The 72,089-nt window shown below is 44.3% G+C and overlaps 1 protein-coding gene and 2 long non-coding RNA genes across 14 annotated transcripts; 2 read left to right on the top strand and 1 right to left on the bottom strand.

The window, feature by feature from the left end:
- Positions 1–13,471: 13,471 nt before the first annotated feature.
- On the top strand, positions 13,472–15,724 carry LOC123085904 (uncharacterized). Its single transcript, XR_006440117.1, has 3 exons — positions 13,472–13,901; positions 13,985–15,301; positions 15,407–15,724. It is a non-coding gene; the product is annotated as an uncharacterized lncRNA (long non-coding RNA).
- A 1,958-nt stretch (positions 15,725–17,682) lies between these two features.
- LOC123085905 (probable protein phosphatase 2C 12) lies at positions 17,683–47,564 on the bottom strand. The gene is made up of 9 exons (XM_044507609.1): positions 47,138–47,564; positions 38,975–39,146; positions 37,391–37,544; positions 37,248–37,311; positions 36,988–37,089; positions 36,660–36,785; positions 36,444–36,574; positions 27,619–27,720; positions 17,683–17,887 (listed from the first exon to the last, which is right to left on the bottom strand). The coding sequence occupies exons 1-9, from the start codon at positions 47,360–47,362 to the stop codon at positions 17,683–17,685; spliced, it is 1,281 nt and encodes a 426-aa protein (XP_044363544.1). The 5' UTR covers positions 47,363–47,564.
- LOC123085906 (uncharacterized) lies at positions 40,506–47,091 on the top strand. Of its 12 annotated transcripts, none has more exons than XR_006440124.1 (11): positions 40,511–41,045; positions 42,180–42,226; positions 42,540–42,679; positions 43,317–43,480; positions 43,555–43,672; positions 43,919–44,079; positions 44,224–44,294; positions 44,484–44,580; positions 44,677–45,039; positions 45,857–45,959; positions 46,419–47,089. It is a non-coding gene; the product is annotated as an uncharacterized lncRNA (long non-coding RNA). The 12 variants fall into 12 exon arrangements; XR_006440120.1 differs by having other exon boundaries at positions 40,512–41,045; positions 43,919–43,983; XR_006440129.1 differs by having other exon boundaries at positions 40,512–41,045; positions 43,555–43,602; positions 43,919–43,983.
- Positions 47,565–72,089: the final 24,525 nt, after the last annotated feature.

Below are 72,089 nucleotides of genomic sequence, written 5' to 3' on the forward strand. Positions count from 1 at the left end.
ACTAGAGGCTTACTAGGGACATGTTGGTGTCTATTATTCACACATGTATTACGATTTCCGGATAACACAATTATAGCATGAATAAAGACAATTATCATGAACAAGGAAATATAATAATAATGCTTTTATTATTGCCTCTAGGGCATATTTCCAACAGTCTCCCACTTGCACTAGAGTCAATAATCTAGTTACATTGTGACGAATCGAACACCCATGGAATTCTGGTGTTGATCATGTTTTGCTCTAGGGAGAGGTTTAGTCAACGGATCTGCTACATTTAGGTCCGTATGTACTTTACAAATATCTATGTCTCCATCTTGAACATTTTCACGAATGGAGTTGAAGCGACGCTTGATGTGCCATGTCTTCTTGTGAAACCTGGGCTCCTTGGCAAGTGCAATAGCTCCAGTGTTGTCACAGAAGAGTTTGATTGGCCCCGATGCATTGGGTATGACTCCTAGGTCGGTGATGAACTCCTTCACCCAAATTGCTTCATGCGCTGCCTCCGAGGCTGCCATGTACTCCGCTTCACATGTAGATCCCGCCACGACGCTCTGCTTGCAACTGCACCAGCTTACTGCCCCACCATTCAAAATATACACGTATCCGGTTTGTGACTTTGAGTCATCCAGATCTGTGTCGAAGCTAGCGTCGACGTAACCCTTTACGACGAGCTCTTCGTCACCTCCATAGACGAGAAATATTTCCTTAGTCCTTTTCAGGTACTTCAGGATATTCTTGACCGCTGTCCAGTGTTCCTTGCCGGGATTAATTTGGTACCTACCTACCAAACTTACGGCAAGATTTACATCAGGTCTGGTACACAGCATGGCATACATAATAGAACCTATGGCTGAGGCATAGGGGATGACACTCATCTCTTCTATATCTTCTGCCGTGGTCGGACATTGAGCTGAGCTCAATTTCACACCTTGCAACACAGGCAAGAACCCCTTCTTAGACTGATCCATATTGAACTTCTTCAATATCTTATCAAGGTATGTGCTTTGTGAAAGACCTATGATGCGTCTTGATCTGTCTCTATAGATCTTGATGCCTAATATATAAGCAGCTTCTCCAAGGTCCTTCATTGAAAAACTCTTATTCAAGTAGGCTTTAACGCTGTCCAAAAGCTCTATATCATTTCCCATCAAAAGTATGTCATCTACATATAATATGAGAAATGCTACAGAGCTCCCACTCACTTTCTTGTAAACACAGGCTTCTCCATAAGTCTGCATAAACCCAAACACTTTGATCATCTCATCAAAGCGAATGTTCCAACTCCGAGATGCTTGCACCAGCCCATAAATCGAGCGTTGGAGCTTGCACACCTTGTCAGCATACTTAGGATCGACAAAACCTTCCGGATGCATCATATACAATTCTTCCTTAAGGAAACCATTAAGGAATGCCATTTTGACGTCCATTTGCCATATTTCATAATCATAGAATGCGGCAATTGCTAACATGATTCGGACGGACTTCAGCTTCGCTACCGGTGAGAAAGTCTCATCGTAGTCAATCCCTTAACTTGTCGATAACCCTTAGCGACAAGCCGAGCTTTATAGATGGTCACATTACCATTCGCGTCTGTCTTATTCTTAAAGATCCATTTATTTTCTATGGCTCGCCGCTTTACGGGCAAGTCAGTCAAAGTCCATACTTTGTTTTCATACATGGATCCTATCTTGGATTTCATGGCTTCCAGCCATTTGTCGGAATCCGGGCCCGCCATCGTTCTTCATAGTTCGAAGGTTCACCGTTGTCTAACAACATGATTTCCAAGACAGGGTTGCCGTACCACTCTGGTGCGGAATGTGTCCTTGTGGACCTTCGAATTTCAGTAGGAGCTTGATCAGAAGTATCTTGATCATCATCATTAACTTCCTCTCTACTCGGTGCAGGCACCTCAGGAACATTTTCTTGAGCTGCGCCATTTTCCGGTTCAAGAGGTAACACTTCATCAAGGTCTACTTTCCTCCCACTTACTTCTTTCAAGAGAAACTCCTTCTCTAGAAAGGATCCATTCTTGGCAACAAAGATCTTGCCTTCGGATCTGAGGTAGAAGGTATACCCAATAGTTTCTTTAGGGTATCCTATGAAGATGCATTTTTCCGACTTGGGTTCGAGCTTTTCAGGTTGAAGTTTCTTGACATAAGCATCGCATCCCCAAACTTTTAGAAATGACAGCTTAGGTTTCTTCCCAAACATAATTCATACGGTGTCGTCTCAACAGATTTCGACGGAGCCCTATTTAAAGTGAATGCGGCAGTCTCTAAAGCATAGCCCCAAAAAGATAGCGGTAAATCGGTAAGAGACGTCATAGATCGCACCATATCTAATAGAGTGCGATTACGACGTTCGGACACACCATTACGCTGAGGTGTTCTAGGTGGCGTGAGTTGTGAAACTATTCCACATTTTCTTAAGTGTGTGCCAAACTCGTGACTCAAGTATTCTCCTCCACGATCCGATCGTAGGAACTTGATTTTCCTGTCATGTTGATTCTCAACCTCACTCTGAAATTCCTTGAACTTTTCAAAGGTTTCAGACTTGTGTTTCATTAAGTAGACATACCCATATCTACTCAAGTCATCAGTGAGGGTGAGAACATAACGATAGCCACCGCGAGCCTCAACGCTCATTGGACCGCACACATCAGTATGTATGATTTCCAATAAGTTGGTTGCTCGCTCCATTGTTCCTGAGAACGGAGTCTTGGTCATTTTACCCATGAGGCATGGTTCACACGTGTCAAATGATTCGTAATCAAGAGACTCTAAAAGTCCATCTGCATGGAGCTTCTTCATGCGTTTGACACCTATGTGACCAAGGCGGCAGTGCCACAAGTAGGTGGGACTATCATTATCAATCTTACATCTTTTGGTATTCACACTATGAATATGTGTAGCATTACGCTCGAGATTCATTAAGAATAAACCATTCACCATCGGAGCATGACCATAAAACATATCTCTCATATAAATAGAACAACCATTATTCTCGGATTTAAATGAGTAGCCATCTCGTATTAAACGAGATCCTGATACAATGTTCATGCTCAAACTTGGCACTAAATAACAATTATTGAGGTTCAAAACTAATCCCGTAGGTAAATGTAGACGTAGCATGCCGACGGCGATCACATCGACCTTGGAACCATTCCCGACGCGCATCGTCACCTCGTCCTTCGCCAGTCTCCGCTTATTCCGCAGCTCCTGCTTTGAGTTACAAATGTGAGCAACTGCACCGGTATCAAATACCCAGGAGCTACTACGAGTACTGGTAAGGTACACATCAATAACATGTATATCACATATACCTTTCGTTTTGCCGGCCTTCTTGTCTGCTAAGTATTTGGGGCAGTTCCGCTTCCAGTGACCACTTTCCTTGCAATAAAAGCACTCAGTCTCGGGCTTGGGTCCATTCTTTGGCTTCTTCCCGGCAGCTTGTTTGCTGGGCGCGGCAACTCCCTTGTCGTCCTTCTTGAAGGCTTTCTTACCCTTGCCCTTCTTGAACTTAGTGGTTTTATTCACCATCAACACTTGATGTTCCTTTTTGACTTCTACCTCTGCTGATTTCAGCATTGCAAATACTTCAGGAATGGTCTTTTCCATCCCCTGCATATCGAAGTTCATCACAAAGCTCTTGTAGCTCGGTGGAAGCGACTGAAGGATTCTGTCAATGACCGCGTCATCCGGGAGATTAACTCCCAGCTGAGTCAAGCAGTTATGCAACCCAGACATAGTGAGTATGTGCTCACTGACAGAACTGTTTTCCTCCATCTTACAGCTGAAGAATTTGTCGGAGACTTCATATCTCTCGACCCGGGCATGAGCTTGGAAAACCATTTTTAGCTCTTCGAACATCTCATATGCTCTGTGTCTCTCAAAACGCTTTTTGAGCCCCGGCTCTAAGCTGTAAAGCATGCCGCACTGAACGAGGGAGTAGTCATCGGTACGTGCCTGCCAAGCGTTCATAACGTCTTGTTCTGCAGGGAGAACAGGTGCGTCACCCAGCGGTGCCTGTAGGACATAATCTTTCTTGGCAGCTATGAGGATGATCCTCAGGTTCCGGACCCAGTCTGTGTAGTTGCTGCCATCGTCTTTCAGCTTGGTTTTATCTAGGAACGCATTGAAGTTGAGGACTACGTTGGCCATTTGATCTACAAGACATATTGTAAAAAATTTAGACTAAGTTCATGATAATTAAGTTCATCTAATCAAATTATTCAATGAACTCCCACTTAGATAGACATCCCTCCTGTAATCTAAGTATAACATGATCCGAGTTAACTAGGCCATGTCCGATCATCACGTGAGACGGACTAGTCAACATCGGTGAACATCTTCATGTTGATCGTATCTTCTATACGACTCATGCTCAACCTTTCGGTCTTCTGTGTTCTGAGGCCATGTCTGTACATGCTAGGCTCATCAAGTCAACCTAAGTGTTTGCATGTGTAAATCTGTCTTACACCCGTTGTATGTGAACGTTGGAATCTATCACACCCGATCATCACGTGGTGCTTCGAAACAACGAACTGTCTCAACGGTGCACAGTTAGGGGGAACACTTTCTTGAAATTATTATGAGGGATCATCTTATTTACTACCGTCGTTCTAAGCAAACAAGATGTACAAAACATGATAAACATCACATGCAATCAAATAATAACAGTGACATGATATGGCCAATATCACATAGCTCCTTTGATCTCCATCTTGGGGCTCCATGATCATCTTGTCACCGGCATGACACCATGATCTCCATCATCATGATCCATGAAGTTGCTCGTCAACTATTACTTCTACTACTACGGCTAACGCGTTTAGCCATAAAGTAAACTAATTTACATGGCGTTTCTCAATGACACGCAGGTCATACAAAAATAAAGACAACTCCTATGGCTCCTGCCGGTTATCATACTCATCGACATGCAAGTCGTGATTCCTATTACAATAGCATGAACATCTCATACATCACATATATTTCATTCATCATTCATCACAACTTTGGCCATATCATATCACAAAGCACTTGCTGCAAAAACAAGTTAGACGTCCTCTAATTGTTGTTGCAAGTATTACGTGGCTGAAGTAGGGTTCTAGCAAGAACGTTTTCTTACCTACGTGAAAGCCACAACGTGATTTGTCAACTTCTATTTACCCTTCATAAGGACCCTTTTCATCGAATCCGCTCCAACTAAAGTAGGAGAGACAGACACCCGCCAGCCACCTTATGCAACTAGTGCATGTTAGTCGGTGGAACCGGTCTCACGTAAGCGTACGTGTAAGGTTGGTCCGGGCCGCTTCATCCCACAATACCGTTGAAGCAAGATAAGACTAGTAGCGGCAAGAAAGTTGACAACATCAACACCCACAACAAATTGTGTTCTACTCGTGCAAGAGAACTACGCATAGACCTAGCTCATGATGCCACTGTTGGGGAACGTTGCAGAAAACAAAAAATTTCCTACGGTTTCACCAAGATCCATCTATGAGTTCATCAAGCAACGAGTGATTAGATGCATCTACGTACCTTGTAGATCGCGAGCAGAAGCGTTCAAAGAACGGGGATGAGGTAGTCGTACACGACGTGATCCAAATCACCGGAGATCCTAGCACCGAACGGACGGCACCTCCGCGTTCAACACACGTACGGAACAGCCACGTCTCCTCCTTCTTGATCCAGCAAGGGGGAAGGAGAGGTTGAGGGAGATGGCACCAGCACCAGCACGACGGCGTGGTGTTGATGGAGCTGCAGTACTCCGGCAGGGCTTCGCCAAGCACTTTGGAGGAGGAGGAGGTGTTGGAGAGGGAGAGGGAGGCAACCAAAGGCGTGGATGAAAAGCCCTCCTTCCCCCACTATATATAGAGGTCCAAGGGGGGTGCCGGCCCTAGGAGATCCAATCTCCTAGGGGGGGCGGCCAAGGGAGGTTTCCCTCCCCCCAAGGCACCTAGGGTGCCTTCCACTAGTGGGACTCCTCCCATATGGAAACCCTAGGCGCATGGGCCTATTGGGGCTGGTGCCCTTGGCCCATGTAGGCCAAGGCGCAACCCCTCTAGCCCATGTGGCCCCCGGGGCAGGTGGCCCCACCCGGTGGGCCCCCGGGACCCTTCCGGTGGTCCCGGTACAATACCGATAACCCCGAAACTTGTCCCGATGGCCGAAATAGCACTTCCTATATATAATTCTTCACCTCCGGACCATTCCGGAACTCCTCGTGACGTCCGAGATCTCATCCGGGACTCCGAACAACATTCGGGTTACTGCATATACATATCCCTACAACCCTAGCGTCACCGAACATTAAGTGTGTAGACCCTACGGGTTCGGGAGATATGTAGACATGACCGAGACGACTCTCCGATCAATAACCAACAACGGGATCTGGATACCCATGTTGGCTCCCACATACTCCACGATGATCTCATCGGATGAACCACGATGTCGAGGATTCAAGCAACCCCGTATACAATTCCCTTTGTCAATCGGTATGTTATTTGCCCGAGATTCGATCGTCGGTATCCCAATACCTCGTTCAATCTCGTTACCGGCAAGTCACTTTACTCGTACCGTAATGCATGATCCAGTGACCAGACACTTGGTCACTTTGAGCTCATTATGATGATGCATTACCGAGTGGGCCCAGTGATACCTCTCCGTCATATGGAGTGACAAATCCCAGTCTTGATCCGTGTCAACCCAACAGTCACTTTCGGAGATACCCGTAGTATACCTTTATAGTAACCCAGTTACGTTGTGACATTTGGTACACCCAAAGCACTCCTACGGTATCCGGGAGTTACACGATCTCATGGTCTAAGGAAAAGATACTTGACATTGGAAAACTCTAGCAAACGAACTATACGATCTTGTGCTATGTTTAGGATTGGGTCTTGTCCATCACATCATTCTCCTAATGATGTGATCTCGGTATCAATGACATCCAATGTCCATAGTCAGGAAACCATGACTATCTGTTGATCAACGAGCTAGTCAACTAGAGGCTTACTAGGGACATGATGGTGTCTATTATTCACACATGTATTACGATTTCCGGATAACGCAATTATAGCATGAATAAAGACAATTATCATGAACAAGGAAATATAATAATAATGCTTTTATTATTGCCTCTAGGGCATATTTCCAACATGTGCACCCAAGGACTGTGGGGGGCTAGGGGTACTTAATCTCAGGTGGTTCGGTTGGGCTCTGCGATGCAGATGGCCATGGATGAAATGGGACGAACATCCCAAGCCGTGGCATTCTCTGCCTGACACCACAGAGAAGGCAGTTTCAGCAATGTTCAATGCGGCCTCTGTGATCTTACTCGGTGATGGGGCGTCTGCAAGGTTCTGGACCGATAACTGGCTCCCGGGAGGTAGTTCTATTGCAGCAACAGCTCCAGCGTTGTTCTCTTTTGTCAAAGACTCAGGCTGCTCAGTCCGGGAGGCTCTTCATAATCGATCTTGGATCAGGGATATCACGGGCGGAATCTCGGTGCAAGGCCTAGCGCAGTATCTATCAATTTGGGATCTAACCTCCGCTACAAGTCTAACGTCAGGTGTGAGGGATCAGGCTCGCTGCAAGCTTACTAAGGGGCAAGAGTTCTCGGTCGGCAGTGCGTACAAGATGATGTTCATGCCCAATATTCGTTTTGCTTGCAACAAGCCAATCTGGAGATCCAAAGCACCACCATGATGCAAATTCTTTATGTGGTTGGTCGTCCATGGCAAGTGTCTGACGGCTGATAATCTGGAACGAAGAGGCTGGCCTACAAACACATCTTGCCCCCTCTGCCTGTCAGCGTCGAAGGATTGTACACACCTATTCGTTCACTGCCGTTTCACCCAGCACCTCTGGTGTCTGTTCAGGTCTTCGATTGGGGCACATTTTGCTATACCGGGTGACTCTGACGGCTGCACGGAGGACTGGTGGCTGCGCGCGAGAACAGGCATTCCCAAGCCAATGCGCAGAAACTTCGACACTATTACAATTCTGTTGCACTGGAGGCTGTGGAAAGAGAGGAACTCCAGAGTTTTTGATCAAGTGGCAAGCAGTGCTGATAGAGTACTGGACTTGATACGGGAAGACATAGCAGTATGGCGCTCAGCAGGCTGCATAGCGGACCTTGGTCCCTAGCGAGTCATTGGCATTTGTACCGTGTTGTAATCATTGTATTGTGGGATTCGTCAGACTCTGGTTTCCAGTTCTAGTTCGCCTAGACTGCTAACCGTGTTGTACTTCTTCTTTCCTTCTAATAAAGATCGGCCAAGGGCCCTTCAAGAATCCTGGCATCGCGCTGGGCATGCGTTGAGTATTTTTTTAAAAAAAATCCTGGCAGGGCCCTTTTTAGCAAACCAGGGATGGATGCGTAATTAAATAACAGGTAAGGGTCTTTTTTGGAAAAGAACATGCCACATCAGCACCTGACAGGCGGGCCCTAACGGTCAGATGCACCGTCAATACACGGTTTAGACTATTGTGTAACAGACAGCCTCAAACATGGTACTGACATGTAAAAATTGCGAAAAGTGGTATCAATCCGCCACCACCGCCCCAAATGTGGTACTATCGTGTAATTAACTCAAATACAGAATATGGCTCTACTATTAAAATATCTGCACAACTTTTACAACAACCATGATACGCCTTGGGTCGAGCTGGTCTGGTCAGCCTACTACGGCGACAAAATACCCCATGCCTCACCCCCCCTGCGGATCGTTCTGGTGGTGAGACATCATGAAGCTAACCGAAGTGTATAAAGGGGTCACTAAGGTGACCGTTGGCGATGAGACGTCGGTCCTATTCTGGAAGGACCTCTGGTGTGATCAAATCTTTGCGGAATCGCACCCCGAGCCTTCTCATTTACAAAAGTTGAAGATGCCCCAGTGTCAAATTTTCTATCCATGGCGGAGCTCGGGAGCGGTTTCCACCTCCCACTCTCTGTACATGCAAGGGAGGAGGTGCGAGATCTTCAGATGATATCGGTGACGACAGTGCCAAACGCAGCTAGCCGCGATATCTGGATGTGTGTACGGGGGCCAAAATATTCCTCGGCACATTTCTACAAACACTATTTCAGATATGTGATTGCTGATGCGGCTTTTTCTTGGGTATGGAAGTCTAAGTGCACGTTGAAAATTAAAGTGTTCGCGTGGCTATTGTTGGCAGACAGAATAAACACCAGAAACATGTTGGCAAGGAGACACTATAACATTGAGGGAGATGTGAGATGTAGGCTTTGCACAAGTGGAGATGAGGAGACAGTGGAACACTTGTTCTTTACTTGTCCGTTCAGTAGACAATGTTGGGAAGAGATTGGGATGGACTGGATGATTGAGGGCAGCTAGCTAAACATTGTCCACTCTGGAAAACTTCGGTGGACACGTCCAATGTACATGGAGATATTCATGATGTCGGCCTGGAGTATCTGAAAGAACGCAACGGCAAGATCTTTAGAGGGATAAAGCCCTCGTTCGACTCCTGGAGGCAAAGATTTAGGACAAACTTTGGCTTATTGATCCACAGGGTTAAACCCTCAATGGGAAATTTTATATCAAGTTATGTAAACACCTTTATGTGGGATCCCCCTTAGTGCGGTACTGATGCTTTGGTAGCCCTCATCTCTGTTGCCTGTATTGGAGTGCTCCCGTGTTAGGGCATGAAAAATGGGTACATACGAGAGTGCCTGTTGCTTTGTAAAAATCTACCCCCCGGACTCATATATATGAAAAGTCAGTATGAGCCTTTCCTACTGTCATGAGCTTTCAAAAAAAGTCCCTCAATCTGAGGACTCGTGTGCCTCCTCGACCACTAACAGCAAGGTCGAGAGCACCGTGAACCACCGTCGGTGAAAGGTCTCCATAAGGAACCCAACCTTTTCTGATCAAGAGTTTAATGCTCTGAGCTTCGTGGACGCGTACCTCGGAGCGATCCGCTCTGTTTTTCAGCAAGCAGTAGGTGTTCTGTCGCAAGGCTTGCAGGTAAGACCCCGCCCGAGCCCATTTCATCTTGAAGATCCTTATATTTCTTTGTTTGTTTAAGGACAAACGAAATTGCCAATCATGGTAGTAGCCCTAAGTCTTGATATGGGAAAGTGCGCCCATAGCAAGGCTTGAATGTTAAACCAAAAATGAGATAGGGGCGGCTTCTAGGTCTTTTACTAAGAGGGCATGGGAGTTGACTGAGATGGGCCAGTGCTGGCGTGATCCTAAAAAGTCACGTCATAACTAAGTACAACCCAAATAAAAAATCCTAAAATACTAAAAGTAATAAAAAACTCAATATAATAAAAGACTTAAAATAATAAAAGACTCTAAATGATACCTGCTATTAAAAAATTAAAAGAATCAAAATAATAAAAGACCCAAAATGATAAAAAAGACTAAAAGTAATAAAGACTAAAATATAATATGAAGTGTTCACCATTTACAAAATGATATTATTACTTTAATAATAATAACATGTTTTTTGATTAATATAATCATTAAATATTTAAACGCTTGGTAAAAAAATTGGTGTAACAAAAGTTAGCACGACAGCAATAGACTAATTACCTATGGCGCGCATTGCAATCCGACGCCACCACCATCTTCCAGCTAGTTAGTATAGTTGGGCCCACAATTTGTGATGTGTTAAAAAAGGCAACGCCATCACCAGTCTAATAAAGCTGACGTACTAAATATGTCAACGTCGCCACTATTTGAAGAAAATGGTAGTAGTGTTGATTAGAAATGGCATGCCACCAACTGAAGTTGTGGCTAGCCATTTATCTAGTAGTGGTTGTTGGCCGAAGATGGTTCCCGTGGATGATCTGGTTGACTTGGCTAGTTTCGCTTTTATTGCGTTGTACCACGTTTGAAACTCAACTGGGTAAGGTTGGGCATGACACTCGATCACGCACCGACTAGCAAGTTGGTGGGGGCCATTAGATCCTTCTGTGTCTGTGTACGTGACTACTGAGTTGACGTTTGGGACCTGTGATTAAAACTAATGTCGGTCCAATTCACTGGTCAAAAGTATGCGCTCGTGCCAGACAATGTTGTGCCTTGCGCGAGGGGTTCATGTGGATGGGGGTGAATCCCTATTTACACTAGCACACATGAACAACCCACGCAACAGATATATAAGCAACTCTTGCCAAGTTATGCAAAGATATATAAACAACTCTTTCCAAGTTATGCAATTGGCTTGAGTAAGGCCCCGACGATTAACATTATACTAAGAAGGGCAACATCAACCACAACATTTTATAAAGCAACAACATCGTACACCATTGCAGGACATTGACCGCATCAAATGAGCGTGTTTTCCCCACCCTGTTCATGTTTTAGCACACATCTTCCTTGTGGGGTTGGCTGCACGCCTTTTCCTTCATCTGTCACGCGCTCGACAAAATTCACACTGCTCCATGACACGGCATGACGAGCAAAAGACATGCACAGAAAAGTCATGAAAGAAAAAAGAGAGAAACCGACGGGAGAGTCGGAGAGACAAAGGGGCTTAAACAACAACAAAGAACAAACGGAGCCAAGAATTTCCTTCCACCCCCTAAAGGATGTTTCGAATTACATGGATTTTCATCGTCATTGTCGAAGAGATCTGGGTGCTCGGAAGGCGGAGTGACAAGATCCACTTTATGTGGCATGGCAGCAAAAAATGGCAGGGGTTTAGATGTCGCCCATAAATGGCCCTGCAAAGGGCGTTTTTGCTGCCATGGTAGTCCGTTCGCTCGGGTTGGCCGCGGTGGGAGTTGCACGAGTTATCGCTAGCGAAGCAGTTGAAACAGCCATCGTCCTTGTGGATGGTGAGACATGGATACATTTCTGGTTTCCTCTCTGGCGTCATGAAGCTGGCAGACAACCTCACCATGAGGCCTCCAGCCCATACCCCAAGCATTGCGCTACACGCAGCCCTCACCGACCTCCATGGCGATGACCTATTCGACACCCAGGTAGCGCATCTACGCCGGAGAATGTCCAACATGAGTTCGCGCTCGGCGACAACAGGCACAAGAGGAAGGCCATTGTGCACTACATTCAATGTGCAGCTTAAAATAGCCAATTTATAGGAAAACACAACCGACCTAAAGAAAAGTCTGACATGCCCATGAAACCTCCCAAGTCGACACACCCCTAACCGCACCTCGAGAAAACTCACGCGAGCGATGCGGCGTGAGAACCTACTTGGGCTGCACAAACGAAACAACCCGACAAGGCAGAATCGCATTGGGCGCTCATAGGTGCCTGAACGGCCTAACGAAATAGGCGCAGAATTGTGAGCAAAACAGCAACACACACCCCTAATCATACCCGAACCAACTCAGGTGAGTGACGCGGTGCACAAGCCTATCTGGGTTGTGAGGTGCACATGCACGCCAGGCGCCCCGCGCATCACTCGGTATGCTGAATGAAACAAGCCAACACCAACAACGAACCACTGAGCAGGCCCCGCACTACTGACAGCAGGGCCTGCGCATGAGCTGACCCAGGCGGGCACGACGCATACCCTGCATATCGCGACTGGACCAGCCCACACAAGGCGAGGGACGCCGACAGGCGGGTCCGGGCAAGCCATCGCACGTGGAGCACCGCAAGAAGAGGCTCTCACACGCGCGGTCGAAATCACCTTTGTCGGTGGCCCCGGTAGCGCCCGCGCTCCACCCGTCATGGACTGCTGAGGCGGAACACCCGAGCATGCACTGTCCGAGCAGATCGAACGGAATGGAGAGCCCCCATGCCACCTAGGAAGGGACGGGGCAACGGCACTCTTCGCCCTCCGAGGACTCCGGGAGGTGGATATCCCAACATCTTTTATCTCTACTCCTAATAGATGAGTTGGTAGTCTCGCCTCACCTCCCACCAACCCCTCGACGAACCCTATATTACGCCAGCGAGTGTCTTATTAACAAACTTTCGCTTAACCATAATTAATTTTAGTCGGCCCATTTGAGGCGTGCATTAACTCAATTAAATCAGCACTTTCCAAAATAATGTCACGCATTAACTCATTCAAATTAAATCACTACTTACTAAAAGTTATCAGGCCCATTTTCAGTTTTTTCCTATGTTTCATTTTTTCTCATTTTTCTGCTCGACATAATGAGTTACCAAACAATGAAATCACAGTTTCCAAACAATAAAATTACAGTTTAGTGACAATCAATTCCAAATCCTATCTTTCCTAGCGCATTATCCAAAAAAAATAAACTTTTCTAGCGCATTGATCCTAACAACCAAATCTCTCTACTAAGGCAGAGGAAAAAAATTATATGAGACCAGGTCTCACGGTTAGCAGGTGAGACCCGTTCTGATGGATGACACGTGGCATTCACAAATCACAAAGCATCCCAATCTCTCTCCCTGGATAGGGGTGGGGAATGCTTTGTGATTTGTGAATGTCACGTATCATCCATCAGGATGGGTTTCGCGTGAGACGTGGTCTCATAGAATTCTTTTGCTAACGCAGACCTCTCCTTCCCTCAGGATAGTAGACCAAGATCCACATCGGTTTTCGAAGTACCAACCATGCATCCGTCAGCCTCTCGCCGTCACGCCGCCAAGCATCGTCGCTACCTGTGCTGCCCCACGGAACCAGAACGATCGAGGGTTTCGAGCAGAAACTGCAGATTCTATTCAATTGTTCTGTTGTTGCCAACTACCTCGATCCAGTGTGTTGGTCCATGAGGTGACTCTGGTGGCGGCGCCATAACCCGGCTGGAGACGGCAGCGGCGACACGTTCTTCTCTCCTCCTGTCGGCGCGAGCAGTTCGTCCCCATAGTCGGACCAGATCAAACGCTTCTTGCAACATCAATATCTTGCAATCCTCCCAACGGCAGTGGTAGCGGATTGACCTGGTCTCAACGGCAGCAACATCACAACGACCCAGTATGCTCTTCCACCTCTCCCTCTCTTTAATTTTTTACTAGGATTCTTATTATTCTGTGTGTCTGCATCTGCGTGCCATTTAGGATTCTTGTCTATCTAGATCTTGGTATATAACTGCAGCAACTCATAAGTCTGGGAGGCCAAGAAAGAAGACATAGGTACAGAAGAAGAGGCTTTATTATAAATATTTTCTAAGACCAGCTGCAGTCTGAATGAGACTATTGAGGGCCTTATTCTGCACCGCCACTTCACTAGGGAATACAGTCATCATCGACATAGTTTCACTTGGAGAAAACTGTCTGACACTTTAGTATCATAGCCACCAAGGTAAATGGTCAAGTCTTGTGTTCTCATTGACCTGACTATTCAATCAGAGAGTGTTTTGTTGGCGATTTATAGCGAACCAAAAGAAAGAAGACAACAAATATGTGTTGGGTTATCTTGTTAACCTCACCATACAATTCCTTGTGGGTGGTCTTCGTTAAATTGAAAAGACTTTGGTAGTTAATTCATGCCATTGGTGGTGATGGCAGTCCAACGAAGTGCAATATGTACAAGTACAATTGAGCCAAAAAGGAAACTGGATGCCATCTGTACTAAAGCTAGATGTCTCATACTGTATATAAAACCGCCTCGGTGTTTTCTTCCTTGATTCGATTTTTTCTTTCTCTACTTCATTGATAAAATAAAGAGATAGATTTCACCCTTCTTTTATTGCCATTTTCACTCTGTTTTTTTACTGTGAAGTTGGCCGGGCATGTAAATATGAATCGCCACATAAAAAGATCAGCGGCATCTCATATTCTCGTTTAAGTGATGTACGTGTTCCAGACTATTTTTCAAGTTTCAGGTCAGAGTCTCTACTCTAAACCATAGTCACCGTGGATATGTAAGAGTGTGCAAGATTTTTGCGAGTGTTTTTTTTTTTTTGATATCACACAAATTGGTGGGTAAATGAAATATATAACACTGGTTCTATAATCCTTTTTTATGATTCTCTTTCGTTTCTTTTATTAAATATCTTATTATTATTCTGTGTACATATTTTAATAGGATGCCAAACATCCCAGAGTTTATCTATATTGTGTATTCCGCCAGATCTCCAAGAAATTGTGACATGTGTGCAGAACATAGATGCTTCGATTTTATCATATACACAATATGTTATACCTATTACTGATCCTTCCTTGACAAAAATATTTGAGGTATAATATAGTTTCCTATTACTGATTCGACGGCGCGGAGCAGTGGCAGCGGTAACATCTGTTGACCGATTTGGAGGGGAGCAGAATAACAGTGAGCAGCAAAGTGTGGACTGGTTCAACATCAGCCAACATAATCGCCCCAACATCAGCCAGACCGACTGGTTTGAGCTCCTTCCATGCCTCCCTAACTATCTTGTGAGTTGATCTGTGATCGGAAAAAAAGTCCTAAAGGTTTAGAAGGACATGAGAGATTTTATTTTTCAGGTTTTGAATGCTAATACACGTTTCTAACTTATATAGTGCAAGCAGTTGAGTTGGCTTGAACTTTCCTGTACAACTGAAGGTCCTTCTCGAGCGTGTGCAGCTTGATGTAACATCATGCAGTTTGCGATGGGGAATCAGTGTTTAGTAGGAACAACTTAGTGCATATGTATTTTGTGTGTACTGACCTGATGCAAATATATTCATGTGTAATGCCAGACAAGGTACAAAGGTAATGTAGATTCTGTGTAATGATTCGATTTTCAAACAATATTGTGTGCCCTTAGAAAATTGGATATTCGCTAAGTTTGTAATGACAAGTAATGTATGTAAAGTGTACATTATCATACCAATATTGGTTTCCATATGATATTTTCCCCATTATCAATTACTCGAGGATGCGACTGAGTACAATACATGATGGTGACTTGGTCAAAATCCATTGCATCTTTTTTTGTCATCAACGACCAAAACTATTACAATTACGGTTACCTGCTTAAAATTCAAAATGGATGTGATGGTGGGACAGGGATCTCATACTGCAGTGGGCCCACATGTCAATGGCCCAACTACATCCTGCAGTACGTCAGGGGAGTTGCTTCCATGGTGGTGGAGGTTGGGGTGAAGGGGGGGGGGGGTCTGAGCCTGGTGTGGCATTGATAGGTTGAGAGACGTAGAAGAAAAGTAATGATTTAACGATAATAAGTTAACCCATGCTATTGACGTGCATACAATACTAAACATATATGGTTAGCCATAATTGTTGTTAAATTTTAGAATATATATCTATCCTCCCTTTACAACGCACGGGCAATTTCCTCGTGAGGGTGAGGCATAGGGGGGTGCGCATAGCTGGCAGGAGCGAGTCTAAAACTTAATCGGTGACGGTGCATGGGGTACGGGGGTGGGGGTGGGGGTGGGGTGGGGGGGGGGGGTTGGAGTTGTTCATCGGGGTGAGGCTTAGATGGATGGTGGGGCGGGGGGAGGCAGGAGGTTAGGTCTGGGTAGGCCATGGTTGAGGAGGAGGAACCGTCGCGAAACAAGAGGAAGATGAACAGGTGACAGCGTGCTCCTAACCGTTGGATATTGATTTGATGTAGCAACGCACGGGCACTTAACTAGTAGAAGTAATATACAAGACACCAAGAAATAATTCCTCGAAGGCCTCCAGGAGGCGGGTACTCTAGCATTCGTTATATAGAAGTAATGTACAAGCCACCAAAAAATTATTGGGTTCAACTGAACCCAACAACTATATGCTGGCTCCGCCTCTGGTGACCAGTATAACATCGTAGTTTAGCCCTTTCCTCAACTCCTTAGGGCCCCCTTTAGCCACACTATACGACCAATTACAGAAGCAGAATGCAGTGGGGTGCGGCATGAAAGAAACCAAACCCAATCTCATAAGGACCAGCATCCAAATTTGTCAGAGCAAAACTCCCTTATTGTTCAAATAGTTCGGTCATGTCTATTGTTCAATTTAATTCTGATCACTCATTGATATAACAAGATTTTTCCCCTCCTTTTTTGAGCTTTTTTTTTTTGCAGGGACTTTTTGAGCACATTGAATATTCAGACCTTGAAGAACACACTTAGACCATATGTAATAGACCAATAAGCACCAAACAATAAGTACTATGATACAACTATGGAATTGTGGTATCAATACAAAAAATATGTCAGTTTTGGGCCTCAGTGACGAATAAAACTGGGGTGCAAGGAAAATGGACATGTAAGAAGAATGAACAAGAGAAAAACCATCACATAAGAGATTGAGTCATTTATCACAGAGTGACATGAGAAAAGCCTAGGCTCAAGCTAAAAATGTCTCCATGACTGGTATTGACAAATGGACTGAGCCTGGGTTCCTGACAAGTCATAACCGATGTCAAGAGCACTTATACACACCTTAAGGCCACTGGTTGATTTGAACCTGGGATCCTGTCTTGTTTCTTCGCACAAATAGAGTGCACCTTCAACAAAATAAATTGTGGTGCTTCACATGAATGATTCCACAAATTTTAATCATCTGCACTGACGTCCAATTTGATCTTCCAAGTTCAGATGAGTTAGAGAACAGTCCTTAAGTCTGTTTACCAGTGACTGATGGATGATCTTGACAAGTCTGCTTTATAAGTTAACACTGTTAGTAATATTAGCTTGTCTGACGAAGTATACAAAACCATTGAGGAAGGCTACTTGGGCAGGCTGGACTGTATATGGAGAATCTGGAAATAAGAAGTGAATGAAGATTCAGCATTTATTGTCCTATAATGTCAAAATGATTCAAGCCCGTGATTAAAGATATTCATACTTCACAAATGCAGCTTCCCTTCCATTGCCACCTTTTTCACTTGGCAGGATGAACAGAGGAAAGGACCGCCCCAGGGGTTAACCCGTGAATGATGCTTCGGCATGTTGCCATGAACAGAGACACCCTCACCAGGTTTCATCTCCAATTGGCAGACTGCACAATCATGCAGCTTGAACATATTTCCGGTTGGATAGTTTACATTCAACCTGGAAACCAGTTAAAAGTGATAGACTGTACTTTAAGAAATTATTTGCATAGTACATATCCTAGTTAGAAATCTTAATATTGGAAAATACTCATCAAGTATATATGATTTAAAATGAATAAGGACAAAACAATTGTTCAATTTGGGGTAGATACATGAACTTAATAAAAGATAAAAAATTCAGCAAATGTGATTGTTTCAGGAGAATAACCAAATAAGCTGACACAATTTTTTTCTCCGATGCGTAGGAGAGCTGCGCATCATCATATTAAGAAAGAAAGGAGTCTAATAGACTCGTACAAGCCCAATAGGGTAGCGTTTAAATACACAGGATCACCGAGAAAGAAAGAAAGAAACTACTTCGACCATGACCCAAAACCACACAACCTATGGCCAAATCCCCCCGAAGCCCTTTGGCCCCGGCCATACACCACAAATGGGCCCTATGTTGGGGAATGTAGTAATTTCAAAAAAATTCCTACGCACACACAAGATCATGGTGATGCATAGCAACGAGAGGGGAGAGTGTTGTCTACGTACCCTCGTAGACCGAAAGCGGAAGCGTTAGCACAACGCGGTTGATGTAGTCGTACGTCTTCACGATCCGACCGATCCAAGTACCGAACGCACGGCACCTCCGAGTTCAGCACACGTTCAGCTCGATGACGTCCCGCGAACTCCAATCCAGTAGAGCTTCACGGGAGAGTTCCGTCAGCACGACGACGTGGTGACGATGACGATGCTCTACCGTCGCAGGGCTTCGCCTAAACACCGCTACGATATGATCGAGGTGGATTATGGTGGAAGGGGGGCACCGCACACGGCTAAGAGATCCAAGGGATCAATTGTTGTGTCTATGGGGTGCCCCCTGCCCCCGTATATAAAGGAGTGGAGGAGGGGGAGGGCCGACCCTCTCTATGGCGCGCCCTAGGGGAGTCCTACTGCCACCGGGAGTAGGATTCCCCCTTTCCTAGTAGAACTAGGAGCCCTTCCAAGTAGTAGAAGTAGGAGGGAAGGAAAGGGAAGGGAAAAGGAGAAGGAAGGAAGGGGGCGCCCCCCTCCATAGTCCAATTCGGACCAGCCCATGGGGAGGGGTGCGGCCACCCTTTGAGGCCTTCCTCTCAATTCCCGTATGGCCCATTAAGGCCCAATACGAATTCCCATAACTCCCCGGTACTCCCGAAAATACCCGAATCACTCGGAACCTTTCCAATCCGAATATAGTCGTCCAATATATCGATCTTTACGTCTCGAGCATTTCGAGACTCCTCGTCATGTCCCCGATCTCATCCGGGACTCCGAACTCCTTCGGTACATCAAAACACATAAACTCATAATATAACCGTCATCGAACTTTAAGCGTGCGGACCCTACGGTTCGAAAACTATGTAGACATGACCGAGACACGTCTCCGGTCAATAACCAATAGCGGAACCTGGATGCTCATATTGGCTCCTACATATTCTACGAAGATCTTTATCGGTCAAACCGCATAACAACATGTGTTGTTCCCTTTGTCATCGGTATGTTACTTGCCCGAGATTCAATCGTCGGTATCTCAATACCTAGTTCAATCTCATTACCGGCAAGTCTCTTTACTCGTTCCGTAACACATCATCCCGCAACTAACTCATTAGTTGTAATGCTTGCAAGGCTTATAGTGATGTGCATTACCGAGTGGGCCTAGAGATACCTCTCCGACAATCGGAGTGTCAAATCCTAATCTCGAAATACGCCAACCCAACAAGTACCTTCAGAGACACCTGTAGAGCACCTTTATAATCACCCAGTTACGTTGTGACGTTTGGTAGCACACAAAGTGTTCCTCCGGTAAATGGGAGTTGCATAATCTCATAGTCATAGGAACATGTATAAGTCATGAAGAAAGCAATAGCAACAAACTAAACAATCAAGTGCTATGCTAACGAAATGGGTCAAGTCAATCACATCATTCTCTAATGATGTGACCCCGTTAATCAAATGACAACTCATGTCTATGGCTAGGAAACTTAACCATCTTTGATTCAATGAGCTAGTCAAGTAGAGGCATACTAGTGACATACTGTTTGTCTATATATTCACACATGTACTATGTTTCCGGTTAATACAATTCTAGCATGAATAATAAACATTTATCATGATATAAGGAAATAAATAATAACTTTATTATTGCCTCTAGGGCATATTTCCTTCAGTCTCCCACTTGCACTAGAGTCAATAATCTAGTTCACATTGCCATGTGATTTAACATCAATAGTTTACTTTACCATGTGATTAACACCCATAGTTCACATCGTCATGTGACCGACACACAAAGGGTTTACTCGAGTCAATAATCTAGTTCACATCGCTATGTGATTAATACCCAAAGAGTACTAAGGTGTGATCATGTTTTGCTTGTGCGAGAAGTTTAGTCAACGGGTCTGCCACATTCAGATCCGTAAGTATTTTGCAAATTTCTATGTCAACAATGCTCTGCACGGAGCTACTCTAGCTAATTGCTCCCACTTTCAACATGTATACATATTGAGATTTAGAGTCATCTGGATCAGTGTCAAAATTTGCATCGACATAACCCTTTACGATGAACCTTTTTGTCACCTCCATAATCGAGAAACATATCCTTATTCCATTAAGGATAATTTTGACCGCTGTCCAGTGATCTACTCCTAGATCACTATTATACTCCCTTGCCAAAAATAGTGTAGGGTATACAATAGATCTGGTACACAGCATGGCATATTTTATAGAACCTATGGCTGAGGCATAGGGAATGACTTTCATTCTCTCTCTATCTTTTGCCATGGTCGGGTTTTGAGTCTTACTCAACTTCACACCTTGTAACACATGCAAGAACTCCTTCTTTGACTATTCCATTTTGAACTACTTTAAAATCTTGTCAAGGTATGTACTCATTGAAAAAACTTATCAAGCATCTTGATCTATCTCTATAGATCTTGATGCTTAATATGTAAGCAGCTTCACCGAGGTCTTTCTTTGAAAAACTCCTTTCAAACATTCCTTTATGCTTTGCAGAATAATTCTACATTATCTCCGATCAATAATATGTCATTCAGATATACTTATCAGAAATGTTGTAGTGCTCCCACTCACTTTCTTGTAAATACAGGCTTCACCGCAAGTCTGTATAAAACTATATGCTTTGATCAACTTATCAAAGTGTATATTGCAACTCCGAGATGCTTGCACCAGTCCATAGATGGATCGCTGGAGCTTGCATATTTTGTTAGTACCTTTAGGATTGACAAAACCTTCTGGTTACATCATATACAACTCTTCTTTAATAAATCCATTAAGGAATGCAGTTTTGTTTATCCATTTGCCAGATTTCATAAAATGTGGCAATTGCTAACATGATTCGGACAGACTTAAGCATAGATACGAGTGAGAAACTCTCATCGTAGTCAACACCTTGAACTTGTCGAAAACCTTTTGCGACAATTCTAGCTTTGTAGATAGTAACACTACTATCAGCGTCTGTCTTCCTCTTGAAGATCCATTTAATCTCAATGGCTCACCAATCAACGGGCAAGTCAATCAAAGTCCATACTTTGTTCTTATACATGGATCCCATCTCAGATTTCATGGTCTTAAACCATTTTGCGGAATCTGGGCTCATCATCACTTCCTCATAGTTCGTAGGCTCGTCATGGTCAAGTAACATGACCTCTAGAACAGGATTACCGTACCACTCTGGTGTGGATCTCACTCTGGTTTATCTACGAGGTTCGGTAGCAACTTGATCTGAAGTTACATGATCATCATCATTAGCTTCCTCACTGATTGGTGTAGTAGTCATAGGAACATATTTCTGATATGAACTACTTCCCAATAAGGGAGCAGGTACAGTTGCCTCATCAAGTTCTACTTTCCTCCCACTCACTTATTTCGAGAGAAACTCCTTCTCTAGAAAAGATCCATTCTCAGATATGAATAACTTGCCTTCGGATCTATGATAGAAGGTGTACCCAACATTTTCTTTTGGGTATCCTATGAAGACGCACTTCTCCGATTTGGGTTTGAGCTTATCAGGTTGAAACTTTTTCGCATAAGCATTGCAACCTCAAATTTTAAGAAACGACAGCTTAGGTTTCTTGCCAAACCATAGTTCGTACGGTGTCGTCTCAACAGATTTAGATGGTGCCCTATTTAACGTGAATGTAGATGTCTCTAATGCATAACCCCAAGACGATAGCGGTAAATCAGTAAGAGACGTCATAGATCGCACCATATCTAATAAAGCACAGTTACGATGTTCGGACACACCATTACACTGTGGTGTTCCAGGTGGCGTGAGTAGTGAAACTATTTCACATTGTTTTAACTGAAGGACAAACTCTTAACTCAAATATTTTACCTCTGCGATCATATGGTAGAAACTTTTATTTTCTTGTCACGATGATTCTCCACTTCACTCTGAAATTCTTTGAACTTTTCAAATGTTTCAGACTTGTATTTCATTAAGTAGATATACCCATATCTGCTCAAATCATCTGTGAAGGTCAGAAATAACGATACTTGTCGTGAGCCTTAACATTCATCAGACTGCATACATCAGTATGTATTATTTCCAATAAGTCAGTTGCTTGCTCCATTGTTCCGGAGAACGGAGTCTTAGTCATCTTGCCCATGAGGCACGGTTCGCAAGCATCAACTGATTCATAATCAAGTGATTCCAAAATCCCATCAGCATAGATTTTCTTCATGCGCTTTACACCAATATGACCTAAACGGCAGTGCCACAAATAAGTTGCACTATCATTATTAACTTTGCATCTTTTGGTGTCAATATTATGAATATGCGTATCACTAAGATTGAGATCCAATGAACCATTTTCATTGGGTGTGTAACCATATAAGGTTTTATTCATGTAAACAGAACAACAATTTATTCTCTTACTTAAATAAATAATTGTATTGCAATAAACATGATCAAATCATATTCATGCTCAACGCAAACACCAAATAACACTTATTTAGGTTCAACACTAATCCCGAAAGTATAGGGAGTGTGCGATGATGATCATATCAATCTTGGAACCACTTCCAACACACATCGTCACTTCACCCTTAACTAGTCTATGTTCATTCTGCAACTCCCGTTTCGAGTTACTACTCTTAGCAACTGAACCAGTATCAAATACCGAGGGGTTGCTACGAACACTAGTAAAATACACATCAATAATCTGTATATCAAATATACCTTTGGTCACTTTGCCATCCTTCTTATCCGCCAAATACTTGGGATAGTTTCGCTTCCAGTGACCAGTCCCTTTGTAGTAGAAGCACTTAGTCTCAGGCTTAGGACCAGACTTGGGTTTCTTCACTTGAGCAGCAACTTGCTTGCCGTTCTTCTTGAAGTTCCCCTTCTTCCCTTTGCCCTTTTCTTGAAACTAGTGGTCTTGTCTACCATCAACACTTGATATTTTTTTGATTTCTACCTTCGTCGATTTCAGCATTATGAAGAGCTTGAGAATCATTTCCTTTATCCCTTGCACATCATAGTTCATCACGAAGTTCTACTAACTTGGTGATGGTGACTAGAGAATTCTGTCAATCACTATTTTATCTGGAAGATTAACTTCCACTTGATTCAAGAGATTGTAGTACCCAGACAATCTGAGCACATGCTCACTGCTTGAGCTATTCTCCTCCATCTTTTAGGTATAGAACTTGTTGGAGACTTCATATCTCTCAACTCGGGTATTTGCTTGAAATATTAACTTCAACTCCTGGAACATCTCATATGGTCCATGCCGTTCAAAACGTCTTTGAAGTCCCGATTCTAAGCCGTTTAAGCATGGTGCACTAAATTATCAAGTAGTCATCATATTGAGCTAGCCAAATGTTCATAACATCTGCATCTGCTCCTGCAATAGGTTTGTCACCTAGTGGTGCATCAAAGACATAATTCTTCTGTGCAGCAATGAGGATAAACCTCAAATCACGGATCCAATCCACATCATTGCTACTAACATCTTTCAACTTAGTTTTCTCTAGGAACATATCAAAAATAAAATAGGGGAGCTAAACGCGAGCTATCGATCTACAACATAGATATGCTAATACTACCAGGACTAAGTTCATGATAAATTAAAGTTCAATTAATCATATTACTTAAGAACTCCCACTTAGACAGATATCCCTCTAATCCTCTAAGTGATCACGTGATCCAAATCAACTAAACCATGTCCGATCATCACGTGAGATGGAGTAGTTTCAATGGTGAACATCACTATGTTGATCATATCTACTATATGATTCACGCTCGACCTTTCGGTCTCCGTGTTCCGAGCCCATATCTGTTATATGCTAGGCTCGTCAAGTTTAACCTGAGTATTCCGCGTGTGCAACTGTTTTGCACCCGTTGTATTTGAACGTAGAGCCTATCACACCCGATCATCACGTGGTATCTCAGCACGAAGAACTTTCACAACGGTGCATACTCAGGGAGAACACTTATACTTTGATAATTTAGTGAGGGATCATCTTATAATGCTACTGTCAATCAAAGCAAGATAAGATGCATAAACGATAAACATCACAGGCAATCAATATAAGTGATATGATATGGCCATCATCATCTTGTACTTGTGATCTCCATCTCCGAAGTACTGTCATGATCACCATCGTCACCGGCGCGACACCTTGATCTCTACCATAGCATCGTTGTCATCTCGCCAATCTTATGCTTCCATGACTATCGCTACCGCTTAGTGATAAAGTAAAGCATTACAGCGTGATTGCATTGCATACAATAAAGCGACAACCATATAGCTCCTGCCAGTTGTCGATAACTCGGTTACAAAACATGATCGTCTCATACAATAAAATTTAGCATCATGTCTTGACCATATCACATCACAACATGCCCTGCAAAAACAAGTTAGACGTCCTCTACTTTGTTGTTGCAAGTTTTACGTGACTGCTACGGGCTGAGCAAGAACCGTTCTTACCTACGCATCAAAACCACAATGATAGTTTGTCAAGTTGGTGCTGTTTTAACCTTCGCAAGGACCGGGTGTAGCCACACTCGGTTCAACTAAAGTTGGAGAAACTGACACCCGCTAGTCACCTGTGTGCATAGCACGGCGGTAAAACCAGTCTCGCGTAAGCGTACGCATAATGTCGGTCTCGGCCGCTTCATCGAACAATACCGCCGAACCAAAGTATGACATGCTGGTAAGCAGTATGACTTATATCGCCCACAACTCACTTGTGTTCTACTCGTGCATATGACATCTACGCATAAAACCTAGGCTCGGATGCCACTGTTGGGGAACGTAGTAATTTCAAAAAAAGTTCCTACGCACACGCAAGATCATGGTGATGCATAGCAACGAGAGGGGAGAGTGTTGTCTACGTACCCTCGTAGACCGAAAGCGGAAGCGTTAGCACAACACGGTTGATGTAGTCGTACGTCTTCACGATCCGACCGATCCAAGTACCGAACGCACGGCACCTCCGAGTTCAGCACACATTCAGCTCGATGACGTCCCGCGAACTCCAATCCAGTAGAGCTTCACGGGAGAGTTCCGTCAGCACGACGACGTGGTGACAATGACGATGTTCTACCGTCGCAGGGCTTCACCTAAGCACTGCTACGATATGATCGAGGTGGATTATGGTGGAAGGGGGCACCGCACACGGCTAAGAGATCCAAGGGATCAATTGTTGTGTCTATGGGGTGCCCCCTACCCCCGTATATAAAGGAGTGGAGGAGGGGGAGGGTCGGCCCTCTCTATGGCGCGCCCTAGGGGAGTCCTACTGCCACCGGGAGTAGGATTCCCCCTTTCCTAGTAGAACTAGGAGCCCTTCCAAGTAGTAGGAGTAGGAGGGAAGGAAAGGGAAGGGAAAAGGAGAAGGAAGGAAGGGGGTGCCCCCTCCCTAGTCCAATTCAGACCAGCCCATGGGGAGGGGTGCGGCCACCCTTTGAGGCCTTGCTCTCCTTTCCCGTATGGCCCATTAAGGCCCAATACGAATTCCCGTAACTCCCCGGTACTCCCGAAAATACCCGAATCACTCGGAACCTTTCTGATGTCCGAATATAGTCGTCCAATATATCGATCTTTACGTCTCAACCATTTCGAGACTCCTCGTCATGTCCCCAATCTCATCCGAGACTCCTAACTCCTTCGATACATCAAAACACATAAACTCATAATATAACCGTCATCGAACTTTAAGCGTGCGGACCCTACGGGTTCGAGAACTATGTAGACATGACCGAGTCACGTCTCCGGTCAATAACCAATAGCGGAACCTGGATGCTCATATTGGCTTCTACATATTCTACGAAGATCTTTATCGGTCAAACCGCATAACAACATACGTTCTTCCCTTTGTCATCGGTGTGTTACTTGCCCGAGATTCGATCGTCGGTATCTCAATACCTAGTTCAATCTCGTTACCGGCAAGTCTCTTTACTCGTTCTGTAACACATCATCCCGCAACTAACTCATTAGTTGCAATGCTTGCAAGGCTTATAGTGATGTGCATTACCGAGTGGGCCTAGAGATACCTCTCCGACAATCGGAGTGTCAAATCCTAATCTCAAAATACGCCATCCCAACAAGTACCTTCGGAGACACCTGTAGAGCACCTTTATAATCACCCAGTTACGTTGTGACACTTGGTAGCACACAAAGTGTTCCTCCGGTAAACGGGAGTTGCATAATCTCATAGTCATAGGAACATGTATAAGTCACGAAGAAAGCAATAGCAACAAACTAAACGATCAAGTGCTATGCTAATGGAATGGGTCAAGTCAATCACATCATTCTCTAATGATGTGATCCCGTTAATCAAATGACAACTCATGTCTATGGCTAGGAAACTTAACCATCTTTGATTCAACGAGCTAGTCAAGTAGAGGCATACTAGTGACATACTGTTTGTCTATGTATTCACACATGTATTACGTTTCCGGTTAATACAATTCTAGCATGAATAATAAACATTTATCATGATATAAGGAAATAAATAATAACTTTATTGTTGCCTCTAGGGCATATTTCCTTCACCCCATCCCTAAGGTTCTGCATAATTAAACTACGGCGAGGAAGAGCCCCCTCAAAAACACATCCATACCTATGCTTCCAAATCCACCAAGCTACCAACACGACTAAAGAATCGAAACCCTTGCAGTGTTGTCGAACCGCTTGCTGCCTTGCTTGGCGCCACCAATCAGTAAACGCAAGATCATTTGGCCTTGCAGTGTGCTGTGTAACCCAACCAAGGACAACATAGAGAACCAAACTTCTCTAGAGAACACGCATGCAGTGAGCAAGTGTTATATGGTTTCCTCCTGGTCATAGAGCACACATTTTTCAGGGTGGTCAAGACCTCGACGAGCCAATCGATCAGCAGTCCAACATCGATTTAGAGAGGCCAACTAAATGAAAAATTTGCAGAGAGGTGGGGCCCAAGTTTCCCAAATTCCTTCCGTGGCTCAAAATCAATAGCCCCTAAGAAGAAACGACGATAGGCTGATCTGATCGTGAGCTCTCCTGAATAAGTTGACACATTCACCTACATCTATTGACAAATGAAAGTAACATGACAGGAATGCACTAGCAAGTGTCAGTGACACCTAAGAGGACATCTCCGGGACATATATGATAACACCATTATAGTATACTGATGCATGTTCCCAATATACTCTTCTAGGACAAACTTCAAAATTCTACAGTGTATTACAGTAATGCTAACCTTTGAGCAAGCATTGCAGACCCCTCTTCGTATAGTTCCTCTACAACATCAGGTTCAAAACACCCATTGTCTGTCTGTTCTTCAGATAATTCATCTGAGGGCCTCCTGTTGGGGAACGTTGCAGAAAACAAAAATTTTCCTACGGTTTCACCAAGATCCATCTATGAGTTCATCAAGCAACGAGTGATTAGATGCATCTACGTACCTTGTAGATCGCGAGTGGAAGCGTTCAAAGAACGGGGATGAGGTAGTCGTACATGACGTGATCCAAATCACCGGAGATCCTAGCACCGAACGGACGGCACCTCCGCGTTCAACACATGTACGAAACAGCCACGTCTCCTCCTTCTTGATCCAGCAAGGGGGAAGGAGAGGTTGAAGGAGATGGCACCAGCAGCAGCACGACGGCGTGGTGTTGATGGAGCTGCAGTACTCCGGCAGGGCTTCGCCAAGCACTATGGAGGAGGAGGAGGTGTTGGAGAGGGAGAGGGAGGCAACCAAAGGCGTGGATGAAAAGCCCTCCTTCCCCCATTATATATAGGAGGGCCAAGGGGGGGGGGGCGCCGGCCCTAGGAGATCCAATCTCCTAGGGGGGCGGCGGCCAAGGGAGGTTTCCCTCCCCCCCAAGGCACCTAGGGTGCCTTCCACTAGTGGGACTCCTCCCATATGAAAACCCTAGGCGCATGGGCCTATTGGGGCTGGTGCCCTTGGCCCATGTAGGCCAAGGCGCAACCCCTCTAGCCCATGTGGCCCCCGGGGCAGGTGGCCCCACCCGGTGGGCCCCCGGGACCCTTCCGGTGGTCCCGGTACAATACTGATAACCCCGAAACTTGTCCCGATGGCCGAAATAGCACTTCCTATATATAATTCTTCACCTCGGACCATTCCGGAACTCCTCGTGACGTCCGGGATCTCATACGGGACTCCGAACAACATTCGGGTTACTGCATATACATATCCCTACAACCCTAGCGTCACCGAACCTTAAGTGTGTAGACCCTATGGGTTCGGGAGATATGTAGACATGACCGAGATGACTCTCCGGTCAATAACCAACAGCGGGATCTGGATACCCATGTTGGCTCCCACATACTCCACGATGATCTCATCGGATGAACCACGATGTCGAGGATTCAAGCAACCCCGTATACAATTCCCTTTGTTAATCGGTATGTTACTTGCCCGAGATTCGATCGTCGGTATCCCAATACCTCGTTCAATCTCGTTACCGGCAAGTCACTTTACTCGTACCGTAATGCATGATCAGTGACTAGACACTTGGTCACTTTGAGCTCATTATGATGATGCATTACCGAGTGGGCCCAGTGATACCTCTCCGTCTCACGGAGTGACAAATCCCAGTCTTGATCCGTGTCAACCCAACAGACACTTTAGGAGATACCTGTAATGCACCTTTATAGTCACCCAGTTACGTTGTGACGTTTGGTACACCCAAAGCACTCCTACGGTATCCGGGAGTTACACGATCTCATGGTCAAAGGAAAAGATACTTGACATTGGAAAACTCTAGCAAACGAACTATACGATCTTGTGCTATGTTTAGGATTGGGTCTTGTCCATCACATCATTCTCCTAATGATGTGATCCCGTTATCAATGACATCCAATGTCCATAGTCAGGAAACCATGACTATCTGTTGATCAACGAGCTAGTCAACTAGAGGCTTACTAGGGACATGTTGGTGTCTATTATTCACACGTGTATTACGATTTCCGGATAATACAGTTATAGCATGAATAAAGACAATTATCATGAACAAAGAAATATAATAATGATACTTTTATTATTGCCTCTAGGGCATATTTCCAACAGTCTCCCACTTGCACTAGAGTCAATAATCTAGTTACATTGTTATGAATCGAACACCCATGGAATTCTGGTGTTGCTCATGTTTTGCCCTAGGGAGAGGTTTAGTCAACGGATCTGCTACATTCAGGTCCGTATGTACTTTACAAATCTCTATGTCTCCATCTTGAACATTTTCACGAATGGAGTTGAAGCGACGCTTGATGTGCCTTGTCTTCTTGTGAAACCTGGGCTCCTTGGCAAGTGCAATAGCTCCAGTGTTGTCACAGAAGAGTTTGATTGGCCCCGACGCATTGGGTATGACTCCTAGGTCGGTGATGAACTCCTTCACCCATATTGCTTCATGTGCTGCCTCCGAGGCTGCCATGTACTCCGCTTCACATGTAGATCCCGCCACGACGCTCTGCTTGCAGCTGCACCAGCTCACTGCTCCACCATTCAACATATACACGTATCCGGTTTGTGACTTAGAGTCATCCAGATCTGTGTCGAAGCTAGCGTCGACGTAACCCTTTACGACGAGCTCTTCGTCACCTCCATAAACGAGAAACATGTCCTTTGTCCTTTTCAGGTACTTCAGGATATTCTTGACCGCTGTCCAGTGTTCCTTGCCGGGATTACTTTGGTACCTTCCTACCAAACTTACGGCAAGGTTTACATCAGGTCTGGTACACAGCATGGCATACATAATAGATCCTATGGCTGAAGCATAGGGGATGACACTCATCTCTTCTTTATCTTTTGCCGTGGTCGGGCATTGAGCCGAGCTCAATCTCACACCTTGCAAAACAGGCAAGAACCCTTTCTTGGACTGATCCATTTTGAACTTCTTCAAAATCTTATCAAGGTATGTGCTTTGTGAAAGACCTATGAGGCGTCTCGATCTATCCCTATAGATCTTGATGCCTAATATATAAGCAGCTTCACCAAGGTCCTTCATTGAAAAACTCTTATTCAAGTAGGCCTTGATGCTGTCCAAGAGTTCTATATCATTTCCCATCAAAAGTATGTCATCTACATATAGTATGAGAAATGCTACAGAGCTCCCACTCACTTTCTTGTAAACGCAGGCTTCTCCATAAGTCTGCGTAAACCCAAACGCTTTGATCATCTCATCAAAGCGAATGTTCCAACTCCGAGATGCTTGCACCAGCCCATAAATCGAGCGTTGGAGCTTGCACACCTTGTCAGCATTCTTAGGATCGACAAAACCTTCCGGCTGCATCATATACAATTCTTCCTTAAGGAAACCATTAAGGAATGCCGTTTTGACGTCCATTTGCCATATTTCATAATCATAAAATGCGGCAATTGCTAACATGATTCGGACGGACTTTAGCTTCGCTACCGGTGAGAAAGTCTCATCGTAGTCAACCCCTTGAACTTGTCGATAACCCTTAGCGACAAGCCGAGCTTTATAGATGGTCACATTACCATCCGCGTCTGTCTTCTTCTTAAAGATCCATTTATTTTCTATGGCTCGCCGCTCAACGGGCAAGTCAGTCAAAGTCCATACTTCGTTTTCATACATGGATCCTATCTCGGATTTCATGGCTTCTAGCCATTTGTCGGAATCCGGACCCGCCATCGCTTCTTCATAGTTCGAAGGTTCACCGTTGTCTAACAACATGATTTCCAAGACAGGGTTGCCGTACCACTCTGGTGCGGAACGTGTCCTTGTGGACCTTCGAATTTCAGTAGGAGCTTGATCAGAAGTATCTTGATCATCATCATTAACTTCCTCTCTAGTCGGTGCAGGCACCTCAGGAACATTTTCTTGAGTTGCGCCATTTTTCGGTTCAAGAGGTAATACTTCATCAAGTTCTACTTTCCTCCCACTTACTTCTTTCGAGAGAAACTCTTTCTCCAGAAAGAATCCATTCTTGGCAACAAAGATCTTGCCTTCGGATCTGAGGTAGAAGGCATACCCAACAGTTTCTTTAGGGTATCCTATGAAGACGCACCTTCCGACTTGGGTTCGAGCTTTTCAGGTTGAAGTTTCTTGACATAAGCATCTCATCCCCAAACTTTTAGAAACGACAACTTAGGTTTCTTACCAAACCATAATTCAAACGGTGTCGTCTCAACGGATTTCGACGGAGCCCTATTTAAAGTGAATGCGGCAGTCTCTAAAGCATACCCCCAAAAAGATAGCGGTAAATCGGCAAGAGACATCATAGATCGTACCATATCTAATAGAGTGCGGTTACGACGTTCGGACACACCATTACGCTGAGGTGTTCCAGGCGGCGTGAGTTGTGAAACTATTCCACATTTTCTTAAGTGTGTGCCAAATTCGTGACTCAAGTATTCTCCTCCACGATCTGATCGTAGAAACTTGATTTTCCTGTCACGTTGATTCTCAACCTCACTCTGAAATTCCTTGAACTTTTCAAAGGTTTCAGACTTGTGTTTCATTAAGTAGACATACCCATATCTACTCAAGTCATCAGTGAGGGTGAGAACATAACGATAGCCACCGCGAGCCTCAACACTCATTGGACCGCACACATCAGTATGTATGATTTCCAATAAGTTGGTTGCTCGCCCCATTGTTCCTGAGAACGGAGTCTTGGTCATCTTACCCATGAGGCATGGTTCGCACGTGTCAAATGATTCATAATCAAGAGACTCTAAAAGTCCATCTGCATGGAGCTTCTTCATGCGTTTGACACCTATGTGACCAAGGCGGCAGTGCCACAAGTATGTGGGACTATCATTATCAACCTTACATCTTTTGGTACTCACACTATGAATATGTGTAGCATTACGCTCGAGATTCATTAAGAATAAACCATTCACCATAGGAGCATGACCATAAAACATATCTCTCATATAAATGGAACAACCATTATTCTCGGATTTAAATGAGTAGCCATCTCGAATTAAACGAGATCCCGATACAATGTTCATGCTCAAAGCTGGCACTAAATAACAATTATTAAGGTTTAAAACTAATCCCGAAGGTAAATATAGAGGTAGCGTGCCGACGGCGATCACATTGATCTTGGAACCATTCCCGACGCGCATCGTCACCTCGTCCTTTGCCAGTCTCCGCTTATTCCGCAGCCCCTGCTTTGAGTTACAAATGTGAGCAACTGCACCGGTATCAAATACCCAGGAGCTACTACGGGTACTAGTAAGGTACACATCAATTACATGTATATCATATATACCTTTTGTTTTGCCGGCCTTCTTGTCCGCTAAGTATTTGGGGCAGTTCCGCTTCCAGTGACCACTTCCCTTGCAATAAAAGCACTCAGTCTCGGGTTTGGGTCCATTCTTTGGCTTCTTCCCAGTAGCTTGCTTACCGGGCGCGGCAACTCCCTTGCCGTCCTTCTTGAAGTTCTTTTTACCCTTGCCCTTCTTGAACTTAGTGGTTTTATTGACCATCAACACTTGATGTTCTTTCTTGACTTCTACCTCTGCTGATTTCAGCATTGCAAATACCTCAGGAATGGTCTTTTCCATCCCCTGCATATTGAAGTTCACCACAAAGCTCTTGTAGCTTGGTGGAAGCGACTGGAGGATTCTGTCAATGACCGCATCATCCGGGAGATTAACTCCCAGCTGAGTCAAGTGGTTATGTAACCCAGACATAGTGAGTATCTGCTCACTGACAGAACTATTTTCCTCCATCTTACAACTAAAGAATTTGTCGGAGACTTCATATCTCTCGACCCGGGCATGAGCTTGAAAAACCATTTTCAGCTCTTCGAACATCTCATATGCTCCATGTCTCTCAAAACGCTTTTGGAGCCCCAGCTCTAAGCTGTAAAGCATGCCGCACTGAACGAGGGAGTAGTCATCAGCACGTGCCTGCCAAGCGTTCATAACGTCTTGGTTCTGTGGAACGGGTGGATCACCTAGCGGTGCTTGTAGGACATAATCTTTCTTGGAAGCTATGAGGATGATCCTCAGGTTCCGGACCCAGTCCGTATAGTTGCTGCCATCGTCTTTCAGCTTGGTTTTTTCTAGGAACGCGTTGAAGTTGAGGACTACGTTGGCCATTTGATCTACAAGACATATTGCAAAGATTTTTAGACTAAGTTCATGATAATAAAGTTCATCTAATCAAATTATTCAATGAACTCCCACTTAGATAGACATCCCTCTGCTAGTCATCTAAGTATAACATGATCCGAGTCAACTAGGCCGTGTCCGATCATCACGTGAGACGGACTAGTCAACGTCGGTGAACATCTTCATGTTGATCATATCTTCTATTCGACTCATGCTCGACCTTTCGGTCTTCTGTGTTCCGAGGCCATGTCTATACACATGCTAGGCTCGTCAAGTCAACCTAAGTGTTTTGCATGTGTAAATCTGTCTTACACCCGTTGTATGTGAACGTAAGAATCAAACACCCGATCATCACGTGGTGCATTGAAACAACGAACTGTCGCAACGGTGCACAGTTAGGGGGAACACTTTCTTGAAATTATTATGAGGGATCATCTTATTTACTACCGTCGTTCTAAATAAACAAGATGCAAAACATGATAAACATCAAATGCAATCAAATAATAATAGTGACATGATATGGCCAATATCACATAGCTCCTTTGATCTCCATCTTGGGGCTCCATGATCATCTTGTCACCGGCATGACACCATGATCTCCATCATCATGATCTCCATCATTGTGTCTCCATGAAGTTGCTCGCCAACTATTACTTCTACTGCTATGGCTAACGCGTTTAGCAATAAAGTAAAGTAATTTACATGGCGTTTCTCAATGACACGCAGGTCATACAAAATAAAGACAACTCCTATGGCTCCTGCCGGTTGTCATACTCATCGACATGCAAGTCGTGATTCCTATTACAATAGCATGAACAACTCATACATCACATATATATCATTCATCATCCATCACAACTTTGGCCATATCATATCACAAAGCACTTGCTGCAAAAACAAGTTAGACGTCCTCTAATTGTTGTTGCAAGTTTTACGTGGCTGAAGTAGGGTTCTAGCAAGAACGTTTTCTTACCTACGTGAAAGCCACAACGTGATTTGTCAACTTCTATTTACCCTTCATAAGGACCCTTTTCATCAAATCCGCTCCAACTAAAGTAGGAGAGACAGACACCCGCCAACCACCTTATGCAACTAGTGCATGTTAGTCGGTGGAACCGGTCTCACGTAAGCGTACGTGTAAGGTTGGTCCGGGCCGATTCATCCCACAATACTGTTGAAGCAAGATAAGACTAGTAGCGGCAAGAAAGTTGATAACATCAACGCCCACAACAAATTGTGTTCTACTCGTGCAAGAGAACTACGCATAGACCTAGCTCATGATGCCACTGTTGGGGAACGTTGCAAAAAACAAAAATTTTCCTACGGTTTCACCAAGATCCATCTATGAGTTCATCAAGCAACGAGTGATTAGATGCATTTACGTACCTTGTAGATTGCGAGCGGAAGCGTTCAAAGAACGGGGATGAGGTAGTCGTACACGACGTGATCCAAATCACCGGAGATCCTAGCACCGAACGGACGGCACCTCCGCGTTCAACACACGTACGGAACAGCCACGTCTCCTCCTTCTTGATCCAGCAAGGGGGAAGGAGAGGTTGAGGGAGATGGCACCAGGAGCAGCACGACGGCGTGGTGTTGATGGAGCTGCAGTACTCCGGTAGGGCTTCGCCAAGCACTATGGAGGAGGAGGAGGTGTTGGAGAGCGAGAGGGAGGCAACCAAAGGCGTGGATGAAAAGCCCTCCTTCCCCCACTATATAGGAGGGCCAAGGGGGGCGGCGGCCAAGGGAGGTTTCCCTCCCCCCCAAGGCACCTAGGGTGCCTTCCACTAGTGGGACTCCTCCCATATGGAAACCCTAGGCGCATGGGCCTATTGGGGCTGATGCCCTTGGCCCATGTAGGCCAAGGCGCAAACCCTCTAGCCCATGTGGCCCCCGGGGCAGGTGGCCCCACCCGGTGGGTCCCCGGGACCCTTCCGGTGGTCCCGGTACAATACCGATAACCCCGAAACTTGTCCCGATGGCCGAAATAGCACTTCCTATATATAATTCTTCACCTCCGGACCATTCCGGAACTCCTCGTGACGTCCGGGATCTCATCCGGGACTCCGAACAACATTCGGGTTACTGCATATACATATCCCTACAACCCTAGCGTCACCGAACCTTAAGTGTGTAGACCCTACGGGTTCGGGAGATATGTAGACATGACCGAGACGACTCTCCGGTCAATAACCAACAGCGGGATCTGGATACCCATGTTGGCTCCCACATACTCCATGATGATCTCATCGGATGAACCACGATGTCGAGGATTCAAGCAACCCCGTATACAATTCCCTTTGTCAATCGGTATGTTACTTGCCCGAGATTCGATCGTCGGTATCCCAATACCTCATTCAATCTCGTTACCGGCAAGTCACTTTACTCGTACCGTAATGCATGATCCAGTGACCAGACACTTGGTCACTTTGAGCTCATTATGATGATGCATTACCGAGTGGGCCCAGTGATACCTCTCCGTCTCACGGAGTGAAAAATCCCAGTCTTGATCTGTGTCAACCCAACAGACACTTTCGGAGACACCTGTAATGCACCTTTATAGTCACCCAGTTACGTTGTGACGTTTGGTACACCCAAAGCACTCCTACGGTATCCGGGAGTTACACGATCTCATGGTCAAAGGAAAAGATACTTGACATTGGAAAACTCTAGCAAACGAACTATACGATCTTGTGCTATGTTTAGGATTGGGTCTTGTCCATCACATCATTCTCCTAATGATGTGATCCCGTTATCAATGACATCCAATGTCCATAGTCAGGAAACCATGACTATCTGTTGATCAACGAGCTAGTCAACTAGAGGCTTACTAGGGACATGTTGGTGTCTATTATTCACACGTGTATTACGATTTCCGGATAATACAGTTATAGTATGAATAAAGACAATTATCATGAACAAAGAAATATAATAATGATACTTTTATTATTGCCTCTAGGGCATATTTCCAACACCTCCATCGGAATAATGCTTTGATGCCTCCTTTCACATGCCTCTTCAATGGAGGGCTTAGCTTTTCTGGAGGTAATATGTCGACTACTATGCAGGTAGTATCATCTCGTAGTCCTTTTGAGCTCACAGCTTCCTAGATAAGATAATGGCTTATAAGTGTACCAAGATATGCACTATGCCAGGAAGGGATACACCTGCCTGTAATAAAATTTCAGTACTTTAACAACTCGATTCGCAGCAGCTTCAGCTGGCAGCCCCCTGGTGTAGTTCAGGGCTTCTTGAAAGCGCAATGCATCCCACACACCATCACTAGCAATGACAAGCCGCCCTCCGGCATTGGATAGCTGCAATAAGTTTGGATGCATCAAATCTCAGATCTATTATGATCGCAAGAATTAGCTGTTTTAATCTAAGAAATCATTGGTCTTTATATGGTATTATTGGTGTCAGATATTATTTATAACATGACAGAATCTTTTCCACACATGGCCGCATGCATCATCATGATGTAGAGACCGGGGGTACGCCTCCATTTCAAAAAAAAACTTGCTTCACATGGGGGACAGAAACTATGTATTCTCCAACGTCGGTATCACCAATTGACCTTGACAAACACAATCCGCCTGGCCAACATCTTAGTGGACCGATCTGAATAATGATTGCAGAGGGAAAAAGTGAAATAAAAATAGTCACTGGAACTACATTTACAGTACGGTATATCCAAGGAAAGAAAAAATATATAAACAGCCTAGGAGACAGTTGTTAACTTGGTAACTGACAAACATACACAAATGAAAATAACATACCCCAGCACCTCTAGCAACATTTATTCTCCCAACTTCACCACCACTTGCTGTTACACGCTCCACCCTGTAGTCATGGACCTTAGTTTAATCACAAAGCTAAGGATATTACATGAATGCAACAAAGCCTCGATGTATGAACATACTCCTCCTCATTGGCATCCAGGCGGTGATCAGCAGACAAGAAGTAAACTGAACCTTCAGCAGATTCTAGAATACAACGCGAATCACCAACTGATGCTACAGTGACAACCCATCCATCTATTATAACATAAGTCACCGTGATTCCTGAGCGTGCAGCTGAAAACAATGTTGCAGTCAATTCACACTGCAGAGCAACAATACTGATGATACTATGCAATATAAGCAGCTAAAAATCATAAAGGTACCATCAATGCAGCAAACAGTAATATGTTTAGCTTTGCAAAGATCACCCAGACATTGATAACTACTTTTTTATTATGGATGATAAATATGTATACCTTATATCCTATTAAACAAATAGTACTTCTACCAGGGCCGGCCCTGAGGGGGGGCAGGGGGGGCGGCCGCCCCGGGCCCCCGGGTAGGAAGGGGCCCCCGATTGATTTGGTTTCCCTATATACGCGTGATTGTTTAGCGGTCGATTGATTCTCCAAAAGGAAACAAATATTAATTGATGGATTAGCACGCCGTGCAGTCTTCTCCGCTTAATACTCTTTCTACCCAATTGGCAACAAATCAGCCATGCCATGAATGACGGCGCCCCGCCCACTCGTCTAATTGTAATTTTTGGCTGCTAGGCGCCATTAGTGGAAGAAGGTAACGCGGTTTCCAGATTCCCATCAATCTTCTCTTCAACACAATTTTTTTCTTTCTATTCTTGTTAGATCGTTCGTTTCCTGAAGATTATCCTCGTACATCTCTCTTTCTCACACTCCAGTTTCTTGTATTGATTGGGATTAGAAAACAGAAACTTGGACTTTCGTTCGTGACGCAGCAGCAAAATCTTGTGATTTCGATTTTTCTAGCCATCCAGGTACCTTGTTCCATGCCTTTCTTAGCACTTTTATTTAATTAGCAATACTCTTAATTTCTTGTATCATATGTTGTGTGGTGATTAGCAAGATGCTACCCAGAAAGAATCCATCTGATAATTGAGGAAAAATATGCATATGAGTTAGTTGAGTCCCACATGAGTTGTTGGCATTTTTAGAGCAGATACATGTCCTCTATGGATTCCCTGCAAAAATAAAACAGTATTTCTACTGCTAGGAACTCCAAGGAGTTAGCTTTAGTTGTTGTTCAAGAACAACTAGTGAAAACTATAGGAAGATAAAAAATTAGTAGGCATGATAGTGCTACTAGTTCACCTAGTAATAGAAATATATACAGTACAAGGGTAGATTGACAAGATCGATCAACTTTTACTGTGAATGTTTGTGACCCCGGTTTCTTAATAGTCAAGAAGACAAGGCACCATAAATTATAGTCTGCCGAATATTTACTTGCAGTTGAAATAAACAAAAAAATATGCATATGTTTATGTGGCTTTAGGGCCCCTCCGTGTTGTCTCGCCCCGGGCCTCGGAAATCTCAGGACCGGCCCTGACTTCTACATAAGAACATGTAATAAAGGGAAGATACATTTTTGAAGAGGGGGTAATGCTATAAGCCTCCACATAATAATCATGCATACATATATCATCCCTTGCAGTACTTAAAAGTGTAAATCTAATGAAAGAACAATACCTTTTGTTTGGAAGTCTTTATCTGTTTTAACAAAACTTGCAACTAGTGCCCTTGGCAATGCCGCTGTACACTCCTCACTTGTAAGATTTGGAGGAATAGCAGCTAACACATTGTTTGGGAGATTCTCCCTAGTGTATACTGCAGCCGCAGGTCCGTTGTGGCCATCAACAATCTAAGAAGAAGCCAGAATAATAACTCAAGTCAGACTAGCAACCACTTCAATTGGTGTACGTACAACTTAAAAATAGGTGACAGTATAGTGATAAACTCAGTGTAGAACTGCATTTTTACAGGAATAAATTCATTGTGACTTTGGCTTGCCATTATTGCATGCCAAGGGATCTTGCTGAGTTCATATACAAAAATTAATAGAACTAAATAGATTTTTTGAGAATTGCTGGAAGCCCAAAAGATCTAGCAAAGCTAGGACGTCCGCTATGAATGTACCTAAACTCAATAACCTTCTGACTACCGAAATGACCAGACAAATAACAATGAAGGGCCAGTAAAATATTAGTAGCTGACAAATGCCCCCGTATGCCTTGATGCAAACACACCACAAAATAAGGCCAATGACATGGTCCTCTATGTAAAAGTCAAAATATTAGACTACAAAGATGAAACACCCACATGATTCATCGACTTCAAAGGCATCACTGTGAGGCTGTGAGGTCTAGTTAGGCAGGCTTTATGCGAATTGGAGTATGTATGAACAACACTTTTATTTGACTTGTCTCAATGGGCTTATTGCAAAAACAAAAACATATCGGCAAATTAAGGAGAACCAAAACATTGAGGGCCGAAGCATTGAACATATAAACCCTTCTAGGCAACCCGCCCATACGAGGCCATTGCGTTTTGCGTTCGATCTGGTTCACCTAATTAGCATCGCTGTAAAGTTTTCAGTACCTTTTGACTAGCTGTCAAAGATCCAGCCATCAGTTCTAGCTTACTCTGTGTTTTTGTGGTTTAGTAGATGACACATGGGCCAGGCATCTGCGTGGGTCATCGGTGCAGTGCGCGTTGCACGCGTGCGTGCGGGTGCGAAAAAGAGGCGCTCTGCGGAGCGAGCGGGCCGCGTGGGCGAGCGAGAGAAAAGAAAAGGGGAGGCGAGCGGCCAAACCTAGCCCCCGCCGCCGCAACACCCGCCGCCGCCTCCTCTCCTACCGCCGCCGCCTCTTCGTCGGTGCTATCGAAGCCTGGGCTACGTGAGCGCGCGAGCTGCTGGTGGTGCTTGAGGCAAGGCTGCTGGGGCACGGTGCCTCCACGGGGCCGGGGACAGGTACGCGCGCTCGCCGCCCTTCTAGGCAACCCACCCATACGAGGCCATTGCGTTTTGCGTTTGATATGGTTCACCTAATTAGCATCGCTGTAAAGTTTTCAGTACCTTTTGACTAGCTGTCAAAGATCCAGCCATCAGTTCTAGCTTACTCTGCGTTTTTGCGGTTTAGTAGATGACACATGGGCCAGGCATCTGCGTGGGTCATCGGTGCAGGGTGCGTTGCACGCGTGCGTGCGGGTGCGAAAAAGAGGCGCTCAGCGGAGCGAGCGGGCCGCGTGGGTGAGCGAGAGAAAAGAAAAGGGGAGGCGAGCGGCCAGACCTAGCCCCCGCCGCCGCAACACCTGCCGCCGCCTCCTCTCCTACCGCCGCCGCCTCTTCGTCGGTGCTATCGAAGCCTGGGCTACGTGAGCGCGCAAGCTGCTGGTGGTGCTTGAGGCAAGGCTGCTGGGGCACGGTGCCTCCACGGGGCCGGGGACAGGTACGCGCGCTCGCCGCGGCGGGAACGAGAGTTGTCCCCACTCCTTCTGTTCCTCATCGCCGGCGTCCTCTCAGCCTTGGCCTCATTGCTCACGGGAGAGAGAGAGAGAGAGAGGAGGAGAAGGAGGCGGCGGCGGCCGCCGCGGCCAGAAGGAATAAGGGGGTTGGGGCGTTGGTCCTCCGCGACAACATCCAGCCTTCTCCTCGTCGCAGTCGCGTGGTCCTCGACGACGACTCCCTTGCGCTCCTCCTCCTCCGCATCGACAGGACTCTCTCTAGCCTCTCGCTCCACCTCCTCGCACACTCCTGCAGGTTCGCCTCTTTTTTTTCCTTCCTGCAATCTTCCTAGGTAGAGAGGTTCATCTGTCTGGCTTCCTTTTTCCACTCAAAAAGAAAAAAACGGCAACTCGTCTTAGATTAGATTGATTTGAGCAGGAGCAAGAAGTTCCTTTTTGGGATAATCCTTGATCTTAATTTAGATAATTAGGCTCCTCAATTTCGCTGTAGGTTGTTATGACATTCATCTTCTTTTCTGGAAGAGAGCAACACTCATCATGGATCAGGACTAAACATGGGATTTTGAAATAACATAATTTTGTGGTAGACTATTGTTTTACAGAGTTAGGATTTTGTTCTTTATGTCTGCCTGTCAGATAAAATCAGGTATACTTTAGCCGCCTTCTAGAACAACAGTTTTTGTTGGGATAAAAAAATAAGGAGGGACTGAGTTTTCTCCAATTCTCAAATTCATGTGCACATGTACATTTTCGTTTATTCTAAAAAGGGGAAAGGTTAATAGGACGGCAAAAGCTAACTGCAAGCTTGATGTCTTTTACTCATGTATAGATTATCTTGGCAATCAAGCCAATAAATCAAAAGGAGACAAAGGAAAATGTGTGACCAAAGGAGTCAAGCAAAAGCACACCAAGCAAATCACCACCATTGAAGTTTCAGCATCTGTTTTTCGTAGTTGGACTAAACCTGATTAGAAGGAGATGGTGCCCAGCGATGGGGGTGCTTGGCCGCTGCCACCGCCTAGGATGACCTCTTCGTCGGTGCTATCGGGAGCCTAGATTATCTTGGCAATCAAGCCAACAAATCAAAAGGAGACAAAGGAAAATGTGTGACCAAAGGAGTCAAGCAAAAGCACACCAAGCAAATCACCACCATTGAAGTTTCAGCATCTGTTTTTCGTAGTTGGACTAAACCCGATTAGAAGGAGATGGTGCCCAGCGATGGGGGTGCTTGGCCGCTGCCACCGCCTAGGATGACCTCTTCGTCGGTGCTATTGGGAGCCTAGGCTACGTGTCCGACGAGAACTCTGCGAGCAGGCACGTAACCCATCTTGATGGCCTTTTTGTTTGTGCAATGTTGTGTTTCCCTTCTCCCGCTTGTTGTTTTGGTGCGATGGTAGGTGAGTTTCTGATGCATGGTGGCTGCTTGCAGGTGTAGAGGAGCAAGTTTTGGTTGGAATTGAAATTCCTGAAAGCAAGGTACTGTCAAATCATCCTTGTTTTATTATTCAGTGCTTATTTCCTTGTGGATATACATCTTTACTATCACATATGCTACAGATCGTGAATGATTTTCTGTTTGACCTTGGTTATTCTATTGAATACTGGCCTGATGCACTAAGAATTCCTCCCAACCTTTATTTGCATCACATGTGTTTTTGAATTTTCTGAACTCTATCTGAGAAAGCATATATTTGCTAACAATTACAGCTCTGGTAGAGAATCTTCTATATTGTTCTATTCTTTGTTATATGATAGAGCCCAAGGAAACTGAAGCAACTGATTTATGCAGGCAACTGAATGGATTAAAGCTCGAAAGCTCATACCTGGATGGTTTTTGTCACACCAAAATGAAGTATAAGAAAACCTTATAAAAGAAGATACATACCTGTCTGGGCGTCCTTGCTATCGTCGTTTCCAACCCATCCGCAGGTATTGCAGCTCCTTCCCAGATATGTGCTTAAGCGGCTACTGTTTGCTCAGGAAAATTTATCTTGTGAGTTGTTGTGATGCCATTGCTAGAGTACTATCTCGCTTATAGGTTACCTTTTCTTGCACATGGATGAATTTACTTTACCTGGTGTTTGTGAGCTATTGTAGTTCCATTGACCTACAGTTTTTACCTGATCTGTTTCCGCCAATCAATGTATTATAGAACTTTTGACAGTTTATAGGCTTTGATTATAAGCTTGATTACATAATCAGTTTTTAAATTAAATGCCCATGCTGCAGATGGTATGCTAGAATTTTTGCTAGAGTACTATCTCGCTTATAGGCCGCCTTTTCCTACACATGGATGAATTTACTTTACCTGGTGTTTGTGAGCTATTGTAGTTCCATTGACCTACAGTTTTTACCTCATCCGTTTCCGCCAATCAATGTATTACAGAACTTTTGATAGTTTATAGGCTTTGATTATAAGCTTGATTACATAATCAGTTTTTAAATTAAATGCCCATGCTACAGATGGTATGCTAGATTTTTTGTCATATGAGCCTCAGAAGCACACTTCTTTGTCATATGAACCACATGCTACTGATGCTTTATGTTTGCTGTGTTCTTTGCTTAGGGTCTGCCACTCTTGGGTGCCCTTTTGGGTAATGGTCTAGCTGTTTCCTTGCATCCATGCTGCTGCAGGGTTGTAGTCGTACCCGTGTCCATGGTTATCACTCATCAACTTGGTCGTGCTCATGTGGACTATTTATTTCCAACAATGCCATCAAACCATCAGAGGTACCGTCCCGCTCACCGTGGTCTCATTTTGTATTAGTTCACCACCTGTAGCAATCATCTGTTTTTTGTTGCAGGTTCCTCGCCGGTTTCCTTTTGCTGCACCTTTGTTTGGTTGCTCTAGGGTGAGAGGACCTCTCTGCGTCTGTATGCTGATTTGGTCATGGAATTCGAGCCTCATTTACTGCACCTCTGGTTTGTGTATTTTCATGGAATGCCACTCTCAAATTAGTTTAGCTTTGTCCACACATATTATGATGTTTTGTGTCTATTGCTGCCTTTGGCATATTTAATCATCTATGTGTCTGCCATGAATTTAACATGAATATATTCCTGTTTTTTGTTACTTCTCTTGGCTTGGATCACTATGTTTGTTCTACCTTTGCCTTTCAATACATCAAGGTGAGCTTCACACATCGTTCCCTCTGTTATTATATTCAGGCAATGAAGGATCAGTACACGCCCAATCTTCTGTGGCCTCCTCTCATAAGAACTTCTACATCGCTGTATGAAAATAGCTTTTCTTTGTCCATGTGATTATTTGGGGATTTTTGCCCATAAAAATAGCTTCTGATGCCAATACCGAGATGTTATTGATGCATGTGAGCCACTCTAATTGACTGTATTTTAGAAATCGTGTACCCCACGATTTTGGAAACCATGTAAATGAGTTAATTGAGGACTGTAAGATCCCTTATCAGATTATATCATTTGTTGCTAACTCATGTTCCTTCAAACGCTTGCAGGGTTGGATTGGATATTCACAGAACTTTATACCATATACTTTGGGCATTGCTGAAACAACTGAATGTCAAAGGTACATGCTTTTTCTTTTGATTGTTGTAGCCATCCTTCATCTCCAGAGCCATGGGGTATTTTCATACGCCCAGACCCAATGATTTCCCAATGATAAACTGCCTTTTACTTTTGTGTATGGTCTGCTGTGCTTATTTTAGCCCCTGCTAATTGATGCTAACTATGTTAGACATATTTTTTGGGTACCCAGGTGCTTATGGGTTGTCCTACAATTTGTGTGGATGTATTTAGGTGTGGCGTTTATGGTAGCTGCAGCAGCTTGTCAATTAGTTCTTAGTCAAGGACAGGTAATTTGCCTCTTAACCCTTTGCAACCATGTAATGCACACATGTTATCCAAAAGATTTTTTTGTAGGTTCTTGATTTTTTGCTCTTGCTTCACAGGCACCAATACATGCTACCACTTAATTCAGGTCATGGTACCACTTAATTCAGGCCATTGTACCTGCAACGTCCGGTCTTCATGGGAATGCGTACCGTCGTCGAATCCTATTGACCCGCACTCGATCCCGACCGTCGATTGGGGTCGATGAACCCGGTACACGGGACACGGCGTCGACCCGCGTTCCCGGCTACTATGGTCTTAACGCGAGGAGGTGCCGAGATACACGAGGGGTTGGAGCAGGACTGCAAGAGGAGTTGAGGACATGTTTTGTTTTAGATCCACCTGATTAGTCCCAAGTTTTTGCAAGGTCTGCTTCTTATGCAGAGGTTTCTTTTGATGGGCAGCCTAGCCAATTAATTATGGTTAGTCCTTTTACTTAGATTTAGTATTAGGTGAATTATTTGCTTCTGTGTCGATGAACAAATGAGTCTGATTTAATTTTGCTTTAGATTATTATCGTTTTCGATGTTGGTTTGAAGTTAAAAGTGAGAAAGAGATTAGGTGACAGGGATTTGGTGTGACAAACTTTTATTTTGTCTTGTGTTTAATCCTATTTAGCTTTTGTAGATAACTCTATGATAGCATCTGTACTGACAATAATTTGTGTAGAATGTTGAGTGCTTGAATTAACTTGATGTATATATGATAGCATCTGTACTGACAATATTTAACTTTTATTTTGTGTTTAATCCTATTTAGATCATGTATGTCGTAGAATGTTGAGTGCTTGAATTAACTTGATGGCCACAATAATTTGTATAGCCGGAAGAAGTAGTGCTTATATTCGAATCACCTCCTTTTAGCTAAGAGTAGTAGGCGATGAGCAGCAGGCAGGTGTGAGTCAAATAAAAGGAATGCAAGAACTCGAGTTTACCCAGATAAAAGGTTATTTAAACCATTTTGTTTTACTTTATGGGAATTGCATAACGAAGATATTCATAGTGAAATGGGCTTCTTTTCTTTCATAATTTACTTTCATCAACATGGTCTCCAACTCCTCATCTTGAAACATCGGATTGGAGATTTCGAGAGAAAAAAATTACTTGTAATAATTTCACAGATTTTACATGATCAGTACAGTAAGAAGGCTTGCAAGAATTCGTAAGATAGTTTTGAACTCTTCGCAAACCGAAAGGATCATATATTGACGCAAACAATTTATGTATTGTTTTGTACCAGTTTGGATCACTCTGGGCAATTCTCTCTGGAGTTGAGAGTACTCTGAGCACTGCCCATAGCGTGCCACGACGACCGTTTGCACTATAGGAGCCTCGCGACACAGGTCATCTCTCTCCTTTCTCCTCCTCCAGCTTCCCTCCCTTTAGGTCTCATTGTAGCTTTTATGTGCGAGAGGCTTGATCATGGGCATAAGAACAACAGTTTTCCATTTCATTTGTGTGTGCGCAAGAGCAATGAACTCGGAAGGGTTTCTTTTCTAATGTGATTTGCTTCATTCCTAAATATAGCTCATCGTTTGTGCCCTCTTTTTGGTCGATGACGTGGATATTCCTGTTAAAAGAAAGGTCTGGAATTCACAGTTTGATGCATTAGTAGTCGTTGCCGTATTTCTGTTTTTCTGTTTGCCTGGTCTCCCCTTGCTATGCTGAATGAAGTTTGCTTGCCAGTGTTTCGTTTACTATGAGAAGTTACATGCATGAGGCATGATAGATGCATTCCTCATATTTTGTTTCTATCTGCTAACTTTGACTTCCTTTTTTTTCATGCATTGCTCCTTCTACAGTCCTCATATGAGAAGTGGGGATTCCACCAGCATTCTCACAAATAGGTACTATTCATTTTGCTTCAGAGAGATGTCGGTTGATGCTGCGTTTAACTGGATTTGGAAAGCTAAGTGCAATATGAAATGGAAAGGTTTTCGCCTGGCTTCTCTTGGCTAACAGGCTGAATATGAGAAATATGCCACGCAGGAGGCACTACCGAGTTACTAATGACTATACATGCCTGCTGTGTGATAATCCTCCCGAGGAAACCCTGGCAATTCTCTAGGGTGACTTGGCCAAACTCTGAATGCAGACTTGAGATGTTGCACATGGGAAAACAAACTTGGCACAAACCTCTGTTCATGGAAACTTTCATTGTTGCCGTATGGGGGATCTGGATGGAGAGAAATGACAAGTCCTTCAGAGGAATGCCCATGCAAGCATTATCCAACAATAACAAGTCTTCTTATTCATGCATGCACACCCTTAGAAGACCACAATGGGCCTAAGAAATCTTCTCTGCTCAAATTATGTATGCTTATCTATATGAGGCATCTCTCCTATGTTGCTTGCTTTTTAAAAGCATTGTAAATGGCTATCAAAACTTCTTATAACGCTGTGTATCAGCATCATACCTAAGTATATATTTCCTTATAACTAAATATTCTGACGAGCTTGCTTCAAATGCTTGGTTTGCTCTCGCCCTTTGCGTCATTGGCGCACCGGGTCATCTAGTTACCACAAACATCGAGATGGTGTCGTCGCCGCCTGCATTGTCACCGGGGCCCTCGCCTGGAGTGCGGTGGCAATTGGCCACGAGAAGCGCGAAGTCCTCCCTTTTCTTGCTCTTGCTCGCCTCCCCGAACAGGATATCCGGTTTCTCCACCTTCTGGTTGCACAGCTCTCGCTTGAGGAGCACGGCCAGGGGTACACCTGATCCATCTACCTCGTTGTGCACCTCCATGGGCCTCTCCCACACACCGTAAATCCTTCAATTCCAAGAAAATGGCAAGAAATGCGAACAAGGAAACAACTCCCAAATCGATTGAACAAATTCTTCTAGAGCATCACGGCGGAGATTACCTCTAGTGGATCGACCCGGAGATGTGGCCGAATTCGTTTCCCCCCTAGCCAGACATGAACTCCCATAATAAGAAACCACAACTCCGAGAGAAGTGGGGAGATTTTGGGGGGCTGGAAATACAAAAAGGATTAAGAAGGGGTCCATCCGCTGGAGGAGCCAGGAATTAGTTAAAGCCATTACTGGAACCGCTGGACACGATGCAACCACTGACTGACAGCTAACACCTCTCATGTATATTACCCATAACAGTTTTTATTTGGACCACATCGTATATGACTTACTCCCTACATTCCAAATGTAGTGCGTCCGTAATTTTCGGAGATAATTGCATGTTAGTCCTTATAGTTGCAGGCAAATGTCTAACATCGTCCTCATAGTCAGGAAATGCTTCAGTACAGTCCTTATACATGTGAATAGGACGTCTATACAGTCCTTGAGGTTGCAACAGCGGTCCTGACTATACACCTCACTTACGTAGCCCGTATCCATCCACTGCCACAGCATAGGTCCCACATGTTAGGCGGACCGAGTCAAAGGGCTGATTACTTTGCATTCTACCCAATCCATCCCGGTCGTTCTACACTAACTGAAATGCCCCCATCTGTTCCTTTCCACGAACTGAAACCCCGGCACAAACCCCGCTCAAACCCAACAGCAACCTAGTGACGGCGGATGATCGGCGGCCTGGCGGCGTTCTGATCTTAGTGCGGACGGGAGAGCGACGCAGCCATGACCCCATACGACGATTCGAGTCAGCCATGGAGGCCCCCAGACGACGGCTCGAGGGCGAGGTGGCACCATCGTACGGTATTTACCATCATATTAAAGTACAGATTTTTGATTAAATCAATTTGTTTCGAGTTGGATTAGAATATTTAGCACACATTATCTCATTGTGATACATGGATTCAACGAAATTAAGGGCTCATTGTGCTAGGGTTTGGGTTCTGTTCGGGAAAAATTATGAATTTACCATGTGTTCTGTTTTGCAGCTGAATTTTGTGTGTGTTCTGTTTTGCAGCGGCTGGATGCGATTTCTTCACTTTGGATATCATCCATGGAGGTTTTTTCTCTAGAAGTGGACAGAGTGGACAGAATAGGTCCTATTTGCATGACAAAAAAAATCTGCTGTGATTACTGCCACATAGAGTTTACCTACTATAAAATGTTTGAAGCTTTAATTTGAGGACATTGCTTATGAGAAGGAAGGCAAAATTGATATGTATTGGTTGCCCCTGGTTGTCAACTTAATGGAGATGGTGCAAGGCTTCTGTCCAACGATGCAGACATTGATCCGATGTATCTAACATCAATCAAGGGCATAGATTTCATATGATTTACCTTGATCATTCAACAACAACCAGTTGTACAAAGTACTGTAACTAAGGGAGGGGATGTTCATAGAAAAAGAGAGATTATTGCAATTGCAAGACTCAGAGCTGGAGCAGAAAGAAGAGAAATAGCAGACCAAGCCAAGTTTGACACAACAATTGCAAAGTTGAAAGAAGAAGAAGAACAAGAAGAAATTAAGCTACTTAGAAAAAGAAAGAAGAACTTCTAGAAAAAAAGGGGCTGCTGACGACAAAAAGAAGCACTAATAGGGAAAACCTTATACACAGAAGCTTACTAGTAGAGCCGGTCAAAAATAAGCACTACTGCTATTTACCAGTAGCGCCTGGTCACAAAATACGCGACAACTATGGTTATAGCAGTAGCGCGTTTGCAGGAAGAAGCGCTACTACTACAATTCCCACACTGTTCTTGGCAGGCTAGGAATAGTAATAGCGAGCTTATGTAAAGTGCGCTGCTGCTAAGTTGGTTGTAGTAGCATGTTTTCTGAGAAAAGCGCTACTACTAATGAAAAGAAAATAAAGTGAAAAACATATAGAGAAGTAAACGAAAATGAAAGGAATAGAAAAAGGGGAAAGGAAAATAAATGTGAAGGAAAATAAAAGAAAAATAAAAATAAAGGAGAAAGGCGTAGCAGTAGCGTGCTTTCAGAACAAGCGCTATATCTAATGTAGCAGTAGCACGTTCTTGTACCCTTGCTATAGATAATTTCCTTAAATAAAGCAGAAAGGAAAAAAGAAAAGTAAAATAGAAAAGGAAAAGGAAAAAAGAAAAGAAAAAGGAAAATGAATAGGTACTGCCTATAGCAATAGCGCGTTTTGGAAGCCAGCGCTACTGCTATTTTTAACTTAACCCCCCGCGCGGTTTTTCTTTCCCCCGACCACTTCTCCCAAATCCCCCCTCGATCTATTGTCGCCGCCGTCGTCGCCCTACATCACCATCGGCCGCCGCGCGCTCTCCCGTCGCCCTCCATACACCCTCAGCTGCCCTCGGTGGCCGTCTGGTCCCGCCCTTCGCCGCACGCCCGAGCCCCGACCCCGACCTCGACGCCATGTGCCCCTCCCTCGTTGCTCTGCCTCCTCATGCCCCCTAACTCCGTCGGCGCTCGAGGTGAGCACGCCTACACCTCCTCCTCCTCCCCTACATCTACCTAGCTAGGGTTCCTAGGGTTCATCAAATTTCAGGGTTCATCAAATTAGTTAGGGTTCATCTAATTAGTTAGGGTTCATCAAATTAGCTAGTACTTGTGGATGCTTAAGTAGTTATATAGTTGTTGTGCACCCAATGTAGTTAAGTAAATATAATTGTAAACTACTCCCTCCGTTCCAAAATAGATGACCCAACTTTGTACTAAGTTGAGTCATCTATTTTGGAACGGAGGGAGTAGATGTTAATTAGGGCAGTAGTTGTAGATGCTTAAGTAGTTTTTAAGACAAATTCCTAGGGTTCATCAATGGGTGCTAAGTAGTTGTAGATGCTTAAGTACCTAGCTAGGGTTCATCTAACTAGTTAGTACTTGTAGATGCTTAAGTACTAGGGTAGTAGGGTTTAACTAGATGTTAATTAGGGCAGTAGTGTTTAGTTTAGAGAAAAAAATCAATATAAAAATATAAATTTCTATTAGTACTGCAAGTCTAGTAGGTTCTTAATTTGTACTGATTTTTTATTATGACGAAAATTTAGCACATAATTTGAATTGAGTTCTAGGGTTCATAATTTGAAATTTAGGACATAAATTGAGTTCTAGGGTTCATAATTTATATTAGGACAGCAATTTTAGGACAGAAATATGTAAAGGTTCTAGGTTTCCAGGGTTCATCCATCTATATTTGGTTTTTGAATTGAGTTTGAGAGAGCATGAGATTTGTGTAGATTTTCTTGAAGTGTCAAACACTAGGAGATGCAAATTTGAAGTGGTCAGGTTATATGCAAATTCCTCAATAGTGTTTTCTCATGAATATCTACTGTTGTAGTTGCTCATGTACAGGTTCTTAAGTGGTCCTGTTATATGCAACATTGAAGTGGTTCGATTGTAGAACTAATTGACAATTGAAGTGTCAAACATTGAAGTGGTCATGTTATATGCAAAATTTTCCGTGAATTTCGGCATGACATATCGAGTGCCCGGGATTTGCCGCAACGGAAATGAATCAACATTCCTGCAAAACATTGTACTTTTTATGTCATTATTCATTTTATTAGGTCTAGAGCTAATTGACTAGATTTAATCATAGGAAACATGGCTAGCAATGATGAAGGACAGGGTTCTGGTGATTGCAACGTCTACGCAGCGGCAGACGCCTATTTGAACCTTATTGATGAGCAACGGTTGTTGCAGGGCCCACCTGTCACATCCGAGACTGAGACCGACATCGAGACTGATGCTGAGACTGACACCGGCACCGAGACCGGTCTTTGCAGGCTGACGTAACCCGTGCACCATATTGTACACTATCAGCGGCCAGAAGGTGGACGTGGGGAATGCGACGATAGTGAAGCCGAAGGAACAATTGTTCCACAGACGACCGATCCCCCTGACTTCTTCAAGGTTTCCGTGGCCAGTGTCAAACCAGGCCATGAGAAATTGGCTCCTCCGGTACTAGGGGGAGATGACGACAAGACTCCGCGGCAGCTTGGCGATTGCAAGAGTTGGGTCCTGTTGTGGCCAAAGAGTCTGCTTTGTCTGGAGGCGGTCAGGAGCACACCCACGACCACACAACCTCAGCAAGGTATGAACATCAACACCCCACCTACCCAATTAGCGTCCCTTGTCGTGCCAGGTGATAGCAGACGGGTGTGGAAGAGGCTCCATTATTCGCTGATGATGTCGCCGCCATCGAAGAAGCAATGCATGATATCGATGCCATCAATGAGGATGACGATGGCACTCTACACTATCTCATGAGTAGCGCCTATGACTACGAGGATTGATGGCTCAGCGGTATGAGTACTCAGGGTTTGAGCGTGATGAGTCGGTGCATGAATTGCCGGAGGATGAACATATTATAGACGACCTTCTAGTAGCAAAGAAGCATAGGAAGAGACCGAGGAAAGGCAACGAAGCTGCTTCTATGAGGCAGCCGCCTCCGCAGCCTCGGGTTCAAGACCATATACTTGTCATAGGTGTGGCGAAATACCATATCCCCGGTGATCCGATCCTACCTAAGGAAGTGGTAGAGGCCATATACGGCGATCTCAGGAGACTTCATGACGATGTGCTGCGAAGAGTAAAAAGCCTGACCGCCTCACAAAATCCATGATACCCGCTCTATATGGTTAACGTGCCGCAACAAAGGTTGTACATCGACACATTCCCCGCGGAAAAGTTCTTCCTTCGATTCGATTACATCTTTGACATGTTTCACTTGAAAAGGTTGGATTTACATTTGTCCACCTTTTTGCCTTGTACATGAACTACATCATCAGGATTGAGCAGATACCTTATATCTGTGTCGCTGACCGGTACTTCATGCATGAGGGCTTCTTGGCAGTCTGCCTAAAGCACCGTGAATACGCAAGTAACTACATCGCCGATTTCATGGTCGGCAATAAGGACAAGGAGACGATTCTCGTGCCTTATCATCCCATGTAAGTCATCCACGGATATCCTTCCTTCGATTTCAATCATTCATTTGCACGTGTGGAGGCTAATTTGAGTTGTACTTATTTTGTGCAGCAACGGGCGCGCCGTCCTCATCGTCCTTTACCCCCGATTCCCCCACACTCTTTACTTGGACTCGTCGAAGAACATGAAGAAAAAGGATTACACCCACATCAAGTCTATTCTCGACAGTGCTATCTTTAGCTACAACCTACATCGTGGAGAGATCACGCTCAAAAAGACAAGGAACCGCAAGCCCGCCTTCGGCCATAAGACCGACTTCTGCTGCATCAACAACCGAGTGGTACTCTCAGTGATGGATTCTATGTCCTCCACCACATGTTGGAGTACAGACAGGATCAGCAGAACCTTCGCATGTCACCTAGATCCGGCAATGCCCATATTTTTCAATGGGCAAAGAACCTAGGAGATATCCCGGATCATCGACTCCGAGCTGAATTCTATCACATCCAGCATGAACTTGCCCAAATCATCATGAAGGAGGTCCTCAAAAAAGCAGGGATGTTCTATGAAGAAGTGCAAATGTCGCGGGAAGATGTTCGAACACGCGTAGCCACTCAGCGTCTCGACCTGAAGCCTTTCACTACGCTCAAGGACTATCTCCCTGACTTGGATAGATGGCACGACATGTTGGAGTGATTGATGATATATGACAATGTGTCCGTTTAGTCCATACTTTCTCTATGATGAAACTTTGAGTTATGCATGACAAAACTTTATTTGTGATGTAATTAAACCGTCCTCCTCAAGTAGCGAAGATCACTCTAGTTAGGGCATTTCGGGTACAATAAACTTTGTTACTTATGCTTATGATATGTTGCTTCTATTTTTGCCAAGTCTGTCTCTTTCTGTTGCTCAACTATATATGTTGCATATCATCGACTCATGTGACGATGGAGGTGCATAGATCATCGATGACGAAGAAGTGCTACGCCAGGAGTATACGACGAGTGGCCGGAGTGTTAGGCCCAGGTGTACCGGTTTCCGAGCGATAGCCAGAGAGGGTTCGATAGCAGAGCCGAAGCGGAAATTAGTTAGTTTAGGTTCATGCTAGTGTGAGAGAGGGATACGAACCAATGCCTCAAGAAGTACTACATTATGTATGATGAGACATGTCGTGTAACTTGTATAGCTATATTGTGATTATGATGTGACGACGTGATTTGTGTTGGATGATATGATGAGACTATTATGTGTATGATATGATGAGCATATTGCATGTTTATGTTATAATTATAATGTTCTATAAAACCTTTACAAAAATATCGCAAATACGTAGGAAAAAAATATATATGTGAAAATATAGTAGCAGCGCTCTTTAGCGCTGGACAAGAAGACGCTACTGCTAAAGCACTTAGTAGTAGCGCTGGTATAGAAAGCGCTACTGCTAAGTAGGTATAGCAGTAGCGCATGTCAAAACACGCTACTACTAAACATTAGTTGTAGCGCCGTATCAGTAGTGCGGTGTCCCATGCTACTGATAGCCCTTAGACCCGCGCTACTGCTAGGCGTTTCCCTAGTAGTGAAGGTCCTATTGGAAGAAAGAAAATTGATGTAGAACAGAGAAAAAAGCCTAGTGAGGAAAAGAAAAGAAAATCCTTAGAGGAAAAACTTGCCATGTCAGATAAAAGAAGGGAAGCTATGGAACAAAGGAAAAGAAATGCAGAGCGAGCAAAAAGATTAAAGGCTGAAGAAAAACATAGGCTAGCTGAAGAGAGGAAAATAATTGGAATGACTAAATATGAAGAAGAGGATGCAATGTTTGTTTTACATCAATCCAATGAGATGGAGAGAAGGAAATCATTTTTGGAGACACATGAGGCAGCAAGGCAACAAGCTTGGGAGCAACAGAGCATTCAATAGGCACACTAGTGGAAAAAGTGCTAGCCACAACATTCTTTGGTGGCGCGCCATTTTGAAAGAACGCCAACACTATTTTTTAAAATAGTAGTGGCGTTGGTCTATTTCGTACGGCATAGGTATGCAGTTATTGCTAGCACACGAATAATAGGGAATGCCACCTGTTAGTGGGTCCCAACGTTCTGCCATGTCCCAAATTAGAGCTGGCATAGCAAAAGTTCACGATGCCGGTACTAATCAGAATATCTATGGCGTAGCCTGATAAGTGACGCTTGCAGTAGTTTTTGCGGGCCCATCTAATTTTTAGCCAACATAACACCGTCATGGGCATTTCTTGAATGCCGGGGATATAAAAGTTTCTAATGGCGTTCCGTAGTATGCCAACGCCGGTAATTAAGTCGCGGCACATATAGATATTTTCTTCTTCTTCCTCCCTCTCTTTCCTCTTCCTCCTCCTCTCTCTCTTCTCTTCTTATTGAGAAAAATACCAAATATTTTCTCTTGATTTCTTAAGTAGGTAGCTAATTAGCTAGATCTAATCTAGTTCACACACTCTCACTCACTAATTAAGCTAGCTACTTCTCTTCTCCACCCACTCAAACACACCTTGCATTAAAATTTTCACTACACTCCATTAATGGCGCCTCCAACGGTCGGCCGACCCCTGCCCCCCGGATCCCTCTCCCGCACGTTTGATGAGGTAAAAAAGGCCGAACTTCTCATTAAATTTATGTGCATATATATGAGGAATTCGCATATGGATGGATATGTGTGATGGATGTGTACGTGTGTGTCATTAGCTGCTAGCTATAGAAATTGCACAATGCTCGTGAATTATTGTTGTGTCGTGCGATATCGATATGTTTCATTTTGCACGAATGTCTACAGCTAGAGTTGCCAATGTTTTGGCGAAACGTTGATTCATTTCTGTTTCATCAAATTTCTGGCACTCATAATGTCCCTTTTTTAGCAAAGGTCATGCCGAAATTTTTTATGCCGTGTCATTGCTAATATATCTAATTATTTTAGTATTTTTACCTTTGTAGTGCTAGTTGATCGCCGCCTATCGAAAGATTCAATATGGATTGAAGTGTGAATGCCTTTCTCAATTTCGCGGTGGCAAATATGATACAAAAGGGTGAAGTGCAGATATTATGTCCATGTTCGACATGAGAAAATGGAGTTTTGCACAACCCGTTCGATGGCAGTGTGCTGGCGCACTTGCTCTGTCGCGGTTTTGTCAAAGGTTATACACGGTGGTCAAAGCATGGTGAGAAGGATGTTAGCAATGATGAAGGAGGAAACAATGATGCAGAAAACTTTGGCGATGAAGAAGAGCCGCTAGAAGGAGGAAACAATGAACATGCACATGGAGGAGGAAATGATGTAATGCCACCTGAACATGGAGAGGATCATGAGACTATCATACATGATATGTCATTGGGTACAATGCTACAAGATCCCCATGTCAAAGATCTGCTTAGGAAGAAGACAAGAACCGAGAGAGCTGCTATTAAAGAGGCTCTAAAGTTGGCGCAACTAGAAAGAGACGTAAAAACTCCACTGTATGACGGTTGCAATCCTGAGCACACCCACTTGCACATCATGCTCAAACTTGTAGACACCAAGGCAAGATTCAAGAGTATAGATGCAAGTCTAGATGCTACATTGGAATATTTACACAAAGTTTTGTCGAAGGGGAATTTATTGCCTCATAGTGTAGATGAGACGAAGAAGATCGTGTGTCCACTTGATTTTCCACATGCAAGATATCACACATGCATAAATGATTGCATCTTATGTAGGAATGATCATGAGATCAAAACTGAGTGTCCAACTTGCAAGGAACCCCGATACAAGCCTGGAAAGAAGGAACCTCGAAAGGTTGTATGGTGCCTTCCATTGATTCCTCGCGTGCAACAATATTTCTCTGACCCGAAGGAAGCAAAGAACATGACTTGGCACAAGACAAGAAAGTCTAAAAATGATGGGATTCTGAGACATATCACAAATGGTTGTCAGTGGAAAGCACTTGACAATTTAGAACCAGAATTCGTAGCTGAAGAAAGAAACCCTAGGTTGGGTGCAGTAGTCATGGACTAAATCCATTTGGCAACTAGAGTAGCACACAAAGTACATGGCCCGTATTTGTATGGTTGTACAACCTCCTGCCCTGGCTCTGCTTGAAACAAAAGTACATACACATGGTTATGCTAATTCAAGGGCCAACCCAACCTGGAAATGATATCAACACATATCTTGAGCTATTGAAGGAGGAGCTAGAAATATTATGGAAGCCCGAAGGGGTCAAAACCTGGGATGCTAGCAAAGGAAATTATTTTCACATGAGAGCAGCATTGCTCATGACCGTTCATGACTATCTGGGTTACAGATATATTTTCGGACAGGCGTGCCATGGACACTGTGGTTGTGTTAAATGTATGGATGAAACATATTTTCGGTAGCTATCAAAAAAGGGCAGTAGCAAAACAATGTTCATGGGCCATAGAAGGTGGCTTCACAAATATGACGAGTGGAGAACTCGTGGGGATCTATTCAGCAACACTGATGAGACACGAGGGCCACCGCGTAAGAGGCCTGGAGCAGAAATCTTGCAAATGTTAATGAATTGCAAAGTTTGCCCTAAGGCAGGAAAGAAAAGAAAGAAGTCTAAGAAAACGCCGCTAAAAGTATGGAAAAGGAAGTCTATTTTCTAGGGCTTGGAGTATTGGAAACTACTCAGTACGCTTCATTCTCTTGATATGATGCATATCCCAAAAAATGTGTGCGAGAGTTTGCTTGGCACACTGTTTGACATGCTAGAAAAGAGTAAAGATGGTCCGAGGGCTAGACAAGACTTGAAAGATATTGGTATTAGGGAAGAGCTTCAACCCTCACCGTCCATTACAACCAAGGGCAAGGTGAAGGACAAAAAGCCAACGCCAACGAGTCAGCCCAGGGCAAAACTATGTCCAAAACAAAAGATGATTATTGCCCCCCAGCTTGCTTCACTCTCGATGAGGATGAGTTTTCTCAAGTTTTCAAATGCCTCGACGGCATGAAAGTTCCTTCCAGCTTCTTGGGACTCATACGCAGGTATCTTACTCGAAAAAGCAAAGGTTTAGCCAAATGAAGTCGCATGACTATCATGTGATGATGACACAATTACTTACGGTAGCTCTTAGAGGGATAATAATGGACGATCGCGTTTGCAACACACTCATTGACTTATGCAACTTTTACGACGCTATGTCTCGAAAGTCGATTAGTGTGCAACATCTGACACGACTACAAGAGGAGATCATTTCAATACTATGTGAACTTGAGATATATTTCCCACCATCATTCTTTGATGTCATGGTCCATCTACTAGTTCAAATTGTTGCGGAGGTGAAAGACCTTGGACCCACATTCTTGTGTACCATGTCCCCGTTTGAACAGATGAATGGAACTTTGAAGGGATACATTTGTAACAAAGCCTGTCCGGATGGAATCATCGTCCAGGCCTATCTAATCGAGGAGTGTATATCATTCTGCAAGAATGTCATAAATGATGATCAATCTCTTGGTTTACCCTTGAAGAAACATGCTGATAGGCTCGAAGGAGTGGGTCACTCACAGCTGAAGCGTGATTTAAATCTGGATATAAAAAACCACCAAGACAACTTCGAAAGAGCGCACACAGTAGTGTTACAACATGCAAATATAATCAGTCCTTGGCTGCAAACTCACAAGGAGACCTTAAGGAGAGAGCACGGAATGGCAGGAGGCAAAGGACCGAGGCCCTGATCATTAGAGAGCACAACTCCAAATTTGCTTCCTAGTTCAAAAAGCAAATTCGGGACAAACCACTGCCAACCGGTATAGCCAATGCAAATTTCATCTATGCATTAGCAGTAGGCCCTGCTTGCACTGTCGCCACATACCAATCATATGATATAAATGTATACACATTCTATACTGAGGCGAAGGACAAAAACTGTGATCACCAGAACTCAGGTGTGATGATGCTGCAGTTGACCGAGAATGAGAGTAATAGATACTATGGCAGGATCGAAGACATATGGGAACTTGAATATAGCGAAGATTACATGGTGCCATTGTTCAGGGTCAGATGGGTGAAGAACATCGAGCATGAAGAACGTGGTTTCATTACCATGTATCTGCCCGAAGCACAACCTGCTGGTGCAAAAAGAGTGAAAGGAATCACTGCCAAATATGAGCCTTGGGTATTCGCTAAGGATGTGGCATAATGCTTCTATTTAACTGTGTTGGGTTTCGTAGTAATTTCAAAATTTTTCCTACGCACATGCAAGATCATGTGATGCATAGCAACGAGAGGGGAGAGTGTTGTCTATGTACCCACGCAGACCGACTGCGGAAGCGTTGACGCAACGTAGAGGAAGTAGTCGTACGTCTTCCCGATCCGACCGATCAAGCACCGAAACTACGGTACCTCCGAGTTCGAGCACACGTTCAGCTCGATGACGATCCCCGGACTCCGATCCAGCAAAGTGTCGGGGAAGAGTTCCGTCAGCACGACGGCGTGGTGACGATCTTGATGTACTACAGCAGCAGGGCTTCGCCTAAACTCCGCTACAATATTATCGAGGATTATGGTGGCTGGGGGCACCGCACACGGCTAAGGAATAGATCACGTGGATCAACTTGTGTGTTTCTAGGGTGCCTCTGCCTCAGTATATAAAGGACTAGAGGGGGGAGGCTGGCCAGCCAAGGTGTGGCGCACCAGGAGAGTCCTACTCCCTCTGGGAGTAGGACCCCCCCCCCCCCAATCCTAGTTGGAATAGGATTCGCGGAGGGGGGAAAAGGGAGAGGGGGGGGGGCGGCCACCTCTCCTAGTCCTAATAGGACTAGGGGAAGGGGAAGGCGTGCAGCCCATGTAGGGCTGCCTCTTCTCTTTTCCACTAAGGCCCATCATGGCCCATTTAGCTCCCGGGGGGTTCCGGTAACCTCCCGACACTCCGGTAAAATCCCGATTTCACCCGGAACACTTCCGATATCCAAACATAGGCTTACAATATATCAATCTTTATGTCTCGACCATTTCGAGACTCCTCGTCATGTCCGTGATCACATCCGGGACTCCGCACAACCTTCGGTACATCAAAATGCATAAACTCATAATATAACTGTCATCGTAACCTTAAGCGTGCGGACCCTACGGGTTCGAGAACAATGTAGACATGACCGAGACACGTCTCCGGTCAATAACCAATAGCGGGACCTGGATGCCCATATTGGCTCCTACATATTCTACGAAGATCTTTATCGGTCAGACCACATAACAACATACGTTGTTCCCTTTGTCATCGGTATGTTACTTGCCCGAGATTCGATCGTCGGTATCCAATACCTAGTTCAATCTCGTTACCGGCAAGTCTCTTTACTCGTTCTGTAATACATCATCCCACAACTAACTCATTAGTTGCAATGCTTGCAAGGCTTATGTGATGTGCATTACCGAGAGGGCCCAGAGATACCTCTCCGACAGTCGGAGTGACAAATCCTAATCTCGAAATGCACCAACCCAACATGTACCTTTGGAGACACCTGTAGTACTCCTTTATAATCACCCAGTTACGTTGTGACGTTTGGTAGTACCCAAAGTGTTCCTCCGGTAAACGGGAGTTGCATAATCTCATAGTTATAGGAACATGTATAAGTCATGAAGAAAGCAATAGCAACATACTAAACGATCGGGTGCTAAGCTAATGGAATGGGTCATGTCAATCAGATCATTCTCTTAATGATGTGATCCCGTTAATCAAATAACAACTCATTGTTTATGGTTAGGAAACATAACCATCTTTGATTAACGAGCTAGTCAAGTAGAGGCATACTAGTGACACTTTGTTTGTCTATGTATTCACACATGTATTATGTTTCCGGTTAATACAATTCTAGCATGAATAATAAACATTTATCATGATTATAAGGAAATAAATAATGACTTTATTATTGCCTCTAGGGCATATTTCCTTCAGTCTCCCACTTGCACTAGAGTCAATAATCTAGATTACACCGTAATGATTCTAACACCCATGGAGCCTTGGTGCTGATCATGTTTTGCTCGTGGAAGAGGCTTAGTCAATGGGTCTGCAACATTCAGATCCGTATGTATCTTGCAAATCTCTATGTCTCCCACCTGGACTAGATCCCGGATGGAATTGAAGCGTCTCTTGATGTGTTTGGTTCTCTTGTGAAATTTGGATTCCTTTTCCAAGGCAATTGCGCCAGTATTGTCACAAAAGATTTTCATTGGACCCGATGCACTAGGTATGACACCTAGATCGGATATGAACTCCTTCATCCAGACTCCTTCGTTCGCTGCTTCCGAAGCAGCTATGTACTCCGCTTCACATGTAGATCCCGCTACGACGCTTTGTTTAGAACTACACCAACTGACAGCTCCACCGTTTAATGTAAACACGTATCCGGTTTGCGATTTAGAATCGTCCGGATCAGTGTCAAAGCTTGCATCAACGTAACCTTTTACGGTGAGCTCTTTGTCACCTCCATATACGAGAAACATATCCTTAGTCCTTTTCAGGTATTTCAGGATGTTCTTGACCGCTGTCCAGTGATCCACTCCTGGATTACTTTGGTACCTCCCTGCTAGACTTATAGCAAGGCACACATTAGGTCTGGTACACAGCATTGCATACATGATAGATCCTATCGCTGATGCATAGGGAACATCTTTCATATTCTCTCTATCTTCTGCAGTGGTCGGGCATTGAGTCTTACTCAATTTCACACCTTGTAACACAGGCAAGAATCCTTTCTTTGCTTGATCCATTTTGAACTTCTTCAAAATTTTGTCAAGGTATGTTGTTTGTGAAAGTACAATTAAGCGTCTTGATCTATCTCTATAGATCTTAATGCCTAATATGTAAGCAGCTTCACCGAGGTCTTTCATTGAAAAACTCTTATTCAAGTATCCCTTTATGCTATCCAGAAATTCTGTATCATTTCCAATCAATAATATGTCATCCACATATAATATCAGAAATGCTACAGAGCTCCCACTCACTTTCTTGTAAATACAGGCTTCTCCAAAAGTCTGTATAAAACCAAATGCTTTGATCACACTATCAAAACGTTTATTCCAACTCCGAGAGGCTTGCACCAGTCCATAAATGGATCGCTGGAGCTTGCACACTTTGTTAGCTCCCTTTGGATCGACAAAACCTTTTGGCTGCATCATATACAACTCTTCTTCCAGAAATCCATTCAGGAATGCAGTTTTGACATCCATCTGCCAAATTTCATAATTATAAAATGCGGCAATTGCTAACATGATTCGGACAGACTTAAGCATCGCTACGGGTGAGAAGGTCTCATCGTAGTCAATCCCTTGAACTTGCCGAAAACCTTTCGCGACAAGTCGAGCTTTGTAGACAATAATATTACCGTCAGCGTCAGTCTTCTTCTTGAAGATCCATTTATTCTCAATTGCTTGCCGATCATCGGGCAAGTCAACCAAAGTCCATACTTTGTTCTCATACATGGATCCCATCTCAGATTTCATGGCTTCAAGCCACTTTGCGGAATCTGGGCTCACCATCGCTTCTTCATAGTTCGTAGGTTCATCATGATCTAGTAGCATGACTTCCAGAACGGGATTACTGTACCACTCTGGTGCGGATCTTACTCTGGTTGATCTATGAGGTTCAGTAGTATCTTGTTCTGAAGTTTCATGATCATCATCATTAGCTTCCTCACTAACTGGTGTAGGTGTCACAGAAACAGTTTTCTGTGATGCACTACTTTCCAATAAGGGAGCAGGTACAGTTACCTCGTCAAGTTCTACTTTCCTCCCACTCACTTCTTTCGAGAGAAACTCCTTCTCCAGAAAGTTTCCGAATTTAGCAACAAAAGTCTTGCCTTGGGATCTGTGATAGAAGGTGTATCCAATAGTTTCCTTTGGATATCCTATGAAGACACATTTCTCCGATTTGGGTTCGAGCTTATCAGGTTGAAGCTTTTTCACATAAGCGTCGCAGCCCCAAACTTTCAGAAACGACAACTTTGGTTTCTTGCCAAACCACAGTTCATAAGGTGTCGTCTCAACGGATTTTGATGGTGCCCTATTTAACGTGAATGCGGCCGTCTCTAGAGCGTATCCCCAAAACGATAGCGGTAAATCAGTAAGAGACATCATAGATCGCACCATATCCAGTAAAATACGATTACGATGTTCGGACACACCATTACGTTGAGGTGTTCTGGGTGGCGTGAGTTGCGAAACTATTCCACAATTTTTCAAATGTACACCAAACTCGTAACTCAAATATTCTCCTCCATGATCAGATCGTAGAAACTTTATTTTCTTGTTACGATGATTTTCAACTTCACTCTGAAATTCCTTTGAACTTTTCAAATGTTTCAGACTTATGTTTCATTAAGTAGATATACCCATATCTGCTTAAATCATCTGTGAAGGTGAGAAAATAACGATATCCGCCACGAGCCTCAATATTCATCGGACCACATACATCCGTATGTATGATTTCCAACAAATCTGTTGCTCTCTCCATAGTACCGGAGAACGGTGTTTTAGTGATCTTGCCTATGAGGCACGGTTCGCAAGTACCAAGTGATTCATAATCAAGTGGTTCCAAAAGTCCATCAGTATGGAGTTTCTTCATGCGCTTTACACCGATATGACCTAAACGGCAGTGCCACAAATAAGTTGCACTATCATTATCAACTCTGCATCTTTTGGTTTCAACATTATGAATATGTGTATTACTACTATCAAGATTCAATAAGAATAGACCACTCTTCAAGGGTGCATGACCATAAAAGATATTACTCATATAAATAGAACAACCATTATTCTCTGATTTAAATGAATAACCGTCTCGCATTAAACAAGATCCAGATATAATGTTCATGCTCAATGCTGGCACCAAATAACAATTATTTAGGTCTAATACCAATCCCGAAGGTAGATGTAGAGGTAGCGTGCCGACCGCGATCACATCGACTTTGGAACCGTTTCCCATGCGCATCGTCACCTCGTCCTTAGCCAATCTTCGCTTAATCCGTAGTCCCTGTTTTGAGTTGCAAATATTAGCAACAGAACCAGTATCAAATACCCAGGTGCTACTGCGAGCATTGGTAAGGTACACATCAATAACATGTATATCACATATACCTTTGTTCACCTTGCCATCCTTCTTATCCGCCAAATACTTGGGGCAGTTCCGCTTCCAGTGACCAGTCTGCTTGCAGTAGAAGCACTCAGTTTCAGGCTTAGGTCCAGACTTGGGTTTCTTCTCTTGAGCAGCAACTTGCTTGCTGTTCTTCTTGAAGTTCCCCTTCTTCTTCCCTTTGCCCTTTTTCTTGAAACTAGTGGTCTTATTGACCATCAACACTTGATGCTCCTTCTTGATTTCTACCTCCGCAGCTTTCAGCATTGCGAAGAGCTCGAGAATAGTCTTGTTCATCCCTTGCATATTATAGTTCATCACGAAGCTCTTGTAGCTTGGTGGCAGTGATTGGGGAATTCTGTCAATGACGCAATCATCTGGAAGATTAACCCCCAATTGAATCAAGTGATTATTATACCCAGACATTTTGAGTATATGCTCACTGACGGAACTACTCTCTTCCATCTTGCAGCTATAGAACTTATTGGAGACTTCATATCTCTCAATCCGGGCATTTGCTTGAAATATTAACTTCAACTCCTGGAACATCTCATATGCTCCATGACGTTCAAAACGTCGTTGAAGTCCCGATTCTAAGCCGTAAAGCATGGCACACTGAACTATCGAGTAGTCATCAGCTTTGCTCTGCCAGACGTTCATAACATCTGGTGTTGCTCCAGCAGCAGGCCTGGCACCCAGCGGTGCTTCCAGGACGTAATTCTTCGGTGCAGCAATGAGGATAATCCTAAAGTTACGGACCCAGTCCGTGTAATTGCTACCATCATCTTTCAACTTTGCTTTCTCAAGGAACGCATTAAAATTCAACGGAACAACAGCACGAGCCATCTATCTACAATCAACATAAACAAGCAAGATACTATCAGGGACTAAGTTCATGATAAATCTAAGTTCAATTAATCATATTACTTAAGAACTCCCACTTAGATAGACATCCCTCTAATCCTCTAAGTGATCACGTGATCCAAATCAACTAAACCATGTCCGATCATCACGTGAGATGGAGTAGTTTCATTGGTGAACATCATTATGTTGATCATATCTACTATATGATTCATGCTCGACCTTTCGGTCTCCGTGTTCCGAGGCCATATCTGTATATGCTTGGCTCGTCAAGTATAACCTGAGTACTCCGCGTGTGCAACTGTTTTGCACCCGTTGTATTTGAACGTAGAGCCTATCACACCCGATCATCACGTGGTGTCTTAGCACGAAGAACTTTCGCAACGGTGCATACTCAGGGAGAACACTTCTTGATAATTTAGTGAGAGATCATCTTATAATGCTACCGTCAATCAAAGCAAGATAAGATGCATAAAAAGATAAACATCACATGCAATCAATATAAGTGATATGATATGGCCATCATCATCTTGTGCATGTGATCTCCATCTCCGAAGCACCGTCATGATCACCATCGTCACCGGCGCGACACCTTGATCTCCATCGTAGCATCGTTGTCGTCTCGCCAATCTTATGCTTCCACGACTATCGCTACCGCTTAGTGATAAAGTAAAGCATTACATCGCGATTGCATTGCATACAATAAAGCGACAACCATATGGCTCCTGCCAGTTGCCGATAACTCGGTTACAAAACATGATCATCTCATACAACAAAATTCAGCATCATGCCTTGACCATATCACATCACAACATGCCCTGCAAAAACAAGTTAGACGTCCTCTACTTTGTTGTTGCAAGTTTTACATGGCTGCTACGGGCTTAAGCAAGAACCAATCTCACCTACGCATCAAAACCACAACGATAGTTTGTCAAATAGACTCCGTTTTAACCTTCGCAATGACCGGGCGTAGCCATACTCGGTTCAACTAAAGTTGGAGAGACAGTCGCCCACAAGCCACCTATGTGCAAAGCACGTCGGGGGAACCGGTCTCGCATAAGCGTACGCGTAATGTTGGTCCGGCGCCGAAACAAAGTATGACATGCTGGTAGGCAGTATGACTTATATCGCCCACAACTCACTTGTGTTCTACTCGTGCATATAACATCAACATAAATAACCTAGGCTCGGATGCCACTGTTGGGTTTCGTAGTAATTTCAAAAAAAATTCCTACGCACACGCAAGATCATGTGATGCATAGCAACGAGAGGGGAGAGTGTTGTCTACGTACCCACGCAGACCAAGTGTGGAAGCGTTGACGCAACGTAGAGGAAGTAGTCGTACGTCTTCCCGATCCGACCGATCAAGCACCGAAACTACGGTACCTCCGAGTTCGAGCACACGTTCAGCTCGATGACGATCCCCGGACTCCGATCCAGCAAAGTGTTGGGGAAGAGTTCCGTCAGCACGACGGCGTGGTGACGATCTTGATGTACTACAGCAGCAGGGCTTCGCCTAAACTCCGCTACAGTATTATCGAGGATTATGGTGGCTGGGGGCACCGCACACGGCTGAGGAATAGATCACGTGGATCAACTTGTGTGTTTCTGGGGTGCGTCTGCCTCAGTATATAAAGGACTAGAGGGGGGAGGCTAGCCGGCCAAGGTGTGGCGCGCCAGGAGAGTCCTACTCCCTCTGGGAGTAGGATTCCCCCCCAATCCTAGTTGGAATAGGATTCGCGGAGGGGGGAAAAGGGAGAGGGGGGGCAGACCACCTCTCCTAGTCCTAATAGGACTAGGGGAAGGGGGAGGCACACAGCCCATGTAGGGCTGCCTCTTCTCTTTTCCACTAAGGCCCATCATGGCCCATTTAGCTCCCGGGGGGTTCCGGTAACCTCCCGATACTCCGGTAAAATCCCGATTTCACCCGGAACACTTCCGATATCCAAACATAGGCTTCCAATATATCAATCTTTATGTCTCGACCATTTCGAGACTCCTCGTCATGTCCATGATCACATCCGGGACTCCGAACAACCTTCGGTACATCAAAATGCATAAACTCATAATATAACTATCATCGTAACCTTAAGCGTGCGGACCTACGGGTTCGAGAACAATGTAGACATGACCGAGACACGTCTCCACTCAATAACCAATAGCGGGACCTGGATGCCCATATTAGCTCCTACATATTCTACGAAGATCTTTATCGGTCAGACCGCATAACAACATACGTTGTTCCCTTTGTCATCGGTATGTTACTTGCCCGAGATTCGATCATCGGTATCCAATACCTAGTTCAATCTCGTTACCGGCAAGTCTCTTTACTCATTCTGTAATACATCATCCCGCAACTAACTCATTAGTTGCAATGCTTGCAAGGCTTATGTGATGTGCATTACCGAGAGGGCCCAGAGATACCTCTCCGACAGTCGGAGTGACAAATCCTAATCTCGAAATACGCCAACCCAACATGTACGTTTGGAGACACCTGTAGTACTCCTTTATAATCACCCAGTTACTTGTGACGTTTGGTAGTACCCAAAGTGTTCCTCCGGTAAACGGGAGTTGCATAATCTCATAGTTATAGGAACATGTATAAGTCATGAAGAAAGCAATAGCAACATACTAAATGATCGGGTGCTAAGCTAATGGAATGGGTCATGTCAATCAGATCATTCTCTTAATGATGTGATCCCGTTAATCAAATGACAACTCATTGTTTATGGTTAGGAAACATAACCATCTTTGATTAACGAGCTAGTCAAGTAGAGGCATACTAGTGACACTTTGTTTGTCTATGTATTCACACATGTATTATGTTTCCGGTTAATACAATTCTAGCATGAATAATAAACATTTATCATGATTATAAGGAAATAAATAATAACTTTATTATTGCCTCTAGGGCATATTTCCTTCAAACTGACCATTCAAAGCTGAGTCATGTTGTCGTCCAGAGAGGCAAAAGGAGCATCGTCGGGATGGACGAAGTCGCCAACGAGGAGGACTATGATCAATTTGGTGTGGACCCAGTAGAAGAGGAGATGTATGAAGAGCATGACTGCACCACTAGAAGGAGCAGAACTACCTTGCCTGTGACAGGATGTCCCTTCCTGAGAAAGAGTCATAGCGCTGGCCCGAAGTACTGAAGCAAGATTAAGAAGACCCAAACCGTCGTTGAGTGGGTTGTCAAACAACGTCATACTGCATGATTCATATGTGTATCAAGTTTTCTAGCTATGTGTATTGTGTACGTACGTACGCGTACCCTAAATTAACCGTACCATATTTATGTACTCTGAACCACGAGAAGAGTTTGTGTCGTTGTAAATATCTGTATTATGCATGTCGTCGCTCAAAACGCCATCCATGAATATGTGGCCGACCCTATTTTAAAAACCTAGTGCTGGCGTTGGCAACGTCACCTGCGCCAGCACTAACAATGAACATCTAGTCTTTACCCCTTGAGAGTGAAAATGACCTCGTTTTCACTTTCTCCCCCATCTCGTGTCGTTGCCCTCGCCCCTGCCCTGCTCTCCGCCGTCGCCCCCGCCTTGCCACCGGCCGCCGTTCTCCCGCCCCGCGCTGCCCTCTGCCCTCGGCCCCACCTTGCCCTCACCGTGCCACCGGCCGCCCGCCCCTTTCACCACCCCACCCGCCTTGCCCCCTGTGCCAACGCTATGCCACCGCCTCTGCCACCCCCCCGCCCCGCCGTTCCGCTGCACAACTCATTGTGTCCGGCCTCCTCTGCCGGCGTCCCTCTAAAGCACAATATTTCTAGAAAATGCATGGTATGATTTTGATTACTTTCATATACACATTCTTCTTTCAACTCATAGTATGTATGTGTTACTATATATATATATATATATAGGGTCGCGCTATTCGTCACCCTGGGTGAGGAATAGTTATTCTTCACCCCCTCTATTTTACCATCAATGCACCGTAATTTTACGTTCCGTAAGTTTTGTCTTATTTCCGACGCAAAAAGGGACCGTAAGAAAATATATAATCGCCGTAAAAAATATTTTATGTTATGTTAAATTACAAACATAAAAACATAGTCTAAAATACACATAAACTATAAATTTTCTTGTCTTATGACCTATATTTTTATTTTCTTATGTCAAATTTTACGTAGTGAATCAATAGGAATGTAACTATTTAAATTCGAAATGTAATTTAATTATGAAATGATCGTAAGATTACCTCGGATGAAGAATAACTTATTCTGCAGCCTGGGTGATGAATAGTAACACTATATATATATATATTGCTTACTATGTTACTATCAAGTTCAAGAACGGAAGCTCCCTAGATGTGTTGTGTCTCACGTGATGGATGACTACCACGACGAGATGCACGGCTCAAAATTAATGAATGGAGCCAACTACGTACCGAGAGACTGTGAGTTCAAGATTGGAGATCGGTGTGGATCTCTGTCCTACACCATAGACATGCAAGGGTTTTCTATTCTTCAAAATTTCCCTAAAGTAGAGGAGTACCGTGTTAGTAGTAACGATGGTTGAATGAACAAGATGTAATATGCACGCATGGTTTAGTTTATAGCGAATTAGTGATCATGATCGATAGAACTACCTATATAGCAGTGTCCGGTTAATATATGTACGCATGTGAATAAATGATGTGTGTGTATATATTAATGCAAATATCTTGTCAAACTTAATGTGGGACAAAAACGTGTTTATATAAATTCGTAATAAATGATGTTGCCATGCCAGTGATTTCCTGCTGCCCTAGCAGCATTTTTTATAGCTTTCACAAACCTAGTACTGGCGTCGGACATTGTGCGATGCCACAGAAGATTTATCTTATTACTATCGTTGAACTGTGTCACACGCCATAGCTATTGCCGATAATATTGTCGTGTGGTTAAATACAATGCCATTAGTATACAGAATAGTGCTGATGTAGGCTCCAGTGCCACCACTATTTTTTAACACTGGCGCCATATTGGTGGCGTGGGGCTCCTACGCCAGCAAGACTGTTTTTGGCACGCCATAGCTATGCTTTTTTCCCACTAGTGGCAGCAGCAAGGGCTAAAGAAGACTTGTAGGAGAAAAATAGGAGAGAGGCAGAGCTAGCAAGTCAGGAAAGGGAGGAGGAGAGGCTTAATGCATGTCAGTGCATAACAAAAGCATGCAAAATAATTGGACAAAGTTCTAGTCAGACCATGAGAGGCTTTAAATAGCCTAGAAAAGTTAACATGTTCGACGAACTGAGGGGTGGGTGAATTTGAAGTTAGATGGGTGATTTCATTTTGTGTTCTCCTTATGATCAGGTGAAGAACATGTGCATCACCATGCTCTCTTCATGATCATGCTCTAGATCATGTAGTCAAGTACTTCCATATTATGTCATGTGTATCTTGATGATCATTCACCAGCTCATGTACTCAAGTACTTCTATGATTATGTGCTACTAAGCGAATGTAGTCTAGATTGTGTACTCAAGTACTTTTATGATTGTGATCTAGTTCGCTGTCATATATTTGGTTGTCGTCATTAAGGGTCCACATGGGCAATTTAAAACTATGCTAGTAGCAGCGAAGGCTAACATGCCGAGCTGGTGGTGCTGGAGTCGTTATCCCTCGACGACATGCCCGCTCAGCTCAATAAGCAGAAGGAGGTGACCGATGGCTTGGTGAAGCTACTAAAGGAGAGCCTCGACGACATGCCCGCTGTCGGGGTAAACAAACAAGGGCATATGTTTTCCCCTGACTTGTGCATGCATAGCGAGCCACCAACCCGCCAAAGTTTACAACGCCCAAGACCAAGCAAAATAGACTAGCTCATTAAACAATCCGTAGGGCGGATCAAGAAGACCAAGTCAAGCCAGAGAGACAAGATACCACTAAGGGGAAACCTCCCTTGCCGGGCAGACGGTCCTGGCGAGGTCGACGTTGCCCCGGAAGCAAGCCTCAAGACCGTCTCGGCAGGCCTGCCAGGGTTCGCAAGGGCGAACTACCCTGCCAAGGCTTCACCGCTCCACCTCACAACAACGCAAGTCGCCTATCGGTGCGGTGTCAAGCCCCCAGGTGACTAAATGGCTATTTCTGGCCACATGGCAGCCATTTCATACAGGAACCACCTCCAGATGACACCCGTCCAAAGACGTGTCAAATATGCATGCGTGAAGCTGGCAAAGTAGCCCAGCAAGGCTTGTCGGGCACACTATGATGTGACACTAAGCGGCGCATTTAATGCACTTTGTCCGCCTGCAGAATTAGGTATGATAGAACTGTTCGCTATCTAAACAGTGCGTAATGACTGATTTGCCACTATGGTGACCGCTTGTTCTATAAAAGGAGGCCCATGGCAACCTTAGAGAGGATTTAGACCCTCACATACTCATACGCGCTTAGCCACTCTCGCCCCGAGGCAACCCTGCCGGGTGAGAGCGCTGCATTTCTTCCACCATAATCCACATCAATCCACCAAAGCAGGAGTAGGGTTTTACGCCTTGCGATGGCCCGGACCTGGGTAAACTACCCATGTGATCGCTGCCGTGATGTGTTACGCTTCTCTGCTCTTTGTGCAATGTGCTCATCCCCCGCCGAACCACAAAGGGCTGGGCTCATGGCCTCATAGTTGGCCATGGGTTTCCCACAACACCCGCTGAGTTCAATAACCAGGAAGAGTTGACCGCCGACCTGGTGAAGCTGCTGATGGAGAGTGCTACCTCTTGAGCTTGCGTTGGTTTTTCCCTTGAAGAGGAAAGGGTGATGAAGCAAAGTAGAGATAATTATTTCCCTCAGTTAGAGAACCAAGGTATCAATCCAGTAAGAGACAACGCACACATCACCAATACCTGCACAAACAATCAAACAACTTGCACCCAACGCGATAAATGGGTTGTTAATCCCTTCACGGTCACTTGCAAAAGTGAGATCTAATAGAGATAGATGAAACTAAACAAAAGATAAAGTCAATACTTTTGGTATTTTTGGTTTATAGATCGGAAAGTAAAAGATTGCAAAATAGTACCAGAAACTTATATGATGGAAAATAGAGGATCGGAAACTCATATGATGGAAAATAGACCCGGGGGCCATAGGTTTCACTAGAGGCTTCTCTCAATATAGCAATGTGGCACCCCGGCTCAGAGACCGGAACGCCCCGTATTCCAGCCCAGAGACCGAGGTGAAGTCTTCTAGAATATGGCAGTGCTTGGCATAGAACAAATCAGCTCTTATTACAAAGGATAATGATACAAGGGTCTGATGTTACAAAGGATCACATCAGCACGACGACACTACACCCGCGATACTACACTTGCTCTATGCTAGCATCGGAATAATCGCAACAACGGAAATCTTCTAGCAGCGGAACAACGATGAAGGTGGTGAACTCCTCTCCCAAGGGACTCTGGCTGGGACACGATCTAGCTCGCACAAGATGACCCCTAGATAAGCAAAGCAATCATAGTATCACATGCAATCTGGCATGACACGCCAGGTCAGTACATTGAATGTACTTGCAAGCTCACAACTACCAAAAGAATCAAGGCAAAACAACAACATAGCATTAAGATGTTAATTAAATTAACATCTACCATGATGCAAAAGCAACGGCTAAGCATGATATGAAACTACGACAATGCTGATAAACCAACATCTCAATCTCAATAACCATCTCACTCTTGGCTATTCGGCCAAGCAATATACCATCTCGATCACCTCGTGATCAAAATCTCCACATGATCACCT

Source organism: Triticum aestivum, chromosome 4A (genome assembly GCF_018294505.1).
Source record: "Triticum aestivum cultivar Chinese Spring chromosome 4A, IWGSC CS RefSeq v2.1, whole genome shotgun sequence".
Taxonomy (NCBI): Eukaryota; Viridiplantae; Streptophyta; class Magnoliopsida; order Poales; family Poaceae; genus Triticum; species Triticum aestivum.

What these genes read in the sequence shown, in the direction of transcription:
- LOC123085905 (XM_044507609.1), bottom strand. Translation starts at nt 47,362, where the DNA reads ATGGAGGTGCACAACGAGGTAGATGGATCAGGTGTACCCCTGGCCGTG. An exon ending in ACACCATCTCGATGTTTGTG is followed by an intron (nt 39,147 to 47,137) that starts GTAACTAGATGA and finishes GCTTCTTCTTAG; the next exon opens with ATTGTTGATGGCCACAACGG. An exon ending in ATGTTGCTAGAGGTGCTGGG is followed by an intron (nt 37,090 to 37,247) that starts GTATGTTATTTT and finishes ATCATTATTCAG; the next exon opens with ATCGGTCCACTAAGATGTTG.